This window comes from Hetaerina americana, unplaced genomic scaffold (assembly GCF_022747635.1).
Source record: "Hetaerina americana unplaced genomic scaffold, ioHetAmer1.1.p SCAF_1, whole genome shotgun sequence".
NCBI classification, from domain to species: Eukaryota; Metazoa; Arthropoda; class Insecta; order Odonata; family Calopterygidae; genus Hetaerina; species Hetaerina americana.
Window position 1 is genome coordinate 85,216,767 of NW_027286069.1, and position 60,948 is coordinate 85,277,714.

Here is a 60,948-nt window from a genome sequence, read left to right on the forward strand (position 1 = left end):
TTTCCTTAAATTATCATTTTTTCCGAAACAAATGCTATAAAATAACTACGGAACGCTGTGGTCATTTGCAAAAGGTTATTCTTCCCGAAGCTACTTCAAAATGCGGTGTACTAAGTTTAGAATGGATGCCAGTAAAATTCAATCTGAACTGCGTCCATTCTTGCAAAATGACAGAAGAAACTTATCTGTAAATTTAAAAAAGGAGTTCTCTCGTTTAAGAAAAGACACTTATTTATATGTATGTATTGTATTGTTAAGTGGACAAAATAACTTAGGCAATAATTGTGGTTACTCGCTCCTTTTTGTGAAGTGATGTTGTCTTCGTTCACTGGTCTGCAAAGGACATGGAAAGAAAGGACGAGGAAGGAGTCGTTTCTTCAGAAATATGTAGTTTCATTGAAAGATATATGAAGGAGGAAGAGAATTGAGGCATCATTGAATAGGAGATGCTGAAGGCTGATGGAAAGTGGTAATCAGGAAAATGAGAAGAAAGACTTGAACAATTGTGGTCATAATGGAAGGGCCTAGAAAATCGAAGAGGTACAATACGAAAGGAAACAATGTGGGATAAAAACTTATTATCGTTTCGTATGAGCCCTTTAGAAGTAATTATGGGTATTATTTTTATAGATTTTACAAAACTCAATCCCAAAATGGTAGATAAGCTCCATTTAGGTAATAATTTAGGGCTAAAAAACCAATTCCATTTTCAACCTGACTTCTCATATTAGTTCAAGATCTAATATTATCTTAGGTGCCCTCTGTGGGGATGAATATTTCTTATGTTAAAAATTTGTCGTTTTTCCTAGATCAAAATAATCTAGTCGTGCTTCTCTCCACTCTTGACTGGTTTTCCTTGGCCTATGCCTATTTTAAACTGTATAAATGTGAGCAAAATAATTTTTTTATCCTATTCTAGAATACGACCGGTTTCGAAAAATATTCTCATCAGCGGAGGATTTGATGGCGTCGAAACCGGTCGCGTTCTATAGCGAATGTAAAAGGGCATTGTGTGACAGAAAGACTCTACGATGTATAGTATATTCCCTTCACTGCATTTTATATGAAAGCATGTCTTCCTATAGTAAGCATTGATTACGTAAATTTCTGCTAGGAAATATTCTATACCGAGGGAATAGGAGGTATTCCGTAACAATTGTGGACGAGGCTGATACATTTAAATGTATGTAATTGCGTATATTTTAACATTTCCGGATGAAGGCGAATTTATTTAGTGGAATTAAACTTTGTTCTGATGTTATTAGCAAAGTTGTTTATGTTTATGCAATCACTGGAATATAACGTTTAACTTAAGCTTATATTTTATTCCTTGTTTTCCTATTTCTATTCCATGCATGAGGTGCGTTCACTGCGAAGGGTATTTTTGTTTCAATTTTCATTCTTTATTTTATTACAAACGATATTGAATCATTTGTTCCCATTGGTGGAATGTGCAGGGAGTGACCTTTGGCTAAAAAACTTCACGAGGAACGAAAGCGAAACCTGGAATTTTTTCAGCGGTCTCCCAAGCCAATTGACCCATATAAAAGAGTTAACGGGGAAAGGAGAGCGACGAAGCCAAGGGGTCGCGTTAGTCTCGCAGACCGGCACCGACGGCGTACACGAGGGGGTCCCATCTCGAAATAGAGAAACGCCCAAGTGTCGCGAGCACGTGCACCATCTTCGTCAAGATGATGCACGCGCTCGCGACTCTTCCACATTGTGATGAACAAAATACAAACAAGGTTTGTATAAAAGTATGGGGAAAATTTTCGTAAAAAATATATTTCAGGTAATGCTACAATACCTCAAAATTGTTCAAATTACATCCCTTGAGCATCCTTACACTTTTACCAACGGCTTTGCCACGACTCGAAGGCTCCCTGGTAGGCGGATTCCGGAAGGTCCTTAAGGGTACGCGTGTAGGCTTCTTTGATGGCGATTAAGGTGCCATGGTGGTGTCCTTTAAGGGAGGATTTCACTTTTGGGAATAGGAAATAGTCTGCTGGTGCCAGGTTGGGACTCTTAGTGGGTTGTGGAATCGTCGCGATGCCGTAGCAGAAGGTCTTTGCAAGCAGATACTCGACTCTGCTCTTGGTCATCCGCCAAGACCTAGGGGACGAGTTTTGCGCAGATCTTTTGCATTGCCAAATTTTCAGTAATAATGATGTGCCCTGTCATCTTATCAATGCCAATACGATCTTCTCATGAGCACAATTAACCGACTGTCTGAATTCAGCACTTGATTCATGTGTCAGGAAAAAATTGCCACCGATAATTTTTATACCCCGTTCTCCGCATGTTTGCCATAGACAAATGCTACCGTAAGTGTCCACCTGTGAAGGAATTCTGACAGTGTATTCTGAGATGGTATGGAACATACGAAGATAAAGGTGGAAACCCATTGAAGCCGAAGTTATAAAAAATAAGGCTTCGATTACTATCTTTGGTATGAGTACGGATTTCATTACGTTGCATCCACCTTCGATTCCTTAATTTTTCTTCTTTTGTCATATCGTAATGAAATCACAGCTGTGGAAGCTAGTGTGGAATTTTCGTGCGTTACTTTCGCATGACGACTATCAATTGTACTGCTACTGATATATTGTCGGTAGCGGAATGTGATCGAGCGGCCTCGGAAATTACTGGCGGAAGCACTAACTGAAAGACTATCTCGATGCGTCCAAATCATTGTTTCACGGTCGTTGGCGCTTGTGTTTCCCCTTGAAGCCCATAGGAATCTTGGTTTGACCTAGATAACAATATTGTAGTGGGGGCCTATTATGCCGAAGGGTTCATTTGGTGGCCTGTTCTGCCATGTTGCGTGAGGATGGGTTAAGGAAGGTGGCATATGTTCTTATCCTAGGAGTAATATAGACATGGGTTAGCCAGAAAGTTGATGCGTGTGAAATTGCTAGGGCCTCTGACATTCGTCTCAATCTGATGAATCACAAATTCCACGTAGTCCATTCCTCCACCGGTGAAACTTTACGAATTTGAAGTAAAATCAATATTTTATTCTTCTTTGATTCGGTCATAAATGTCCGTGATATTTCACTTATTCCACATTTAAGATAGTGTAAATGTCACAGTGTGAACGACATGTAAACATTACGGCTTACATTGATGATTTAAAGGCTGCACTACCGTAGCGCCATAGGATTTTAAAATTAAACACCTTTTGAAAATCCCGATCTGATTTTCTAAAGAGAAGAATATCTCTCCCTAAGAAGGAAAGGCGAATGGGAGCATTTCTCCCGTGCGCCAAAAAGTAACTCTGTCCGATTCCTCGCTAGTTTCAACCTCTCTGGCAAGGCGAAGAGTGCTCTCAATAAAGCATTGCGCGTCTCCCACTGAGTGGGAGTCAGTAGATGGGGAAGAATTTCCGGGTTCGGGGTTTTGGATTTTGGGAAAGGCATATTCTTTGGCGTTAGTGCTAGGCTTGCGAAATTCGATTCGGGGCACATCGGCGTTCTTGAGTCTCCTCACGGTATACCAACGACGGAGATGGCGTTGGCGTCGGTGTGAGCTCACTTTAATCGAAGGCATTCCGAGTGCCCAACTCGACAAATTCAAGTTTCCGTCTCATTCCCCATTTTTTGCAACATCCTCTAATTACCCTTGGCTAATGCTACTGAAGTTAATGAAAATCCTTCTGTCACATTGATTACGATTTTTGATCCTTCATCAAATATTCCTTGTGTGCTATTAAATTTTATTTTTACAAATATCTTTATTTTGGTTTTTCTATTTCAATGCATATCAATGCTCTGTAATTTTTCTCTTAATTGTTTCAGCTTAGTGATGGTTCACCCTATGGTCTCGTTGTCTTTGTATTTTTGAAACCATTTCCTTATTTATCTTTGCCACCTTCTGCTGTTTCCAAAATGTTTGCCGAGTCGTTGTGGAGCGCGATATCAGTAGGCTTATGGAATCGATCAAATTATTTTTGTTTACGCGTGAACAGTTCATAAATTATTTTTCCAGCATATTACGACTGTATGCTGATAAACATGATGTAGCATGTTTCTAATGGCGCCCGGCATATGGTAGGCAATAATGTTACTCAATAATTTTACAAACAGAAAGACAGGAGTTCTTGCCAGGTTTTTGAGGTCAATCAGACCCATCTAGGTACAGTGAAATTTGATTTTCCGATCAAAATTTCATTCCCTACTTTGATATTGTCGGATGGCCATGCCTATTAAACGACTCGAAAAGACATGCTGTTCCACATACACTGACGCTAACCCTGCGGGATCTACATACCCTGCGAGATATCTTGCCGCGCTGCCGTCGTGTCGATAGAATTTCAGGATATTACACTTTTAAAAATATGAGGAACCATACAATGCTCGTAAAAAGAATGGGAACTACGTCTTTTGCTGAAAATATATGTTATTATGAAAAATGAAAATATGTTACTATGTTGGTTGTGATCGTGGAATCATGCGAGGAAGAATGGGAATTTCTTGATGTCAGTTTGTATAATGAGTGATCTCTCCCATTTTATTTGTAAGGTCTCGTCGACCTTTCAAGCATTGTATCTGAAGAAGTCCCGAAGTGCCAGATAACTTATTCCTACCTTTTCAAATGTATTAATGCATGAATGAGTTGTTGTTGTGTGCTATTACATTTTAAAAACTACGCAACACTTTTCTGTGGTTAGCAATTTGCACGGATCTTGCAGTTCACCTATGTGATTAAATTATCTTACCCGAAAACTATTTCCTCATTGGGTTACCCATCCGCGTCACATAATTGATATCTGATGTGTGTGAACTGACGCTCCTAATTTGATTTTTTATTAACTTTTCTTTTTAATGGAACCAATTTTCTATGATTAATGCCAACAAGCACTTCTAATATATTCTGCGTAAATGGATGAATTTAAAGTGAAGTCTAACCTCATCGCCTCAGCGATCGGGGCAGTCAAGGAAAGTCAAAAAAATATAGTTTTTGAAAGAAATTGGCTTTCATAGATATATGAAATTTATACTATATTATCAAATTTTATTTGGAAACATTCATTTTCTATAATACTTAAATGGTTTTAGAAATTTAATATTTTATTTGATTGTGTAGCAAGTGGTGCAAAATAGCCTCCGCCATCGACGCACCCACTAAACCTATCTACAACGGTACTTTTAAGATATACTCGTATGTTGATAGGACAACGATACATAGGCTTCTTCAACTTATATCTTTTATTTTTAAGGTCGCCTTATGTGTTGGAAGTAACAATTCTTTGAACCTAGGTTAGGTAAAGATGTTTTCATAATAATATTGCTCATTTGTTTTTTCAATAATTTTTCTGATCGGACTTAAAAATAACCCAAACTTACAACATTTTCTCCAGTCATAGTGATCCTTCTACGTCTTGCATTTTTATTTGACTAATGCCATACTCCTATTTTATTAGTACCTGGAATATATATGGATGAGGTAATCACTGCAATTAAGACTCTTTTGCGTAGATTGGCCATTCCCTTCGGCCAAAACTTTATTTCATTTAAATATGGATAATGTTTCATTTAGTCATGTGCTTGTTATGCCAAGAGTATATTTAACTAAGCATATAAGATCGTGGAAATACAGGCACAGCAATCCTTATGCAATTTTTTAAATTTTGTTCGTCCAAAAGAACTGGCTTATTATGATCCGTAACATATTACCGTGGATGTTTCGATGAGTGGTTTTAAGTTGTACTACAAATTCAGAAGTTACGGTTGAGTCTTGTGCCGGTACCTTGCAACAGTATGGAAGTTTTTTACCATAGTACTTTCAATAAAATCATAAATTGGATCCATGGGGGTTGAAGGGAATAGAAGGACAGATACAATTAATAGACTTCACGATATATGCTTTATGCAGAGTTTTATTTTTTAAGGTAATAAATATAATTCATCTTAGGATGAATATAGTTTGTGATGCATTTAGTGGATGAGGGTCTTGCCGTAGGCGACGGGGGCGGCGGCGTAGGCCAGAGGAGCGCGGTAGGCAGCGGCCACGGGGGCGGCGTGGTAGGCGAGGGGAGCGGCGACCTTAGCGACGACGGGGGCGGCGACGGCGGCCTTGACGACGGCACCTTCCTTGTGGACGACGGCGTTGAATCCGTTGACGGGGTCGGCGGTGTATTCGACGATGCGGCGGGTGCCGTCGGGCTCAACAAGGCTGTAAGATCCCTGGACGACATCTCCGTCACGCTGCTCGCTCTGGGTCTTGGAATCTCCGGTCAGAGCATCCTGGATGTCATAGGAGTAGCTGTAGTGAGGGTTGGGGTCGTAGTCGGTGTCGACGGCGACGGCCTTGGCGATGGCGGGAGCGGCGACGACGGCCTTAGCGACGGGGGCGGCGTAGGCAAGGGGGGCGGCGTGGGCAATGGCGGGTGCGGCATAAGCGGCTGGGGCATAGGCGGGTGCGGAGTAAGCCAGGGAAGGGATGACTCCAGCACGGGCGACGGCCACGAGGGCGGCGAAAACGACGAACTGTTTCCGAAAGAGAGGAAGTAAATTCAAATTTTAAACAGCGTTATACGTATGAAGAATACGATTATGTCCATGGATTGATTGTTGTGACATCCAAAATATGTTGGTTTTAAATAAATTTTCGAGGGTGAATCTATTCTTTGAAGCTTGTTAAATGGAATACTCGCATGAATTCTCTGAATGGGAATGTGTGTATTATTGCAGTGATTTTTCTGCATTAGTATTTCATTATAATGTATCTATTTTGGTGCGTGCTGAATATGATATATGGAGGAACAAATTATTTCTTATCACATAAGTGTTTGACGAGTTAATGTGTTAAAATATTGTAGCTCATATTCGAAGGGGCTAGTTCTCTATTTAGCACTTTTTAAGGACTTGTAATGAAACATTCAAGAAATTCTCGACGAAATAGACTATAATTTTGCAGATTTTTTTTTAGGAAACTAGGATCCTTTTACCTATTTCTGCTCGTTAAAATGTCTGTTACTATCTAAGGGTGTCCGACCGAGGTTGGCATTAGAGTTGCAGACAGTTATAAAACTTTGACTATATACTGGATTTGGTCATTGTGGGAAATTAATTGAAATATTTAAACTAGCATTACTGTACAAGTAAAAAATCCTTTGCTAAGATTTTTTATATATTAAGCCAATAAAAATGCAAAGTCAACAAAAAATCGTGTCAAAAAAAATGAAGCGTGTGATCTGTTGGCCGAAAAGTTATGAAAATGAATATTCTAGCCTTTTACTAATTATGATCCCATTATGAATAACTAGAAACCTTCTCCGGCAGGTTTTTAATGTGCTTAGCAGTTCGCGAAAAGATAGCCTTAATCCCAAATAGCTGCTCTACGTCGAATATCCGCGTAAAAGACACTGGACCACTCACCTTGAAAGCCATTTTGTCTGTTGACTGATGGGTTCTGCAGTGAGTTTCGTGGGCCACCGCGGTCTTATATACTTCGGCTCAGACGCCCTCAGGTGACCGCGGGCGTTGTGAGGGGGTGATGCAATGACCTCCCTGCTCCCGGGCGCCCCACCACCACACATCCCGATACTCCGCCCATTGGATTGGAGAGTGTGGGCACCAAAATTTCACTCGACCACACCTCACTCGATTTTTTCAACGCTGATTGCTTGTCCACATATGGTATTCAAACTCTACGTTGAAAGTTTTCTTCTACTAGTGCTATCTCTCTATTTTTTTCCTCGAGATTTTCAGGGCCAGTGCACGTAAGTAGGTCTTCTCGTGGTAAAGGATGATTTCCAATTGCCAGAATCTTTTCTTTTCCACTGGCCAGAACGTCTCACCTACCGTGCCGATAGTATTTTAAGCTGAGGAAAGGTCAAATCCTCTGCTTCTCTTCTAAGTTAGCTAGCCAGTTGCGGTCCATTTCTCTGCGGCAAACATGTGGTTGAATCCGCTGACCTTTGTGGTTTCCAATTACCGCTAATGATGTATTTTTGTATTTTAGATGAAATAGTTTCAATGCCTACCTCCTCCCCCCCACCCACCCTAGACTATATGATCACTTTGGAGTAGGTCGTCCGCTCCCTAAAATGTGCCACATCATGATTTTTCCATGTCAAGGGGAGTGCAACTGTAATCATTAAAACGCCCAACGCCGTAGTTTCTTTCGTTAATGATAAATACCACTTAATTATCAATACTGTAGCTATTATATGGTATTAAAGTGCCCGTATCTTATATTTGGATTTGAATTAGTTATTCTTGTTGCGCATACTATTTTTTTTAAACTTTGTGATTATTAAGTTACGAATTAAATTTCTTTGAACTCACATCTTTTCAAGTGCCCGCAGGTGGAGAAGATGATGAGTAAATTATTTTGTCATGCCTTGTTAAAATTTGTCATCTTTGGAATAGGCACCATTAGTTTACCGTGATAATTAAATGGTTAAGCTTTCTTCTGATATATTATACTACCTTAAATTTTCACATCTGTGAACTTATAGGTAGGGTTATACATTGGTGACAGATTAGTTAGTTAAGGAAATTATCTGATACTCCGCCAAGAAAATATCATGCATGCATGCTTATAAATTTGAGCTTTAATTTCCTAGCTAGAGACGGGCGGTGTAACAAACACAGGTTTTACTCTTACTTACGACTTCATGCCTACAGTAAATGTACCGACTCACGATATGTCACTTTTGGTCCTTTCACATGTTTTCACCGAAAATTCCTCAGCAGTGCATGAAAGGAAACCAGGTGCACTGGCAAAAGATTCCTTGCTATCGGCAGTGTGTAGATGGTGATAATAGCCGATTATCAAGAGATCTATCATCAAAACTCGGTCAAATAAAATTTATTTGATAAAAATCATATGCGCCAGTAATGTATTAAAAATACAACGATTCCCTTCATTGCAAGTAATTTGTAAATCATATGATAATGTAACACAAAGACAAATACAGAATGTAAAAGTAAATGTTTATCTTTCTCTAAATGTCCACGGGAGGCATTGGTTGATGTGAGACTGTTAGACTAGGCTTTAGTTCTTTCGTTAACCGGGGTTGTTTTTTAAGTAATACGCAATGTGTATTAATATAGGTCATATGTTCTTTATTTGTATTTGCATGAAATTAGACATTTACATACTCCGGCGCCGTGCTACCTTCTTCAAACTGAAAATATTCATTAAGGACAATATTTCTGTAAGCAGCGTCCTATATACTTTTAGATACCAACGTAGGATTTATAGTAACCGATAATTGATTTTTATTTGGTAAATTTTATGAATAAGATAAAGTATGTATAATATTCATCGTTCATTAAACGTATATAAATATTTGTTGTTCCCGTTTTAAATTTATGGAATTTGCATACTATATTGAAATGAAATTATTGCATTTTTAATTCCACCCACTTTATTTCGAACACAATCCAGGTTTCGACGTTGAATGTCATCATCACCTGATCACGAAGTCAATAATTTCATTTCAATATGAATACAAGTATAAAAATGGCAGTGTGAATGTAATTAATGTAACTAAAAATTTCACTTCTACATGAGAATGAAGCAATTTACTGGTCACACCCTTAGTTACATTGTCCCTGATTGCTATCGACCTTATGGTTATGACCTTCATGCATTACAAAGCTGCCTACCTTGACAATGAGGTCGCGAATTAGTGGCGCAGTTTCTAGGCGTGCAATTACGTGTATTTTCATGCTTCGCTGGCTCCTGGTAGGCTTGTTATGTCATGTTATCGCTATAGCTGCCTTTGATCTCTTTTTCAACGATCAAAAGTAGCTTTTTTTCCATCTCATGAAGTATCGATTCAGCATCAAACCTGTGCGAATACAATGAGGCCTTAGTCATTCATGAAGTCTTGTGAGACGGAGATAGCCTCGTGTGCGATTCGTTTGGTTAGTGATCCAAATTTCGCGCTTTTGCTCCATACTGATGTTGTTTTATATTGCTACTTGCATGTCAATGACTCTCCACCAGGAAAGAGTAATTTCAGTATTCATTGTATTAGCTGTCAGTTGATCAATAGCCTGCTATTGATCAACTGACTTGCTTTTTTTAATATTTCATCCAAATGAAAATAATTACTGATGTTAATTTGAATCCAAGTGTGGAATTAAAATGTAGATATGTTACCACAATTAGCGGTGAAAGAATGCTACTTATAGTTTCCTTGTAGGACCTTATTTTATCGTTGTGCAAAGGTGTTAGACTCTTTCTCTGTCAGTTGCATAAAAAACGAGTTATCGTATTTATTGGCCAGTAGAACGTTTAAATTCAACCACCAATTTGTGCTTTACTTTCCTACAAGTTCAACTAGGAACTTTTTAGCTCTGTAACATTCGATTAGTCAACATTGTTGCTTTAGAAACATTCTTTGAATGAGTCATAAGTTACACTCTAGTCTCCACAGTCCACCGTTTAAACTCGACTCGGAAGAGAAATATTTGAAAATGTTTAAGGTCACCGAAACGTTTAAGTTTCTGATAGTTAGTGATTTTCATTTCATTTATTTATTCAAATCCACCATAGTAAATGAGATAATATTTTCCCATGATTTTAAAGCTTTTGATTTGATGCACTCCATAAGGATGCTTTGTATATTATTCATGAATATATCGCCATTGTAAGCATTGGACCTTTAGATCTTTCACCATCAAAAAAAAAGCTGCCTTAAGAGTGTGCTTCAGTACCAAGAAGTATCCAAGTGGACAGAGCCTGCGGCTGCTGGCCGCAGTGACCGGGTTCGAATGGGAATGCGGAAGAAGAGCCCCAGGTTCTACCAAATCGTCTAAGTTTTCGATGATAAATGGTCTTGGGAAGCCGAAGACAGATTAAGAATGAGAACTGGATCCCTGCCCCACATTTACACAATATCTCACCAGCCGCCGCAAGAATTGAGGGCTCCCAAATGTATTCCTACATCATACCCGTCATACGTAATCTCTTCTCGTAGCAATTTTAAGCCAACGGACCTGATTCTCTCGAAAACTCTTCCAATAGCGTTTCTTGCTTTGCGGTTTTTTCCCATGGATCCCAGGTACTTACCGTGTATTTTAAATGTAGCCTTACTAAATGGTAGTAACTCCTCTCTGTAAATTAGTCATTATTTTCTTCTTCAATCCATTTAATAAAACCTAGTTTCTTCAAGGCGTACCGACATTGCTCTGAAAACGAATTTTAAAGATATTGGAATGTATTATATATGAAAGGACGTACCCAGGTGGAACGAGGTAAACTCTAACCCTACTTAAAATGAAACAGTTTCTGGCGTCACTTGGTGGAAATTCTTCATATTGAAATTAAATTTAAAATACTTCGCCTTTCCACATAAACAACTTTTATTACCACCTAGATTTCGGTATGGTATACCTGATGACCTGATGATGTTATACCATAACGAAACCTAGGTCGTAATAAAAGTGGTTTATGTGGAAAGGCGAAGTATTTTAAATTTAATTTCAATCTAACCCTACTTATCAAACTGATTTTCGAGTTAATTTCAATTGTTCTTATGGTATTGTTGTGTAAAAAAATGGCAATTAACGAGATATTATGGAAACCATGGAGCGAATATTCGTTTAATTTCCCCGTGAGTATTGCGTGTGCTATGTCCATTTCTCTTTTGGCATGACACATCCACAATGTCACCAAAGCCCGACAGGATATGGGCGACTTATTTCGAACTTACTGTATGTGCTATTAGTCGATACGTAGTATATGTATTGCATCACTTTGATCCTGGTACATTAACAAATATTTCTGATGGATAGAAGTTAAGTTAGTGATATATTCCCTATCCATTGCGTGTTGCTGTATTCGTCGTTGCTAAAAAAGGATAGATGTCAATGCTATCCTGCAAACTCCATCCAAACAGATGCACTATTTCCTCTGTGATAGAGTTGTTAAGGCAGAAGCTGTTTTTGTAGCAACATAATAAAAATTAATCGTTGATTACGAGAACCACCCGCTTGTCAAACTCACTCAGGATATAACGGAATGTATCCGACTAAAATACCATTTATATATTTCAATGCGTCGAGTTATATTTAATTTACTTACGCTCTTGTCAATTCGATTAATACGAGTAGTCGTACGAATTGCCGGCCTGATGCCCTACTTTTTCAACAAGACTCCATTGGCACTCAATAAATCTCCTTATCTTTTTTATTCATTATGTTCAGCGCTTTCAAAATATCCGGGAATTTTTTGGGGATTGAACTTGCGTGAAATGCTAATTAGGTGGGTGAGGTCGTGGCGGGCTCTTGCGGGACTCCGGCGAAACTCTTAGAAAGTCAGGTATCTGGATTTTCACATGCGTACGGCGAATAACGGTTTCTGTTGTGGAATGTTTCTCACTCACGGCCAAGATTCGACTCAAATTTAATACGGGCTCAGGCATGTTTTAAATGCTAATGGCATTAAAATAGGAAACAAAAGTTTTCTTTTACCATAATTGAATTCTTGGGATTTTTTTATTCTCTGCTCGGCTTTATTGGGGTATAGCGAGTTCACTCTAAGAGAACTAGTTTCACAACATTTACTGATACGGAGAAAGGGAAATGACTTGAATATTCGGTGAGAACAGCAATACTTGCCAAAATTTTACTTGAGAAACCTTGTCACGAATATCTTACTGCTTACTCATGCTAAGACTTATTTAAAAATATACTGGAGTCTCACTCTCTCACGGTGAAACTCATTCACCCACAAATCGATGAACCAATTAAACTGAAATTTGGTATAGGCAATAATGGTTATGCATATCAATGAATAACTTTAAAAATATAGTTCCTCGTGTCAGGGGCATAAAAAACTACCTTTAACATTTCCTTCATCATAATTTTCATTTTTTTATAAAATACTTACTGAATCTGTATTTTAAATTAAAAATTGTTATTTTTTATAAAGATTACCACGTGGTATTTCAATAATATCTTTTTTCTCGAATGTATTGGTTCGCCTATATAGTCATCTCCTGGGTATTCAATATTATTGTAAAAAGTACACCCACCGATGCTTCCTCAGAGGAAATATAACAAAATATGAGATGCAATCGAACCCGGATACCTAAATGTTCGGTTGAGTGCTTTAGCCAGTTAGTGAGCTATCGAGGCGTCCTCTTAAACGTTTTACACTCTGAAATTGGTGAATTGAAATGCATATTAGCGGATGACTCCGTCAAAAATTACTGTTGCGGCATCTCCCGCAGTTTCTTTGGAAAATATGAGATGATTTATTGGGATTCATGTTGATAAGTTACTTTATAAGTAATTCATATTAATTTGAAGAAAATACCTGTGAGAAGGGTGCATAGTTCTGAACTGTGAAAGTTTAATTCATAAGAAAGCATTCAACTGTTATTTACTAGGTTTACTAGGAATTTAATTGAATAGAAATAATAGAAAAGTATGAAAGATTTTTGTGCGTCTACAATTGTTCACGTTGTATTATCGATAAATAATAAAAATATGTTTTGCTAGAGGGAGAAAACATTTTGAATTTACTGTCGACGGGATTTGATGCGAAGGGATTCCGTCTCAAACATTTTTTCCAATTGAAAGTGTGAGCTGATTTTTTTCTTTTGCAAATACCTTCTTGTTGTAGTTTTGAAAATAAGGACCGTTTCAAATTTTTATTTAAGTTTAAAATCATAAAAACTGTGATCACCCCGAAGGTCGGTTGGGTAGGTAATGGTAAATTACATCTAAGAGTAAGCCCGACGAGGTATGAAATTCACATATCAAGGTGGGGGGCAAGGGCACTGCCCGCACAAAATATGTATGGAAAAATATGTATATACATGTTTATATGTATATATATATATGTGTGTGTGTATGTGTGTGTATATATATATACACACACACACACACACACATATATATATATATATATATATATATATATATATATATATATATATATGTAGAAGAGGAGCACAGTAATCAACCCTAAGGTGGTTTGGTTGGTGATGTTAGAATACACATGGTACAAAGCCCGACGGCGTGTCAAATTCACACATCAAGGTAGCGGGGGCAGTTCCTTTCCCTGTGCCGGTTATGGTTTCTGAGGAAGATCTGGTACCCGAAAAATCACACTGCTTGGGTGAAGGGTACCAAGAGAGGCGTGCTCGGGAATCGAACCTGGGCCCTCAGTAGTACAACGCTCAACTCTGGACCCACTATTTAAGTTTATGTACGTGTATTTTTGAATAAAAATAAAGGTTTGTCAGTTTGAAATGGGTATTTGTCACAGTAAAGATAAAATATAACTCTACTAAGGTTTTAGAATATACGTTAGGTTTTTTGTTCTCATCTTAGCATTTATGAGGAGGCTGGAATACCTGTGGTGATTTTTCACATCTATGTCACAAGGATTACCCAACAATGGAATGTGAGAACTAAAGAGCTAAATCGATCAATTAGAAAGTAGTCAGGATCACTGCCAAGAGGTAAACAAAGGAGGGAACTATTTAGGCTGCAATCGGTTTGAATTTAAGAATGGAAAGGTGGAGTGAAAGTAAAATGAAAAAATTACCTAAGAATGTAAGCGTAGAAAAGCATGAAAAATTTAGCAGTATAACAGTATTATTCAAATGGAAAATCTAGGTGCTGAGGAAAAACTTCGTTCAAAGACTTGTTCGCTGAATAAATTCCTTTCAGGTCCACCACCGGGTTACGCTTTCTGTCTCCGCCGGTATTCCGATGACTGACTTAAAGACTTCTGAACTGGAAGCCCTGAAGATGATGAGCGAGTTGGCCATCGATGAGTCGGCGGAGAGCTTACCCGGTGAAAGAACTGAGAGTAATTTATTCGTCAGGAACGCAAGAAAGCCCTAGATCTTTCTTGTCTCTGTTTACTTTGTGGATTCGGGGAAGGCTTTTGTGATGTATAGAGTTACGACATTAATAAAAGTATAAATGATGGCTATGAATCTACCCGGCAGTAATGAAATTATTAATGAGAGAAGTGATTATATCCAACCGCCCTAGTAGTCCAGGAATCAACAGGAATGAATGGTTTCTCATTGATAGATCCCACTCAAATCCAATTGCGGGTATTTTTTTAAATTACTGTTCCCACCCGGCAGTGGGCGGGAACATTAATTTAAAAAATTGAAGTCTTGAGGGCATGTAAATGACTGAAGGTGTTTAAGAATTACGCTATTAATTATTAAGTTCTATTTTGAGATCAACACGGCGGTGAAATTAGCCAATCTATTTTGAGTGATCGAAGGAAATGATGAACTTTTACTGCAGTATTTAACTATTTATATGATTTACTATTATGCGTAGGATAATAGTAAATCATATAAATAGAAAACTAGTGGAATTCTCAAGACTCAGGTTATTCCAAAGGTCCATGAAGAAGGTCATTATAACTATTGTACTAATCGACAGTGAGCAGAAATAAGACTTAAGAAAAGGCGTTTTGGGGAGAACTTCAGAGGGAAAATGTCATAGTAGTAATTTGGTATGAAGGAAGTGTTGGGCCCAGCAAAAACAATGTTTTCCAAGTAAAAAGAATGTATGATTGGACCTACCTGTTGACAGAGCGACAAAAGAAAAGAAAGGTCCAAATACGTACAGGAATACAAATATCAAGAGTCTTTCGGTGTTTACTTGTGAAGAGTAGATATGTAATTAATATATATTTTTCGTTTTTTTTTAACGGAGCCGACCCTTTCTGCTAGACTGATATAAATGCGTGATATAACTTATGCTGTCGAGATGATTTTTCAAGGTATTGTATCGGTGAAATTTTTTAACTTTGAATTACCAACGGAATTATACCTTATGACCATTTTGTCGACTGTCTATGTACGAGGGTGTGCATTTATTCATGCATGTGATTAATACGTTGTTACCACTGCAGATCGAAAAAGATAAAACCATAAGTTCCATTATTAGTTACAGTTTTCTTTAAAGAGCTAACTGAATTTATTATTTTTCAACGAAAACCTGTAAGAAATAGCGCTTTTATTCATTATGGCCTTACCATTTTATAAATTTTAACCGTTAAATGGAATGATTGGAACTTAAAAAATTGTTGGAACATTTAATTGTAAGACTAACATTGTTGCCTTTGATTTTCCGCTCGGATTAACAATCATTACCTGAAATGTTAAAGTGCGTGTGTGTGTATATATATATATATATATATATATATATATATGTGTACGATATATATGTATATGTATATATATATATATATATATATATATATATATATATATTTATATATATATATGTATATATATATATTTATATATATATATATGTATATATATATATATTTATATATATATATTTATATATATATATATATGTATATATATATATATTTATATATATATATTTATATATATATATTTATATATATATATATATATATATATATATATATATATATTTCTCCATTAATCGCTGCTTTTTTCATTGATCTGGGAAATAGTTCACTTGTGGACTTAATGTAAAATATATCTTTAAGCGTCATACTGGGGAAAGTATGTGTAGAGCAGTTTTTTTTTGGAAATGAAACCTTCGAAAATTATTTTTCAGAAGCGGTCTGAAGATCTATCTTGCCAATTAAATTTTCATAACTCATTATAAAAATGTCGATGTTATAAAATTAAAAATTCTTTTCAATAATTTCAAGTGTTACCTCTTTGGCGGTTCAATCAGCAAATTTCGCGGAATCGTTCATTTTTGAGATCTGTTCTCGCTAATGGCTAGGGTCCATTAATCATTCGAGAGGCACGGTACGGATTATTTCTAATCTTTAAAGACAATTTGGCATGCAACATGAGCCCGCATGATGTGCCTCCTTTGAGGAAGATTTTCTTCAATTAAAGGTTTTCTTTTTTCTAGCAGGAACTCATATCTTCCGAGATCGCCGTTTCCTAAGTTAAATATTGTTATTCGCTCAGTAAAAAATTGCGATAAAGTGCAAATCTGCTAATAAACTGTATTCAATGACAAGCCTGATGGTCATTTAATGATAATTTTACGCTGAGAAAACAATTGCCTATAAGAACCCTTGATGATTAAGAAATAGAAAAAATGAAGTGTAAACAATAAAATTGGTCAAATTTACGCAGTAAAAGTTGATTCCTTTTTTGCATGGTATCCATTAAATATGTCTGGAATTCATGATAAAAATATACTCATTATTGACAAATGCGATCTGGCAAAATTCCTAAAATATCCATTACTGGCGTGCACTATACACCGTTCATGGTGTCTATTGATTTGCCGAGTGACTATGGTTTGGGATTCATTTGTTGGAGTAAGAAAATTTAGTTGTCTCTAAATTTTCTTGTTCCTACTCCCACAGAAAAACGACTAAACGATCCCAAAAGATCTTCTGGTATTAAACTAGCAATTCTCCACAAGCAAGAAAATATATTTCAAAATTTTACCTTATTAAGTGCTGAGTCATCTAGCAGTAATAATTATATAGTAACAACAATAATGCTATGCTTTATAAGAGTTTTTTTTCCGTTCACGCTCAGCATTAATTGCGAGGTAAACATTTTGTGATAATTAAATAAGCTTACATTCTCCTATTAGCTCTCCTCTTGTTGATCGTAATGTCTCTATCTCCTTCTCATGTCTAAGGCCCACCCTATTGAAAATTGGAAGGCCCATACATTCATCTAATCCACGCATCGATGTCGTATATACCTAACCTGTGAGTGGGTAATTGGTAAAACAGTTAGCTAATGGACTCGGGGAATCTGGGTGGTTTCGGATGCAACCAAAATTACGCCAGCTGTGTGATTTTTTTTGTTCCCAGATCTTCCCTGGATTCCGTAGGGAGCAACGGGAAAATGGACTACCTTTTACATGATTTCCGCACACCTTCAGTTGTCGAAAGGTGTGATCTACCCTGACATATCAAACCATCCTTGAGGATGTATTCTGTGGTTTTTGTACCTTCAATACCATTTCCTAATTTAATCGAAAATCTTTTCTCTCTGCCAAATCGAAAAATTCATCTGCTCCTCATGCCTTTCCGAATCTTTTCCTCCGTCATTCTCTAAAGCCGCATCTGGAAAGACTCCAGAATATAGTTGTCATTCTTCCAGCGTCAAATCTCCACCCTCCCCTCGATCGGGTCTACACTGTCTCCGCTCTTGATATTCGTTATTAACCTAGATATTAGTTCCAAACTGTATTTAGTTTGTCATCACGTTGGGTTGTCATAATGTATAATCTTAATAATTTATAATCAGTTGACAAGGTTTCCCTTCCAATGACTTCAAAGATGTTCGTATTACTCCTTCTTATGCATCGTACTTTCCAGTTTTTCATTCAAATTTGTTGTATCCTCCATGAAGAAAATGATTATTAATCCGATTACCTCGCATCATTTTACCCAGCATTTTTTTTTCAAGTAACAAGAATTAATCTTTTGGTATTCCAGCTTTATGCGATCTTTTCTTTTGATTGTACTACAGGGAAAATTGGTGAAGTAATGATTGAAAAAATTGATTATATTAGCGAAAAGTTTATTTTCTTAGAATGTTGTTGAATGATTCACAATATGTGAATACATCCAAAGAAATAAATTAGATAGGTGTTATAAAGTTGAGAGTTTGGTATTTAACCGTGGTAGGCGAGGGGTGCGCCGTAAGCCTTGGCGAAGGGAGCGCCATAGGCGATGGGAGCGGCGTAAGCCTTGGCGACGACGGGAGCGGCGACGGCAGCCTTGACGACGGCACCTTCCTTGTGCACGACGGCGTTGAATCCGTTGACGGGGTCGGCGGTGTACTCGACGATACGGCGGGTGCCGTCGGCTTCAACGAGGTTGTAGCTTCCGTGGACGACGTCTCCGTCGCGGGTCTCAGACTGTCCCTTGGAGTCTCCGGTCAGGGCATCCTGGATGTCATAAGAGTAGCTGTAGTGAGGGTTGGGGTCGTAGTCGGTGTCGACGGCGACCTTGGCGATGGCGGGAGCGGCGACGACGGCCTTAGCGACGGGTGCGCCATAGGCGAAGGGGCGGGCGGCGTAGGCAAGAGGTGCGGCGGCGTATCCGTGGTAGGCGGCGGGGGCAGCATATCGGGCCACGGTGGGGGCCACGACGGCGGGGGCACCGAGGTACCCGGCGCTAGCGACGGCCACGAGGGCGGAGAGGACGACCAACTGAAAAGGGTTATCAGGAATTGCTTTAGTTTATGGTAATGATTCAGTCACATTAATTATTTACAGTTAGTGTTTAAAGATTCGTTTCTCTCGACGCCGTAGTCGATGTTAAATGTGGAGCGCTATGTTACTTTACTAGTATTTTATGTGTAGCATATAATCCACTGGAGTTAAATGGTTTCATTAAAGAAGTTAGGACAGTTAATAAAGGGTAAATTGGTTTAAACAAATGATTGTGTTATAATAAACTGGCCTTGCCATATTTCAGTGGCTAATGAAAGTGGAAAAAAATTTTAGGCTCTAACGCGGACCACGCTCGGGCCCATCGTAAGGCCAGCCGCAGCGTGAAGTGAAGCAATTCACGTTAGGAAGTATCAAAGTTGTATGTCCCTGCTGTATATGTGCGCGCTTTAGTTGCGACTCCATTTTAAATGCGTAACACGGTAAAAAGTATCACGTCGCTATCCCTCGGATGCTTTACCCCAGGATACAAGCCCGAACACGCGGTTGACTCTAACGATCAGGTGTGTTAAATCCGCGTGCAAGAAGCTAAGAGTTTCGAGTGCGTCCCTTCGACTCACCTTAAGTGCCATTTTCGAGTGTTCGTTCACAAGTGCTCTTGCTGTCTCCCACTACAGTATTTATACAAAAGTCGACCGGCCCCTGCCACCTTCCCCCCCGTCCTTTCCCTCACAGCGCGCTGATGTAATCGCCTCGTTGAGAGGGTGGTCCAAGCTTGTTCGCTTCGGGCCATGAAGTCTTTCACTGCACCGTCTATGACCACGCCTTCCGCGACTACGTTACTTGTCTTTTCAATTTTATTTCTCCTTGTCCTTGCGTCCTTTCTTCCTCCCCCTCTGAAAGTATCGGGCATGTTTCTCCATTGAATAAATTCTCAAAATTTCTTTACTTCAAATTTATTATGAATTATCTTCTGGTAGTTTTTAGACAATAGGCCCATCACAGTGCGGTGCATGAGTGTACTTGGCCTATATCTTGCAATGAGTTTTTCTGGGGTGTGCCACTTGCGCCGGTTCTAGAATTCACGTGATATGCTCATGTCGCCGCCGCTCCTTCAGTTGTTCGGCCTCTGTAAATGCCCTGAATTTTGGGATACGTTCAATATTTGAACATACTGCGGGCTAAAAAAATATCTTTGATGTTTTAATATTGGCAAAATGTACTTAAACAGTCGATTTCTTCAAAATGAATGTATTACTTATTTTAATAAGTTTTTATGTCAGCGATCTATTCACGCGCTAATTGAAGTGTTGAATTACGCGGAGGAGATTATATGTAAACAAGTCGCAAGTGGATGCTGATATTAAAAAACTGAACATTTTGAACGTATGTTCTTTCCAAGCAAAAAAAAGGATTTAACCGAAGAATTCTCAGTGGTGCTCTCTTGGTTTCTTAAAGCATTTTAGTTTAATTGTCAAGCCAATTTTATCGACAATGGTCACAGGATAAATCCTTGCGGGAAGCGTGTACAAGATTGCATTCTCTCCCGCACTTGGTTCTGGGTTGGAGAAATCATTATTACTTTATGCTTTATCAAACTTGACACGCCTTCACATTTCGTCACTAAAATCCTGCTTTGTATGTTATTCCAAACTTCCGTTGAAATTTCATAACGAGAAAAACAAACGAAATGTAATCCATAAGGAAGCTGTTTTAGTTGTCTTTGGCCTGTGAATACATGTTGTATATTTCCCTGGTATTCCTTAATTTCATTTTGGAACGATAATTAGATGAGTTGTTGATTATATTTATTTCCTAACGTACTCTTATCTGTATTAGATATTAGTTTTTATGGTTCTCCAAATTTTAATCGTAAATTATTATGCCGGTCACGTAATCTCCCGCGGTATCGGGTCATTACTAAGAATGTGGCAGGAAGTCATTCACGGCGAGAATCAAGTTTTCTCAACCTGATTATAGGAAAATGGAATTCAAAAAGAAATCTCGTTGGCTCTGCCTCGTGGGCTCGCCTAATTTTAATCATATTAACATAGACGATTCTTTTTCATTTATGTATATAACGCCCCGTATCATTTTTCTGCATGCGTATATAGTCTATCCGTTGCCTAGCGAGCGTTGAGGAGATTTATTATTTCATTTTGTTGTAGCCGTAATTTTTTCGATGACGACGTCGACTACTCCATGACAGTAAGCGTGAATAAAATTAAAATAAATATTTCTTGTGCTCTTTAAAATAAATAATTACGTTTTTATAATTCTATTTTTCCCAGTTTTTGAATCAATTAATATGAAAAGTGTATGAATAGCCATGAAATTTTTCGTGGCGATTTAATTTCCTCGATAATTGAAATTTGTAATCAATTCGCTATTTTTAAGACAAATTTGTGACTCATGAACCAAATTTAATGTTCAAACAATGTTATGTTAATTTTTATCCCCATGCATATTTTAGATACCTATGAGAGGAATTTTCTACATCATGTATTTCAAAAAGAGTGGTATATGTTCATCCAGAGTAGGAAACCTGAGTCAGTCATAATCGCGGAAAGCCTCTCATTTTGAGTGATTTTCGTCGAAATACCATTCACAAGCAGAAATGTTATACTTTTTGCCATGTGGGCTCTCAGTCCCGTTATGGGAAGAATGTTTTATCTATCATGTAGCGGCATTCGTTCGATTTCCTAGTCCGACATCCCTCGCTACGGGGGCACTGGTTCTAATTCTGGCGGCGTCGGCGTTCAGTGTGGCATTCTCGTTCCGATTCTGTGTGGAGAGCACCTAAAAAGCATTGCTGCTTCCGTCTCCGGGCTCTATAAAGTTCGTTTTAAGTTAATGACAATGCGCGGATTTTCTCAGCTTGTCGTCAGTTCATTAAAAATCCGCATGCCATCCAATTACTTACCTAATTATAGTGGTGTAATTAATCTCATATTTTGGTTTGCCTATTAAAACTGCCCTTAGGTAACTATTATAACCATTAATTCAAAGCTGAAGTTGCCTGCACGCGATCCACTTTGATTTCCTTTAAGTTGGCGAAATTGATCCCATTCGATCCATTGGGAACAAACCAGTCTACTTTCTGCCTCCGAAATGATTTCCACCCACGAATTGTAAATTGCTCCGCTGTGATTTAAAAAAAATTGGAAAGACCTGCTATCTCGATGACGCAAAGAGGAGTTGAGAAACACGTTGCAGAACATTCTGTCGATTCTAGCAAATGTGAGCCGTTTCTCTGTATGTCGGTATCTACTCATACGCGTACTTTCACGCCCACACCACGTACGAGTAAAAAGCCTTTGATATTTATCCTTTTTCGTTCAGACCTCCTATCAACTGAATTTTAAAACAAAAATTATTTCGTGTACGTTCGTTGAAATCTAATGTATGTAGTATTTATAATAGTAAAATACGCACTTGGCAAGCAAAATTAAACCGCTTTGATTAGGTGCCTTTGGCAAAATCTATTCTAGGATTCCCATATTATATTGAGATTATGCTGCTAAATTGTTGTCTATTATTACAATTATGATGTTGTCTCCACGAATTCTTTTGGATTATGTGGGTCAATGTTAGTGGCAGCTGTCTTTTGAGAACTTAGAAAGTGTATTTTTTTGAAGTCGCGATAAAAAAATTCAGATACGCCACTTAGTCTGGCATTCAAGCCGTCTCCATTCACGATGACCAACATGTGTTACGGTGACGCCAGAATTCTAAATTGTGAAAAAATAATCATATTTTGATGAATGTTTAAAGATTTGCGATCGAGAAGTTTGTCAGACACGCGAGCAAACTAGCGTCATAACGGAACTTAAACTGAACTATATTAATGGACGTCTGATGAATGATAGTTGTTGTGATAGTTCTGTGGACACAATGTAGGTTAATTAGCAGCTCCTACGGAAAGGAGACAAACACGATCTAGAAAAAGTTATCAGAAATCATTATGAATGTAAATCGAACGACTTGAATGCACGTACCTCGTGACAAATCATATGGCGCGTATGCTTAGCACTCAGTGAGGAATTTTCAGAGTGAAATTATTATTCGAAGGCATCCTAGAATACGGAAGGAGGTCGAGGTAATGATTAAGATAATCTCATGTGAAAGTATCGAGTTAATTCCGGGAAGTGCTAAACCGCGTCATCGTCATTAATTATCAGTCAACTGCAGCCATCGATGTTTTCATTTCCAACTTTAATTGTTTTCCCCTGGTTGTTTTCCCTTCAACTCGTATCTTTCTTTCATTTCGTACCTGACGGGTTCTTAGTCTGCGGATCCAGCGAACCGTTTTATTCTATCTTGGGTTTTCGATCCCCGACACGATTTTGTAGTCTTAACTTAGTACTTACTCACCATTGGCTGCCAGTATTTCAAATTTACAATGGAATTATTAGTCAATTTCCATGTATTGGATTCCAAAGGCTGCTTGATAATGGTTGGATGTGCGACGATCAATAGGTAAAGGATCGACAAGTCCTGCTAAGAAAGTTTGACTCTATTGTCTTCCTCATTACATGCATGTAGATGCGATTCAAAATTAAGGAATTCGACATTGAGATTTATGTTTTATGAGTTGTATTTCATATTTGGTGACTTTGGCTGTCAACGCCTATTATCTTCTGCTTCCATCATTCGAATACTTTCTAACGCTAACCAACCACATTGAGGACGATTCGAGCCCCTTTTAGTAAGTCACCCGAAGAACGCCGTCACCGTATCTAACCCTCCATGTTTTGGATACGCTGCTTTTCGTTTTTAATCTTTATTGTAGAAAATAGTCGTAAGGTGTCACATTATCCTGCCAGGGGAATGAGTCACAACTCGCACATTTTGTCGCGTGCGCAGGCACAAAGAAGGCGCGACAGGTTATTGGCATGGTTGATTTTTTGGGACAAGATTTTCCGCCCCTTCCACTTGACGGCCAGTTTCTCCCCACCTTTCCCTTTCTTTTGCCGCATTCTCGACTCGTATTGCGTGATTTTGAACTCGTTCAAGGTCAGTCATGTCTCTTATGGTCACACGGAATTCGCTCAAGGTCAGGAACGCCGAAACTTTTTCCGTATTCCTCTTCCATCCTAATAGGTTATTTTTTACCGTAATGCTCGTAGTTAAGAGTTGACGCGACAGTATTTTTATTTATTATCCTATTTACTCCAGGTTCTTAATGAAGTCTAGTGTGTCTTGATTTGACATATTACTCTAAACGTTATGTTGTTCTAAAAAAATTAGCCCAGCGATTTGGATTCGCAGTCAAATTCTCCTATGAATCCATGCATCGAGTTCACCTTAGAATATGTGCTAGATTACGCGCTGGATTAAAATTATCATTCATGTAAGCAATCGCAAAAAAATGTACCTATTACTGTTGAAAATTTGAAGTAATTAATTTATATTTATTGTTCCCATTTGTGTATACAGTGATTTTTAATTGAAAGTTGTCCTCTCTGATTCTGTGTACTGGGGAAATATTCTTATGGGTTTTTGGTTATTTCATAAAAAGGGAAAAAAATTTTCCTTAGAACTGTCGTTCTCTTGAATTTCTATTTTTGTATTTGTGCATCAACCATGCATATATTCATACAGGAGCATTTCCTAATCATTAACATAAAATATGCAGAAATTGGACGATGAGTCATGACAATATCACAGCTGTGCAGAAACTATAATCATGGGAATTTGTTGTGCTTATTTTGTCTGAAGTTGTTAATCTTTTTCCTCAAGCAATGGAAGCGAATTATTTTAATTAATATCCATATACTTCCTTTAAATGTTATAAATCACAAAACAACTTGCATCGGCAGTTAATTCACCTAAAAGCGCACTGCAGGTTTCCCACGGAACGTTTCATTCACTGTCCTAATTTTAAATCAGAGTGCATTGAAAATATAAATGATTTTGTGGATAGGGTGTTGTTTTTAATTGTAAAACGATAGTCAGAAACGAAAATGAGAAGAAATAAGTGAAAATATTTTACACTAATCATGAAGGATCTTCAAGCGAATATAGTTAATTCGAAAGTTAATGTACAGGTACAATAGATAAATAAAAACGAATGAATCCAACTTCTGGAAGAGGCATTGAAATCGAATGCTTGCCTTGTTGATGCGTCAGTGTGGTGTATATAATTCTTGTCTCTAGGAAATTATTGATAATCCATATTTCCTTAAATATTTGCTACAGGTACTTATCTTTTGAAATAGACAAATGTTTGCTTACATTTCGATGAGAAAATTTGCAGCCATTAAGTGATTCAACTGTTTAGGTCAAGGGAATTAAAAATCTTTTATGAATTTTAAAGTACGGGTTTACGTTAAACGAAACAAATAACGAGAAAATAATACTTTTGGCATGATTTGAAATTTTGTCTCAGGGTTCTATTCGGAGAGACAAGTTTCTTGGGGCTAGGGTTTCTTATATGATGGAACAATACTTCACACAACTAAAATTGAGTGAAAATTTCATGTATTAAAATATATTTGTTGATTTTCACCATATTACTTGGAACATAATAGTAGCTCAAAAGTAGTAGCAAAAAAAATGCGATCATTCAAATTATAAATTTGTTCTCGAAAATAGTAAAAAGTGGCATAAGATTTCTTTCACAAAATATTTGTATCGGGGTATTATTAGTGAAATACCTTTGTCATAGGAAAATGTATTTTTGATGAAGGAAGTGAATACAGTAAAAAATATGCCCGATGCATGGAGAAACGCCCAACAAAAAAAATTACTTTCTCATCTTTAATTTAATTTTTCAAAGGTACGCCATATTTATAGCTGGCAACAATCTTATGTTTGCTTTCTTAACGTGAAATGCCATGCTAATATGCGCAACAGTTAATTGCGTTCTTATAGTTTGGCGTGGAATTAAATCATAATATTAGTGAGCCATTGCCAGAAAAACCTGAAAAATATTCAGGAAATCTAGCCTTTTCTTAAAAAGTGTATTTATAGAAGATATCTTATGGCTGTATTACGCTGAAATGAATTGATAATCCATTTTAATCTGGGACCCTATGTCAGGAATCCGATCCAAAGATTTTGTTGATGCCACCATTCAAGTAACTTTCCTGGGAAAAATCCGTCTTCAATAGTTTTAATCAATCTAGGTAGTAAAAATGTTCCCATTATCACACTTGCATTGTTTCACTCAAAGAAAAACAAAAAACTCCTTTAATCAAGCTACAGTAACTCAAATCATATATTTTCATTATATTGGTTTTAAAACATTTCGTAAGATTAGGTAATATTTGGCAGTGTCTATTCAATTTTGCTTAGTTGAAATTATGTGTTTGTAAATAACATTTTATACTCGTGAAGAAATGGTTTTTTAAAAATATTTATGTCAAAAATACTTTTTCTGTGCAATTCAAATAATTCATCCTATTCGTCTACTTGCGCGTTACGCGCAAATGTCATGCATTGATTTTGTTCAAAAGCAGACTAAAAATGACCATAGTTAAAATTTGTATGGATTCCCTGCTGTTTCGAAGTAGGAAAATGACATCACGCATTTTAAAAAGTACGTTACATTAAGAGTTATACGGAGATTCGTCATTAAAATGTTCTTATGGCTGATATTCGCACGACAGATCTCTCTCTACATCAAGTACGTTATTCATTCTTTTAAATGGTGTTTCACGGCAACCGGCTTTTTTCCAGAAATGTTTATGCGTTGACATGCTGGTATCAGTTCTTTAAAAAAAAACTCACCTGTATTTTACCTAAGTACTCTAAACGCTACATGAATTAGTAGAACGGCCTGCAAATTTAAAATCGGATTAACAGTTATCAAAATCAGTAAACTGAGAAACCTTCCAGGTAACACGGCATGATAAAATCAGCATGAAAGTATTCATGCAAATTGTTATTTGGCCATTATGGTATTAGATAGCTTCCTCCTGTTCAAGTGGGTTTTCAATATGTATACGTTGATCATTCCTTAGTGCTTTGATATTCTCTTCACTTGAAATTCAGAAAACAAGAAATATCTACACTTCTCCTTCACACACCTAATATTTTGTTTTTGGAACTCTTCTTAATTTTAATAAATGCTTAATCATCAGCATTCCTGACCAACCTCACCATTTTGGCTTTGGATATAATTCTATTGTTCCATTTATCTGTGAATAAGTACACACATGAATTGAGGATACCCGGAAACTTATAGAATAATTGTGTATCGTTTGTGTGCGTGCATGTAATGAATCCGTTTAAGATACTTATTGTTACCTCAGATGATCCTTTTTGGTTTAAGGTTCAATTGATGAAAAATAATGCCTTTTTCTGGAAAAAGTGTATTCGTTCCATTCTTTCTTTAGCGAGTGGAATAAAGGACTTAACGAATATAAATTATGGATTTGCCGTTGGAATTCAATTTTTAGGTGTAGTTATACGAGAAAAATACCTGGGGGTATAGAAGGATATCAGTTTGACTATAGAATGGTTTAGCGCAAATTTTAGGAATAGCGCGATTAATTCGCACAGTTTTAATGGAGCGGATGCGGAATCAGACCACAATTTCGTTATATTGAAGTGTAGTGTCCAATTCAAAAAGATAAAATAAGGAAGCCGGATTATGAAATAGCATGTAAAAGCATTAACAGCAACGACAAGAAAGAAGTATCCGCTGCCTGTAGAGATTATGATGGGTATGGAATTGGAGATGGTTACTGTAGAAGAGAAATGGAAGCATACCAAAGAAAGGAAAATCGAAAGTTGCAAAGGAATCCATAGGAACAGCAACTAGGAAAATGACGTGAAACCCTTGGATAACGGGCGAAATTTTTAGAAAGATAGACTAGAGGGAAACGGAAGAATATGAACACAGATTTAGGCCGAAGGAAGTATAAAGAGTTAAGTAATAAACTGAGGCGGGAAACAAACCAAGCAAAATAAGCGTGATGAAAGATGCAATGCGAGACAATTTTACAAAGGTGGGGTTAAATTGGTGCACGATGCAGAAAGGTGATAACACTGTCATGATGTGAAAATGTAGAATTGGTGAAAAAAATTAAAGACAAGTCAGCAATATTATTAATTGAACCGAGGAAGATTCAAGAAAGATGGAGGTTATATATAAATTAACTATACATTAGGCAAAAAAAAAAGAAATAATCTGCTACAATGTTTCCTGTCCCCTCTGGATTTCTCCCAACAATCTTCTCTCCTCCCTGACCCTGCCTAGCATTTCCTCGTTTTACTTTCTTTCCATTTCATCTTCTCCAACCTTCTCCACGCTCACAGTTTCAAATGTTTTCAACATACATATATCATATTGCTTCAATAAACATGTTTCCACTTCGTAAAAAACCAGACTCCAAATCAAACCCTAGTCGAGCCGCGTCTTAAAATCGTAACTCAACGTCTCGGTCATCAATTTCCTCCTCCTTGCGAAAGCTTCTTTCCCTCTCAATCCTTCTTTTAATTTCCCTGCTTCTTTTGCTCTTACAGGTAAAACCTCCGATATAGGTAAACTCTTTCACCAGTTCACAGGCTTATGAGCTCCCAATTTGATGATTATATCATTTTTTTTTTCTCGAAAATCACTTAACCTTTGATTTGTTTATCTATGTTCTCATCCTATACCTATCGCACTGACTTTTAAAAAATATTCATAAAGAGAAATTTTCTCTTTTAACTATTTATATATATATGCGTGTGCATCAAACATTAGGGAACTTCATTAAGGTATTATCTATACTAGATTTATGTGTTTTATGTGTTGGTATAAATATATATATAAATATATATATATATGTATATCCCCTCCCCGGACTACAACCTTGACGTGGTGGAAGGGCTTGTGCGTTCCGATGACCCCTAGAGCTGTACTGGCGGGAGTAATAAAAATTGCTCCTGGTAGGGTCACCCATGCCAGATAGGTCGAAGGTTAGGAGCCAGACGAAAGGTAGTCCACGCAGCGTCTGTTCCTCAGTGAGGCGGCTGCAATGGCGTCTGACCCCAGTGGGGCGGCCAGTAAGTGATGGTGTCACGTTAAAAACACTATTGAGGAAGGCAACGGGAAACCACCTCAATTATCATTCCCTAGAAAAATATGATGGACAATAGAGATATTTTGAGTCCTGGCAACCACGGGGCTCGGCCCAATCGGCCGTGTGTCGTGCCCGGCAGCGGGGGAGGCAAGGCTTCCGCGGTCGTCATCCCACGAAACCCTTGCAAGGGAAAACCAGCAGCAGCAGGACAGAAGACGCAGGAGAAGAAGACCAAATTAGTTAGAATAGGAACGTGGAATGTTAGGACAATGATGAGGACGGGGAAATTGGAGAATGTTAAGCGAGAGATGGAAAAGGGAAATATAGATATTTTAGGTCTATGCGAGGTGAGATGGAAAGATAGCGGGGATTACTGGAGTGATAAGTATAGAATAATATACAGCGGTGGGGACGAGAGCCAACGAGGGGTTGCCATAGTATTAAATGAAGAGGTAGGAAGAAGCGTAGTCAACATAGAGCAGGTAACGGATAGAATACTACTAGTGGAGATAAAAGCAGAACCGACGAACTTAGTTATTATCCAGGTATACATGCCACCGAGCAACCATAAGGAAGAAGAGGTCGATAGGATATACGATCAGTTAGAGGACATGATTGCATTTGTTCCTGCAGGGAAACATTTGATAGTGATGGGGGATTGGAATGCGACGGTAGGCGAAGGAAGAGATGGTGATGAGGTGGGGGACTACGGTTTAGGCACGAGGAATGACCGCGGGGAGAAAGCAGTTGAGTTCTGCAGGAGACAGGGCTTAGTTATCACCAACACTTGGTTCAGACACCACAAAAGACGCAGGTATACATGGAAAATGCCAGGTGACTCGGGAAGATATCAGCTAGATTATATCCTGGTTAGACACAGGTTTAGGAACAGTGTGATAAATTCCCACAGCTTCCCGGGAGCGGATGCGGACTCAGACCACAATTTAGTTGTTATGAAATGTAGCGTACGTTTTAAAAAGATAAGGCAGGGGCGGCGAGTTAGAAAATGGAATGTAGAAGCATTAAATGGGTTGAAAAGAAAGGAATACAAACAGGCGGTAGAGAAAATCATGGAGGACGGTAAAGAGCTAAGTACTATTGAAGAAAAATGGGAATGTATCAAAAAAGGGTTGTCTAAAGCGGCAAAAGACACTATTGGAACCGTTAACGCTAAAAGGACTCGTAAACCATGTATCACGGATGAGATGATTACAAAAATGGATGAGCGGCGAAAATGGAAGAATATAAATACAGAATTAGGCAAAATGAAGTACAAAGAATTGAACAATAAATTGAGGCGGACAACAAATAAAGCAAAGGAAGCATGGTGGAAGACGCAGTGCGAGGATATGGAAAGTCTGCAGAGGAAGGGGGAAATCGGTGCGCTTTACAGCATAGTTAAATCTTTATCGGGAAGTAAGAAAGGGAGATCAACGATAGCAGTTAGAGATAAGGCCGGTAAGGTAATAGTTGACGCAGGAAAGATCCAAGAGAGATGGAAGGAATATGTAGAAGAACTGTATAGTAAAGAGCTTAGACCAACAAAGTTAGACATTGAAAAGGAACATGACGTAGAGGAAGATAGCTTAGGTCCAGGCATACTAGACAATGAGATAGAAAGGGCATTAAGGGAGATGAAACTAAATAAGGCCGTGGGGGTAGATAACATTCCCGTGGAACTTTTGAAATGCTTGGGAAAATGTGGGAGGAAGAGGCTATATGGGCTGATCCGTAGTATTTATGAGGAGGGAATCTGGCCGGAAGACTTTGTTAGATCAGTTTTAGTTCCTATTCCGAAAAAGGTAAAGGCCACGTCATGTGAGGACTATAGGACAATTAGTTTGATATCCCACGCAGCTAAGGTTGTTCTCAGGATCATAAACAAAAGGATAGAGAGTAGGGCAAATGATTACTTAGGGGATGATCAGTTTGGGTTTAGGAAGGGGAGAGGTACGCGTGATGCCATTGCAGTAGTGAGATTATTAATCGAGAGGAATATAGAACACAACCAGGAGGTATTTGCCTGTTTCGTAGATTTCGAAAAAGCGTTTGATAGAGTAAATTGGGAAAAACTAATGAGTATATTGCAGAAAATAGGAATAGATTGGAGGGAAAGGAGGCTTATCCGCAACCTGTACATGTCTCAGACTGCTCAGGTGAGGGTGAGAAACGGGGAGTCAGGATGGGCAGTGTTAGGAAGGGGTGTAAGGCAGGGTTGCCCATTATCACCGTTGCTGTTCAACCTGTACGCAGAAGAAATGATCAAAGAGGCATGGGAAGAACTCGAGGTAGGAATGAAAGTGGGCGGGGAATTCGTAAAATCAGTTAGGTTTGCTGATGACCAAGCTTTAGTTTGTCAGTCAGCCAAGGGACTGCAAGCATTGCTTAGTGAATTGGAAATTCAGTGCGACAGGTATGGGATGAAAATCAATATTAATAAAACAAAGGTTATGCGATTTTCTAGAAAGAAAAAGGCCAAGCTTAACATTAAAATAGGAGGGCAAAAGCTAGAGCAGGTAGAACAGTTTACGTATCTCGGTAGTGTTTTGGACCAACATGGTCAAAGTAGTAGGGACGTAAGGAGAAGAATTGCGCTAGGCAAAGAGGCTTTCACAAGGAGGAGGGAGTTGATGACAGGGACTTTGAGTAAGGATGTTAAGAAAAGACTCGTAAAAACTTTGATATGGAGCGTAGCTATGTACGGAGCGGAAACGTGGTCATTGAAGCAGGAGGATAGACGTAGATTGGAGGCTTTTGAAATGTGGGTGTGGAGAAGAATGGAGAAGGTGAAATGGACAGAGAAGAAAACAAATGAGGAAGTACTTGGTATGGTGGGCGAAGAGAGGGGTTTGTTGGGAGAAATCCTATGGAGGCAGGAGAAGTGGTTGAAGGGGGTATTGACCGGCAGTGGGATGTTGAAGACTGTGATAGAGGGTAGAATGTTGGGCAAAAGAGGAAAGGGAAGGAACAGGATAGGGATGTTGAACGGGATGAAGGGAGGAAGAAAGTACTCAGAGATGAAGAGGGACCTGATATAGAGTAGGATGATGGATTTTGTGTTTTGTTAGGAGTAATAAAATATTTGTTTGGTAGTTGTGTCCGTCCAAAAACCTACCTTAACCGGTAGATTACTTAAAAAAAAAAAAATATATGTATATATGTATATATATATGTATATATATGTATATATATATGTATATATATATATATTTATGTGTGTGTATATTTTATATATATAGATATATAAATATATATACATATACATACATACATACATACATACAATATGCGGCAGCATAACTGCCTCTCGTGAAAGCTATTTGCGTTTGAAAAAAGGAATTGACACTGCCGCACCAGGTCTGAATAACTTTGATTGAAACAATTATACTCATAAACACTGAGAAAGGACACTCGCATATCTAGTTGATTTTTCGACGGCACGGTCGTCATCACAATTAGGTTCTGACAATGATGTATTTCCATTTTCTCTATACCTGTATGTGTATGCATATGCTTAGTAACATTTTAAATGCTTGCCAGAATGGTTTGGCATGGATTTATTTAATCAAATAATGTGTTCGCCATCTGGCAATATTTATATTGAAAGTGCAAAGAAGTAAAGTAATCTATAATCATCCAGTCTTCCTTTGCTTTAATGTGACGGAAGGAATCGGAAATGAAATCATTTCGAAATTTCGAGGAAACTATGTTATCCTAATATATATGCAACCCTCGCAGCTAAGTGAATCGAACGTTCTAATGAATGACTCAGACGGGTGAAGGGCTCATTTCAGCGAGCTCATCCCATTAATCCTACTGGAACCAAGTTGACCTGATCATAATCAAAATTACTTCCGATCCTACAGGAACTGAAACAATCCTATTATCTTTCTTTGAAATTTAGCTGGCGTTTATCTTTCGACGGAATTAGTCCAAATGCTTTTTAGATACAGAGAACAATGATTCGGAGTGAATCCGACGAACAAGTTTCTTGCCTTTAATTTTTTTCCGTGTAAAATATTGGGAATAACAATTCTGATCATTCGCTCTTTTTTACAATGGGAAGGATAACAATTTGATAGCTTAATTTGAAGTCACACATTCGTGAGCATCATACTATCCACCAATTGTGTTTGAATAGTCATCTTGACTTGGATCATCCTCGTAGTTATTGAAAATTAATAGTTATTTACAGTGTTTATATATTTTTTTATCATGAAAACATCTTGTTCTTCAGCTCTCTGGGATTTCACCTTAAAGTATCACTTTACTAATTGCGGTTTGATCTTTCTTGCTTTTGATGAATTAGAGTTGTCCGTGTAAGCCCCAACTGTCCTGCAATATGTTTGCCCCTTGGGTTATTACTTCGAGGGGACTAAGATTGTATAATTATGATCTAACTTTTGTCATAATTCTTTATCCGGTTTTAATGAGAGTCAGTCGTTCTTTATAAACAATTGACGTCACAGTGATTACCTCTATTCTTCTAACATTTTTTTTAGTTTACTGTGTACACCGTCTCTGTCATTTAGTTTTCGTTTATGGATACGAAGTTTTCATTGACTAAAATTGAAAACCAGTAGCCCAACCGGTGCTGTCGAACCTTCATGGAGAGCTGAATTAAGTATACCGCATATTCAAATGCAGAGCCTTTTGAAAAACTGTGGGCTGTTGAAGATTGTGCTGGTAAGAAGACGGTTAGGCAAACTAGGAAGGAGGACAAAATGATGGGCTTGTTTGACGGAATGAAGGGAGCGAGTAAGTGTGTGGTATTCTAGTAGGAATAATTTTAGTGTCAGATGTCAGGTTGTGTTATGTTTGGCCAAGCTAAGAAATTAAGGGTTATAGGTTTGCGCATACCTAGAACCTACCTGCAGCGGTGGACTACCAAATAATAATAACGATGTTCAAATTCAGGCTTCGAAATAGATATCGCCTTTGTTCTCCATTTTCATCTAATAAACAGATGCCAAAATAGAAGTTCAACAAGGCCTAACATTTCGGCATCCTAACCTCAAAATAGATAGTTATTTTTATATCTACACAATCGGGATTCTTTCCTCCTTGAAGTGACATTGAATTTTATGCCTTCCAAAAATGTTACTTCGGAGCACGATCCCGTAAATTTCATTTCTTGTGAATACGGGATATGGATTGAAATTATTTTTACTTATACTTGTATAATTTCATTTGAAACTCTCGCCTGTTTTTTACGAATAGTGCACGCCCTGATGTATCTTTACCCTGAAACTTTATCCCATAGAATGGGTAGAGTTAAATATCAAGGGCCGATTGAATCCGTCCAGTGATTCCGACTTGGTCCAAATAGAGGAGTGATGCCAGTTGTTGCTAGACGTTTTAAAAAATTAAAAAAATCGGTTTATTATTACTTCATGAATATTTATTTAGATATTTACAATTAGGCATTCATAGACGAACAATGACGTATCTCCCATGGCGTGGCGGCGCGAGAACATGAAGATGCGTGCGACGGACTTGGCGATTTAGTGGTGAATAGCGGTGCTGTAGACCACGGGGTGGCTTGCAGCGTAAGCAATGGGGTGATGGGCAGCGATCGCCACTGGATGGTGGGCGGTGGCGTAGGCGATGGGGTGCGCGACGGCCACGGGATGGTGCGCGACGGCCACGGGGTGGTGCGCTACCGCCACTGGGTGGTGTGCGGCGTAGGCGACGGGGTGGGCGACGGCGACGGGGTGGTGCGAGACCGCCACGGGATGAGCGACGGCGACGGGATGCGCGACGGCTACAGGATGCGCGACAGCGACAGGGGCGGCGACGGCTACAGGGGCGGCCACCTTAGCGACCACCGCCTTGGCGACTCCCTCCTTGCGGACGACGGCGTTGAATCCGTTGACTGGGTCAGCGGTGTAGTCGACGATGCGGCGGGTGCCGTCGGGCTCGGCCAGGTTGTAGCTCCCCTGCACTACGTCACCATCGCGGGTCTCCGTCTGTCCCTTGGAATCTCCGGTCAGGGCATCCTGGACGTCGTAGGAGAAGGAGTACTGCGGGTGTGGGTCGAAGTCGGTGTCGACGGCGAGGGCCTTGGCGGCGACTACCGGTGCAATAACGCCAGCGCGGGCGACGGCCAAGAAGGCGGCAAGGATGAGGAGCTATGGGGAGGGGGTGGGACAGGAGAGAGAAAATGCATAGATGTGAATATTCTCGATAACTTGCTCTCGCTGGCGCGTGTCCGTTTCACAACCGTATGAATTGCTCCAGTGGCCCAATATGGCTTGTGCTCTTTCCTAATAATAGTAAAATATATAAATGTTACTCTGAGGAGTTGACTAATCCTTACGATGTGCCAAGTTTCTCTTTGAAATTTTCTCTAGCCTACGCTGGTGGTCCTTTTACTGTTAACTAGGAATAAATTTAATAAATTATATTCTGCAGTGATTACTGGAACTTCTTTTGTGGATTCACAACGTCTAGATAGCCATTATAACTGGTGATGAGACCCATATTTCAGTTTCAGAGGCCATTTAAATGCTCACGATAAGTCATTAGCTGGGTTGGAACTTCTTCGTTGACTATCGATTTCAAAACACGAGTTTAAGTGGTGTGGATGTCATTAATTTTACTCCAAGAATTTTTTTAAGCTTTTCGTTAAAATAAAAATCATGTTTATGGCTCTTTTGAGAAAGTCATGAAAAACTAATGTTTTTCAGGGCAACTCTACCCTATAAAGAATCTTCACGAATTAATTTTTTTTATTACTCCACATTTCCTAGTAGCCATTCGACTGGTAGCTCACATTCAGAGAAATTCTTATAATATTTAACGATATTTGAAAGACGATAGCGATATTGAGCAAGCAATTGGTTATCACACAATGGTGTGATACATTGCTTCACGAAAACTGCGATCATACTACGGCTTTGAGTTGAAAGTATTATGCTAAATATTATGGAATCACAGAATTTAAGATAAGTAATTAATTTTATCTCCCCAGGCACAATAAACTATATTTTTAAGTTACTATGTTTGAATTCTGTTTTAAGTTTCATGCCTCTCCACTCCGTCTGGCCGGAGGGACTGGCTTGAAGGATAATCTAGTTCGGAAAAAGTAGTATTGTTGCGGACAAAAAAATATCCCCAACGTTTCCAAATGTACACTTCACAACATCAGACTGGACATGAAAAATTGGTTTGGAACCTTGGAAATGTGGACGTATTCATTTATCGCAACACTGGTACACAATTATAAGCATTTGAGAGGCAAACATGTAACATTAGGATCCTAGGAACCGTTCAAAGTATTTTTGCAATCCGGAATCTCGTAAAAAGTGCCCAATTTCGCTATGGGAGATAATTTAACTTTGTACACTTTTCTTAGTGTAATCTTGAAAAGCCATGAAGGCTTCGTGAAAGCTTGATCCTATTGTACTTATGTCATAAAGCCAGTTGGATTACCATTAATCTCTCCTGTATATGTATCGAGGAAAAAATGGTATTAAAACTAGATATCGTCTTAGCTATCTGTTTATTTATTGATGTACCCTGCAAGCCACCGCTAGGGTGTGTGGCAGGGGGTTAACACAAACCAGACTAATTGTGACCCGAATATTTTTACCCCTACCGCGGTCAGATAATGTTATTCTGATTCCTGAACGTTCGTGGATTAAATGACATCTTAACTCTATCTGTTCTAAACTTAATTTCTCCAACTTTACTGGCATGATCTCGCCTACTGTTGTAATAGGATGGAAGTAATAATACATTTTTAATACCACTGCTTAAGAGACATCCTTCCAATTTATGCAAGAGATGAAAATTGTAATCTAATCTTCGCTCCGTGAGTGATTCCCTAGCCTAGCTCCTCTAATATTTTGGATTCACCGCTAAGTTTTACATAACAACATTTTTTAAATCTAGCTCCTCTATTCACGATTTAACAAGAATTACTTTTTTCTCTTCCTCTCGTTCGCTTTCCCCTACTTATTATCCCAATGGACCTGTCAGTCGCATGAGGGTCTAGGAAGACGGGGATTGCGGGGGTCATAGCCTTTCAATCTCTCAATGTGCGGCATTACTTGTAAGTGAACTAATACGATTCAAAAGCGAAGAAAAATCGCCGTCATAGTATTAAATTCTTTTTTACAATGACAGTATTTCAATAGCCGTTACCTATTTTATACATAAAACTCCAAGTATGATTAAGCTTAAAAATGAACGAAGCCACGCAAAATTTAGTGTTGATGTGAAGTAACGCGATCCTACTATTCGATTTGCACACAGTGTCCTTTCCGTTTGGCACGTTATTCCAAGTATTCCCTTACTAATTTAGAATGTTGTACTTTCTGTGATCCACCTTATTCGCACGTAAGACGAGCGGAAAGCCCGGAAAATCCCATCCAAAACGTTAGAAATGAGCTGGGACTTACCTTGAATGCCATGTCTTAAGGGGAGTGAGTCCGGATTTGCTCTGTTATCCCTTGGTCAGAGATGTCCATTATATATACACTCGAGCATGCCCTCAGACCCCTCTTATCTTCCTCGTCATATGAATGCTCAGAACGTTGTGATGCAAGGTGATATATTAAGATGTCCCATAAAAAAAACTCTGGAGGCCGTTTGACCACCTTTGCTTCATCAAATTCCTAGGGTGGAGTGAGGCACGCTGCGCGACCCTTCCGTTGACATGGAAAAGTGAGGTGACCAAGTTAAATAACATGCGTGGTGGCAATAAAAATTTTAACACCTAAGTTTCGCGCTTTTCTCGGAATAATGTAGGCGTTGTGGAATACGTTGCGTGAGTAACTCGAGAAATTTTATGAAGCTTCGTTACATTAGTGTCGGCATGCCTATTACTGTGATGCCTCTGTAATGGCCCAGCTTCATTCGAAATGGGAATTTGATGAATTTTGAGTTTTCGGTACTCTTGACTATTTTGTCCTACAGCTACGAAAGTTAAGGTTAATGAATTGCGCTGAAAATGAAGTACATTCGGTTAAGCCAGCTGATTATTTAGGTTGTTAATCGGAGTGAATATTAATAAGCTCTTATGTATAATGAGGAATCAATAACAAGATGTGTAGTTTTGGAAATATAGATCCTTCAAAGACCTAGTTTACCTCAGACAACACTGAGATGACGTCGAAGAATAGCTACGCTCGTGCTTTCCTGGCAAAACGTTTTACGAGAATGGTTTTTTGCACAGTATCAAAGTGAGTGTCAATAAACAAGATTCTTTAATTCGCGTAATTTAAATGTGTCGGTACCGGATGTTGTACCTTCTTGTCGGAATTTGTTTTTTGTTCTTGAATGCCTTTCAAATTAAGTTTTTTTCAAATTTTAGTAAGAAAATGATTACATGAGAGACGTAAAAGTTTCGTTTTCACAAAATGTTAACTTTGATTTTAATATGGTATGTAATTAAATGATAAGATTATATGCAATTTTAAATTATAATATTTTATGTAATTTTAATATCTTTGCTAATTTAACTCGTTTTTTCTGACTTTCATCCCATTGATAAATTTAGTCTGCATGCGTAGATACGTGATATTTTCTCCATTGAATGAAGTCTATCACCGTCGGTGTGAACTGTAGTCGTATATTAATACAAGTGACTAAATGGATCAGGAGCAGATTCTAGCGGCAATACCTAGGATAATTTGGAATTGAAACTTAAATGCAATTTAATGGAATAATAACTTAAATACAATCACTCAAATTATGTCTTTTACATTTGACTTTTTCAGACGTCACTTTTAATACTTCATTTTATAAATAAAATATTAATATGTTTGGTTTTAGTATTTTTAGTACCCTCCAAGCCACCGCTAGGGTGTGTAAATAAACTTTATGTAGTTCGAAAAGGTACTTTTAATATCGGACCCAGGATTCGGCTTGCACGATTCTCATTTTCATAATGTCTCGAGGCTTGAGGTACTTTATATGAATGTAGGATCCTTGAACCAGCTGTCCATTTGCGCTATGATGATTGTTTCGGAGATATGTTCCTTGCTTAGATCTCCCTGTGGAAATTAAATTTTAGCTTTTATTCGTGAACCATTTGAATCCCTTGTGAATTATTTTCGTGGTTAGTCCTTAACCCTTGTCACAGTTACAGATCTCTATAATCCTTAACAAAAACGACTATTAACTGTTTACTTTTGTTACTCCCTTGAAATATTCTTCGCCAAACGTACGTTATTCAGCCTGTAACATTTCCGTTAGCTCGACAGGTCACTCGGTAGGCCTTTAACAGTACAATAGTGAAGTTCATCGGCATCATTAGGCTAGTTTCCATGACGAAAGTTTAAAGAAGAGGAAGATAGAGCCTTCTTGAGACTTTCTTATCTAGCCGCCAGGGTTCTTAAATATGATGCGCAATGAATAATTTCTGTCATAATCCACCAAACACGCCAACTATTGCTACAAAACATTTGAACATTCAGAAAAAAGTTTCCTCTTTTTCTTCATGTTTTTAGGCATAAAGTTATTATCATTAGTATTTTCTTTGATACCAGGGCTTAATAGTATGGCTTAAAATATGTACTATATATTTTAAAAACAACTCTTGGAGAATATATTATGAGGTTTACCTCATATTATATTATGACCTTTATTCCTATTATATTATTGACCTATATTCATATTATATTATTGACCTATTATGACCTTTATTCAATGTGCCGAAAAATGATTTGAGATAGTCAATGAGATGAATAATTGAGATTATCTTACGGTGTGCATTAATCTCACTATAGTCTTCTCTGTATACCGCACTTATACTCGTTGAAATAAAGATATGCTTAAGAAGATAAGTTCAGAGGTGCTATAAAAATATATTATATATGTATCTATATACATACATATGGGTCGCGGTAGTCCAGTGGGTAGAGCGCTGGGCTTCTGACCAGAGTGTCCCGGGTTCGATTCCCGGGCAAGGCACTCTGGGCACCTGCAGCTCCACCCAAGCTAAAGTGATTTTTCGGGTACCAGGTCTTCCTGGGGAACCATAACCGGTACAGGGACTGGCACGAACTGGCCCCCCTACCCTGATGTGTGAATTTTCACACGCCGTATAGGGCTTAGTACTGGGTGATCTCTACCATCACCTACTAAACCGACCTTCGGGTTGATTACTGTGTTTATGGTTTATACATACATATGTATGTATATATATATATATATATATATATATATATATATACATACGTATGTAAGTATGTGTATATATATAAATATATATATGTATATATATATATATATGCAAATATATATGTATATATACACGCATGCTGGAATCAAAATATACTGCACATCCAAATTCGGGGTAATCTAAAACGCAATGCTAATCTTTTACTAGAGAAGGAAACTTGCAAACCATGGGGAACGTTATCAGTTAATATTTTTACTTCGACGAAAATAAAAGTTATTTTGACTCGGTCATGGCGATAAAACATTTTTCAATGCGATTTTATTAGTTGATACTTACGTAGAGGAAATTTTCGCGTGTAATGTCGCCCTTTCAAGGCTCTCTTTAGAACCTGTTTATCGTCACACGTCTCATCAAATATCTATTCGACCGCCGTGATGCAACGCTGTTTGGCCATCCTGACCTGGTCCGATTACTTTTACACGGCCGTTCTTGGACGCGCCGATGAGACCATCGTGAGGCCATTAAAGGAAGATTGAAGAAGTGTTTTCGGCTCGTCCGGGCTGGCATTTCCATTGAGTGGTCTAGCGAGGTCACCTTGTAATTAATCGGTTGAGCTCTCTCGCTGAATGTAGCAGAAGAACCACCGAGGAAAATGCGTAATTCATCTTTTGGCAGAAACCAACAACAATACCAGTTTCTAGTCATCGGTCAATATTAGCCAATTTACTGAACAAAAAATATACTGTGGCGTGGCTTAATTATCTTCCAGATGATTCTTTTACTCGATACCTCGCACTCTTAACCGGCAATACTATATACTACAGCCTACTTATTTCTTAAACATAGCATATATCTATGCATATATATATATATATATATATACGTAAGTATAAAATTATTTCTGGTTGGAGGAAGAATATTTGTATCTACGACGTAATTGAGGGGTGTAAGTGAACAATACTTTAATATAAAATTATTATATTTTATTTATTAATAAATGGAGATATGTAGTTGATGAAAACTGTTTTATATTATTTAAGGCAAATCTGATAAGAAAAGAGGAAAAAATTAAAGAATACCTGAATGACTTAACATAGAGATGCACTACCCTAAAATTTTTACTAAAATTGTGTGCTGTCTATCTCATTTTTATGGAAAACGATTCATGGAAGATGTTTACAAGCCGTCTGTGCTAAGTAAAATTATTTATTATTTCCGACTTTGACTCTATCGTATTTTTAATTCAAATATTTTATTTATTTATGTGCCCTGCAAGCCACCGCGAGGGTGTGGCGGAGGGTGAATACGCACCAGAAGGGGGTGAATACACACCGGACATTTTTCGACCTCAAAAATTTCGTATTTCTGTTTCATAAAATAATAAAATTAATTTTTTATGGGGACAGAACATGGTTTATTTATTTTTAAATATGAATTAAGTTTTAAGCTGCCTCTTAGACTAAATATGGTGGCAAATTGAGCTGATGAAAAGCAGTTGTGACAAATAAATCATATGAAGCTTAAACTCAGAGTAAGAATGTGGAAATTCAGTTCAGTTTCATTCGCATAAACATGAAATATAGAAAAAATATGTATTATCGACCGCTTATCAGGACTCTCAAGTCCTTAATATCAAGTTGCGTTGGTAAGTTTGATGGTCAAAGATGGGCTACCATGGTATTTCATGTGGTTCAAAATGTCATGCGAACGTCATGTCATGCCTCCCCATAATCGACTTTCTAAAATCTCGTCACGTCATAGCAGTAAAATGAAGGGAATCACATGCTCTTAGGTTGAAAAGGATTTTATTGACATATTTACAATAAATAATTTCCAAAAGACACTTCGTCGGAGCTGTGGTTCATTTTTTTCTGGGCGTTCAACCAATGATTTTGGTGTGGAAGGGTGAGGCGTAGGCGATGGGCTGGTGGTAGGCGATGGGCTGGTGGTAGGCGACGGGGTGCGCGACGGCGACCGGGGCGGCCACCTTGGCGACCACGGTCTTGGCGGCGGCTTCGTTGCGGACGACGGCGTTGAATCCGTTGAGTGGGTCGGCGGTGTAGTCGACCACTCGGCGGGTGCCGTCGGCCTCCACGAAGTTGTAGCTTCCCTTGACGACGTCTCCGTCGCGGGTCTCGGACGCTCCCTTGGAGTCTCCGGTCAGGGCGTCCTGGACGTCATAGGAGTAGCTGTATTGAGGGTTGGGGTCGTAGTCGGTGTCGATGACTGTGCCGATGGCACCAGCGCTGGCGACGGCCACCAAAGCGGCGAGGATGAAGAGCTGCGAAAAAATACATGTGGCTCAATTAATAAATATTTATGGCACAGCCGATCTCGCGTTCAATGAGTTTTTTGAGTTTGTAACTGTATGTGAAGAAGTTTAGATGTGCATTGTAATGAAAATTTAGGGGATGACTCCGTTAACAGTAACTACTGCGACATCTCCCGCAGTTTCTTGAAATTTGAGGTGTAGGTTTAATTTGTCACGAAATACTTATTGATTATATTATTGTTCTTGCCTTAAATATTGTCCCCACAAATGGCTATGTAAAATTAAATCATGTATGAGTACAAAGGTATGGTCAGAATGTATTCCGATATGAATTTAAGTGTTTATTTGTTGTCGTTTATTCATTTCATTTAAATTCAATGAATACATCCTATCTTTTAATCCTGCTTTGCTAACACAGAAATGGCGATTTTCTTTCTTGTGATTATCGATTAATTTTATTTTCAAGGGAAATATTTCACTCAAATGTTGATGAGCAATCGTGATTGATGCATTTTTAGACATTGTTATGTAATCATGTGTTTAAATATCTTTCTTTTAAACTTGTGGGGAAATCAAGCGTTTGAATTATTTCTATTTTTTCATTTGAAAAACATTAATATTCCTGTTCTGCTTACAAAGTTTTTGATTTCGTTACATTACTTATTCCGTTTCTTTCTATTTCAGGTAAGGCGATTCTACCCTACTCGTGTAGAAGTGACGTTACGAGTAAGTGAAAACTGTTCGTTATCGGTTCTATCCGAACAATTTTAACTTTTTTTTATTCAATATACTGTTTATTTTTACAGTTCAACTATGTAACTTTTGTAATATTTTTCTGTTCTTATAGGAAAATTAGAGTACAATTATCTCAGTGAAAGTAATTGGATATCGCACTTACCTGGTTAAAATGGGTATTTTGAAGGACGGAAAATATACTTTAGGAGAGAATTTCGCTACCGGTTCCTATCGTAATACCATATTACACCATATTCTTATCATAATACCATTACACGATATTAATAGTCCATTGTATACCTGTAAGTCCATAAATATGTCATTTACGAAATTCTAAGCTATTTAATTGAAATATTTCGTTACGTTATTCAATCAGGACTAATTTCAAATTTCTTTGGCATCGTAATTTTCTCTGTTTCAGTATCCTCTCGTATAGGACAAAAAATATCCCGTTTTCTGTTTTGTTTTAGTCACTGATAAGTGAACTGATGTGCACGGCGACATTCATTTAGTTGCATTACACCCTTCAAGTCACCGTTAGGGTGAATTGTAGGGAGTGAATGCACACCACACGTTAGTTCTACATTTCGTTCTTGAGCAGTTACACTAATTTTGACGCTGGGTTCTAACTTCATTAACGGAGTACGATATTGATAGAAATGAGCTCTTACGGCTAGTAATATATAATAAATGTGAAACTCCAATAGCCGTAAACAGTTTACCTTTCTAAACAAAGTAAAAATGAAATTAATTGGCTAGCGCCACAAGTCAAGAAGGGGTAAAAGGTAAAAAAGGATAATGAGGTAGGTAAAAGGGGTAAAAGGTAAAAAAGGAGAGGATAAGAAAGGTGAATACGAATACGCGTATTTCGGCCACAAAGTAGCCCTCTTCAGCGTACTGAAGGGTAATCGTCACTACAACATAAGTCGAAGTGAGAAAGGGTAAGGGCAATCCGAAGAACTGGCGCTAGCCAATTAATTTCATTTTTACTTTGTTTAGAAAGGTAAACTGTTTACGGCTATTGGAGTTTCACATTTATTATATACGGAGTACGATGCTTGTAGTTGGACTGCATAAATGCCTCGACGGTGTTAAAAATTTATGTATGCAAAGCCTTAACTCCGCAATCTCTTTTCCTCAGGTGTTTTTTTTCTGAATACAGTATTTTAAAACTATCTTTAATACGAATTTTATTCTAATCTTTCAAATACTTGAATTATCGAGGAAAAATTCGGGTTATTTTTAGGATTAAAATACGGTGTTCTTACCTTAAGAGACATGGTTGAGACCGATTGAGTTTCAAGGGATAACTGTGATACTACCTTTTGGTGCCTCTGCTCTTATATACCAACCGAATTCTTCCACCTCCTTCGTCGGCTCGTTGTCAACAACTTTTTTTTCCTCGACATTATTTATTATTCCGATGCCATAAGAAGAGAATCCGGCCCAACCTGAAAACTGGACTTTTTCCCAACTAATTGTGATTCGGGTGGGGTTTATTCCCATCTCGATTAGCCAACACCTTGTCGCCTTTTGACCTTGCTACCAATTTGACTCTGCTATCCGACGAAACAGAATAATGTAACTCGTATGGTAGCTAAAAAAAACGACCTAAATTTTTAGAAGATGTCTTCTGTGAAACTATTATGGCCTACTTCAGGGACACCAATGTTATTAATTTGTGAAATGGAAGGAAATTGATGAACTTTGTGTACCGTCGTTTTCTCTGTAATTAGTCAACATTTTTAAAATAATTTACACAAAACCATAAATATCCTAAATAATAACATTGCGTTATTTAATGCTGTGAAACAAAACTGCTAAATATTGTTAATAATCATCACCGTCCTTATCGTTTAATAATGTACATATGTATTTTTTTAACGTTTCAGTGGACGTATTAATGTTTTATCTACATTTTTCTGCCTTTTTATTTTGCGCTGGATTCCCAGAGACTTCAAAGCCTCCAATAATATTTCCAAGTCGTTTTTTTACTATGCGCACACTCTCCGCCTCACCCTCATAGTGAGACCCTTTGTTTTTTATTTATTTTAATATATTTCCTGGAGAATTATATGTTACGCTCACGTTGAATCATGCTACGAAGTCATCGCCACCTTTCAATTGAATTTCAGTGACGTATGTCCATTTAATAGGCCAGATTTCGCAACGTATAGAGTTCCGGGTGAAGTATAGACTTTTTTTCTTTCTCCGAAATACGTTGACAATTTTTAGGAACCTTACAATATTTTTCCGTTATGTTTAAGCAGTTTGTCATGATATGGGTTCAATCTGTGTAGGATTTGCTAAATAGTTGTATGAACAGCTCTGCTCGTAGTAGTTGATAATAAGTTCTAGTATCCAGCCACCTTTCTTTTCCCCTTCTACCTCGCCCTTCCTCCCCCACTACCGCCTCACTCAGCCCCGCCATGTTATAAGGATATATATACACCCGGCACCTGGCTTCATTTTCGTCTCTGCTCTGCTGGTGTTCACTTTGTTTTAAGCCTTGCGTCTGTCATTAAGACTTCATTTATATTTTACCTATTGTCTAATATTTTCTGTTTAGGTTTGAAAAAGAAGGGGTTTGAATATGCTGAATAACAAACATTTTAAAAAATGGAATAAATCGTCTCTGAGGGTAAAAGGAGGATAAAGTTTTGGTCAAGGACTATTGTGTTTGATTTTTGGATGATAATAGGTGTGAAGCTATTGGAACTATTATTATTTTATTCGCACGCAAGAACGTTATTTGCTTGGATACTGAACGCATTTTGCTTTATCCAGAGACTAAAACTATTAGGTCATTCAGTATAATTCAAGTGGCGGCTGACTTCTGTTCACAGTGCCATTGTAGATCGCCTGTGAATTTAAGCCATGATTCGTGATAAGGTCGTTGGCTTGTCTTGTCTTGTTAAGCAAAGTAACCCTTGCATGCGTCCTTTCTAGGGTCTTTGAAAGTTAAAGTTTACTTCCATGTATTGTGCAGTGCAATTTAACATTGGTGACCATGGTCATCCACGAAAGAACTTGGCCCTCCAGCACTTCAGAACCCGAGTCATCCCCGAGACGTAAAAGATTAGGCTTATATCTAAATTTAAGCTAACATCCTCATTATCTAGTAGCCAAATGGTGATATCCCTGTTTCATAGGTTTTAAATATGACAAAGTCGTCATTCCTTAGGCATGATGTCATGGAGCAGCGTCTTTATGACAACATTATGAAACAAATATAATATGTGACTTCAGATTACATTTTCACGATCGTAGCTTATAAGGAAGAAAATAAAGTGGCGTGAGGAAAAAGGAAATTAATGTTTCAAGTTAATTTATTGTTATGGCGTTTGTCCCTGGCCATAATTTTATCCCAGTATTAAAATTCTTCGCTTTGCCGAAACTAATGGCTAATTTAAATTTCTTGTTGTCGACCAAAATGTTTAAACTTGAGTTTATTTCATCATTTCTACTTTTACTTAATGTGGCTGATCCTTGAGGTGTTTACATACTCCTATTATTGGTTATGCTACCAATACAATATATTAGATTCCTGTTTGTACAAGGAATTTAAATGCTTTCAAATGCAGGATAGAAACATTACTGCTTGCTCAAGTTTCTCTGATTTTGCCTTAGTAATGGCGTATTCCTAGATTATATTTCCGTAGAATAAATTGGCGTAATCAAACCTTAATATCAACAGCTTGCGAGAATATTTCATCTCCTAAAATATTTCAATTACGCAAGATTAAATTGGGAGCCTTCCATAAATTCTTGGATGCCGTTTGACTGGTCTTTTAATTCTCCCCCACGGTTCCAATGTGGGCGGTGGTATTTTCATTCCAAGTGACCATTGCCATTTACCGGCCCCTTTGCTGTGTCGTCGTTGCGTTGGTCTCCGTGTTTTCCGAGTGCATATGTTAATTGCTTCTTTACTGAAAAAAAGGTCACTTCATATATACAAAATTTCACATTTCCATGGGAATAGAACGAAAATATTTTGTTTCAATGCTTAAGAAAACGGTGTTCTCTTACGGTCTTTTCTTATATCAATGTTCACTCCTAGTGATTCAGTAAAATTACTACCCATTTGATATGCTCATAAAAAGTACCAATGGCATAAGATTACTTATATTTCTTCTAGATCGCTGTTGTAATTTCAAAATAGGGAAACTAATGGGACATTATTAAAGGTAAGCTATTTTATCAAATTTAGCTAGTTTATATTGGAGATAGCTTTGTAATGCCATTTGTTCGCTCGATATGCTAGCGTTACCTATAGTAACTAATAGTAAAATACTAACTACGCTAAGAAAGTATGGAATAAATGGATATATCCTGGGCTGGGCTAAAGACTTTTTAAATGGTCGGGTACCAAGAGTACTCAAAAATGGAGTTAGCTGAAATGCAGTAAACAATTTAATTCAGGTGTTACCCAGGGAAATATTATCGGACCTCTTTTATGCCTACTTTTCCTTAACGACATCGACTCCGTAGTCACTAGTAACATACGTTTATTTGCCGACGATGGAGTGGTATACCGTGAAATCCGTGATCCTGAGGACACAGCACATTTTTCAGATGACCTTAATGCTATACAGCGCTGGGGCGACAATTGGAAATTAGCATTTAACTTAAAAAAGTGCCCATTGAGGAATTTTTGGAAAATGAGCAATTCCCTCCTGAACGCCTACGGCATTGGTAACACTGTTTTGGAATGGGTAAATGTGATGAAAAGGTCTGAAAGAAATGTTATATTCAGCTTGTTAGGCCTTATTTAGAATTTGTTGCTAGTATATGGGATCCTCATGAAGTTGGATTGATTGCCTGCAGCGTAGAGGACCTAGATGGCCGCGGTAGGGGTAAAAATAATCGGGTCAAAAGTAGTCTGGTTTGTGTTCACCCCCTGCCACATACCCTAGCGGTGGCTCGTAGTGTACTGAAAAAAAATATAAAAAATGTATGTATGTGTGTGTTTAGTTATTATTAATATTCAATATTAAATTTGTTTTGCGTATAATGCTGTAAAATGGTGAATTAGCCATTCTGATGGGTATTTTTTTCTGTGAAAATGCCCTGTGGTTTATCCATAGCAATATCCATTCCTATTGTTTAAATAATAATACACTTAGCCGTTTTAATATTTTTGAATGTATTTCGTATATTCTGAGTGACAGCCAGAAAGTTGGAATATGAACCTTTTTTCAATCATTAACATTATCATTATAATCATATATATTTAAGAAGTTCTCTCGGGTTTCCCACCGGGTCAGGTTGCAGTACACCGACGTTTCGAAGGCTGACTCTGCCATCGTCTTCAGGGTGAAGTGATGACGATGGCATCGTCTTCACTCTGAAGACGATGGCAGAGTCAGCCTTCGAAACGTCGGTGTACTGCAACCTGACCCGGTGGGAAACCCGAGAGAACTTCTTGAATACCATACGCCGGGAAAACCTGAGATCCTTCATCATATATATTATTATCATTATCATAATAATAACATTGTTTTTTCTTTATAGTCAACTTTGTTATTGTAGCTTTCTGATGACTTCTGAAAGTATAAACGTCATCGGGGACTAGTCACTTATGGAATGTCTAAATATCTCTTCACTACTTTTTGTACTTCCTGAGGTACCTTCTCTAAAATTTGGACCGCTCTCGGTTTCTTAAAATATACTTTTCCTGAGTCTTCTCCGTTTGCCAAATATATTCCCTTATGCAATAACCTGTATCATAAATTTCCCAGAAATATCTCTTAACGCTGAAATGTCTCCTCCACTCCTTTTTTAGTCGTCTTCGTATTTCCACTAACACATCCCCCTCTTCCACTACTACTGGAAACTTCTAATTTAGACTTCCTATCTCTCCAACTTATTTATTCTTAAAACTTTTTAAACGATAGTTAGTTTTATTTTTCATGCGCATTTCAATAAACCCCAACCCTAAGGTCATTTTGTTTCTTGTTATATAGTGTTCGGAATCATGTAGCTTTTCATTTCATATTATTTTCATTAATAATTTCCATAGTCTGCACGCCTTCACTAAGATCTGCAGTTATTAATTCGCTTATCAATGTGATATATTAATATGCCAACATTTACGATGAATAGTTTTGGCTGACATCGTTCAATAATGTTGGTTAATTTACTAATCTGATTTACTCACCTCCCAGCCAATTTGTATTCCTAACTACTTATTTATTCCTTACTACCCCTGTCCGCTCCATTTCTCTCTTGGTATTTCTTATACTTATAAGTTAAAATGCCGTGCAAAATTGGATGCCTCCATGGTCAACTTCTGTCTGCTGTCGTTTCTGTCAACCAATGGTCTAAATTTACCTTGAATAAAATGCCTGGTGTGTGTTTTATTTATGCAGTGCATTTAAGGTGCTGGTAGATAGGACATATTTTGAATTCCCTAAAATTAAAATGTTGATTCAGCCAAGTATTCTCATGCTCGACCTATTTTGTATTGCTGCTAATATCATAGATGGGAGTGTTGAACGCGTGTTTAGAAAACAAAATCAGTCTTGTATTGTAATTTTCAAAAGCTCCAGATCATTCTATCAGCGTGATCGAAGAGTTGTCCTATGCTCCAAAGAGATGTATTAAATTTACTAACTTATATCAGGGTCCGAACATGATTTTTTCATTCCTCTGTGTTGTAGGTAATTTATCTAGGAAAATTTATTTTCTCTTATTGAAATGAAATTTAAGTTTTTCAATGTAAATAAGTTTCTTTTTCAATTGGTGTAATCTCATTAGGATTTTCTATCCTAGGGAAAAGGATTTTACCTCTACGGCACAGGTGCTTCCATTCATTTTTCACTGTGCAGGATAATTTTTGTAATATCCATTGGGTATCTTGTTAAAGGATAAATCTTCAATGTTAACAAGCTTTTGGGGAATGGAGTTTATAGTTCTATTGGTGATGGATTAATGCAACTCTCAGAAAAAGCGTGATGGGATATTTTATAAAGAAATTAAAACTCGGTTTTTTCTATAAATCATATGGTGGAAGGTGTGCCGTCATCTTAATATCATTAATTAGATTTATCAATTACCCCTAATGATAGGTTTACATGTTTTCCAATTTTTCCATCGCCTTAACGGATTTCATTTGTATAAAACGAATGAATTATTATAGCTGAAATGGATGAAATACGTAAAACAATATGGGAAGGATAGTAAACCTGTGCGTTTGGGTATAGAAAGTCTTGCTTAAGACCAGGGATACTTAACTACGAAAAAGAAAATAGAAGTACTCAAATATTTAACAAAAAGTTGTCGGAAGAATTTACATGCCCTCAATCATATCATGTATGAGGGAGTAATTTAGCAGGAAGATTTTCTTAGATCAATATTGATATCATCCCAGAAAAGAGTGACTCAGTAGATGTGAGGGCCATAGGTCTGTAATTTCATTTTGTGTGTCAAAGATAGTACTAAGGATTATCAGTAAAGAGGATGTAGAAATAGAAAATAAGATGTTTTTGGATTTAGAAAGAGGATTAGTAGCCTTATTGATAATGAGATCTTTGGTGCAGAGGAGCATATAACACAAGCAGGTGGTATTTGTATACTTCTCCTGAAATAGTGTTCGACAGACTAAATTGGGCACAATAATGAGCGTTTCACCGAAACTGAATTAGACTGGATGGACAGATTACTTTATCCGTTACTTGTACTTGCTTCGGACTGCGCAAGTTCTGGTGGCGATTGAGGAGCCGGGATGGGCAGTGTTTTATTTTTTTTTATTTACTTATGAACCCTGCAAGCCACCGCTAGGGTATGTGACAGGGGGTGAATACACACCAGACTAATTTTGACCAAAACATGATCCTACCGCTGCCAGACAATATTATTATGGTACCTTATCGGTCGTGGAAAAAAAGGCATCGTAAATCTATCTGTTCAACACTTAATCTCCCTAATTGCATTGACAAGTGTTAGACTGGGGAAAAAGATATATCAAATATCACCTGTTGTTTTTCAATATACGAGTACTATATATGGGGAGGATATAGAAAGAGGATCATGAAAAGGACTTTTTTGAAAGTAGAAGTCATCAAATCAGTTAGGTGACCAAGCATTATTAATACATTCGGCAAAGCGGTTACAATCATTACTAGGTGCATTGCAGAATCAGTGTGATTGGTATGGGATCAAAATTAATCATAAGAACGAGGGTAACGAGGTTCTCTAGAAATAGGAAAGCTGAGATAAATATCAAATTTTGGGGACCTTAAGTAGACTAGGTAGAACTGATCACCTAATTACAAAGTGTTTTAGAAGGCGGGCATAGGAGGAAGGGTATTAATACAAGAATTTAGTTAGCTAGAGAAGCAATGAGATGGGAGTTCATGGCAGGTAACTTTAGCTTAAGAAATCAAAATGCTTTTTAAAACTTAAATATGGAGCGTACTTTTTATGTCTCGGAAACTAGGTCATTGAGGCAGAAGCCTACATTTCAGCCCTTTGAGAGGTGGGTGTCGAGGAGATTGTAGAAAATATACTGGAGAGAAAGGAGAGCGACCGATTTAATTGAAGTCAAGATGGTAGAGCTGTTGGGAGGAATTCGTAGAAGACAGGATAAGTGGATGCAAGGGATACTGAGAAGCAATTGGATGACGCAGGCGGTAATTTAGTGTGGAATGCTGGGGGATGGAAGTAGGTGTAGTAAAAGAATAAGAATTTTGGTCGTAACTAAGGAAGATAGAACGCAGAGCCAATAAATGAGTTACTATATTATCAAGTATTGGGTAAAAGATTATTATGTCTTTTGTATGACAGGGCTTAGGACTACAGTTTTATCTAGTACGTGGGTCTAACTAAAACCTATCATGACCCTGTCAACTGCTTATGATGATAACTATTTAGAACTCATAGAGTAATCTTACTATCGTTATTTCTTCAGATATTTCGCATATTATTTTGGGATAAAAATAAGTAGTGCCGAAGGCTAGTTAACAAAATATTCGAAAAGAATAACCTATTCAATTCTTTTTGAATTGTTTATTTACAAAATGGTATTTTTTTACATAATTTAGATGTGGTGAATAGAGGTTCCGTAGGTAAATGGATTGTGGGCAGTGTATGCCACTGGGTGATGAGCGACATATGCGAGCGGACGTGGTGCATAGGCCACGCTATGGGCGACCGGGGTGGCCACCTTGGCGACCACCGTCTTGGCGGCGGCTTCGTTGCGGACGACGGCGTTGAATCCGTTGAGTGGGTCGGCGGTGTAGTCGACCACTCGGCGGGTGCCGTCGGCCTCCACGAAGTTGTAGCTTCCCTTGACGACGTCTCCGTCGCGGGTCTCGGACGCTCCCTTGGAGTCTCCGGTCAGGGCGTCCTGGACGTCATAGGAGTAGCTGTATTGAGGGTTGGGGTCGTAGTCGGTGTCGATGACTGTGCCGATGGCACCAGCGCTGGCGACGGCCACCAAAGCGGCGAGGATGAAGAGCTGCGAAAAAAAGTATTTTCACATTGAATAAACACTCTTGGACAAACGTAGTAATCGTTTCACTTCTTAGATGTAACGCTTTAGTGACCGAACGAGATCTAGTCGTATTAGCCAAAGCTTTGTATTCATGGCGAACAACTCTCGTCAATGTATTCCCACAGAGGTCAATAAATAGAAGAGGTGGTTCAGTCTAAGTGTAGAATATCGAGTGAAGAATGGGTTTATTACAAGGGTCAATATCAGTTGTTAATATTTGCCGTTTGAGGAGTTATCTAAGCATTATGCAACGGATAAAAAAATTGTGAAAATAAAAAAAAATGTTAGGCTTTATCTTTAATAATGCTACTGTGCTTCTTTATATGCATTACATGAGGTTTGTCAAGTAACAAGCATAACGTTTGTTTGTACTTGTGACTTCCCTGGCGGTCCCTACGCACTGTGGGATCCCGATAACCCGTTCGCTTGTCTTGTAGTAGAGTACATCAAGTTCCAGGGTCCGAACCACTGGTGTTGACGCCACTGTCATGTCGCTGATTAACCCGGCCAAATGAATGAAGAATAAACAGAATGATCTCTAAAATCTCCGTCAATGCTCAAGCCCGGAGGAGCCTGAGAGAATTTAAGTAGCGGTTTACGTATGAAAAGAACACTTTTGTCCAAACTTCCTAAAACTACTATGCACTAATGTTTTTGGCTATCCTGGTTTTCAGGAGTATTTTGACTTGGTAAAAAATAGCGTGGAGGTAAAATCTGGAAATAGTAGAGTGAAATGCGAAAAATTGACTGTCTATTAGATATTCTTTCTTATTATCCTATTAATTTCTGTGGTGCACACTTAGAGCATATTTCCTTTTAAAAAAATGCGAAATATTGGAAATAATAGTCGATAGTGATATTGTATTGAGAAACATTAGATTTAATGGAGATTAAGGATAACCTTAGTTTCATATTCTCATTGTAAATAAGAGAAATAAGTAGGTATTTGAGTACCTACTGCATGTAATATAGTTGATAAATATATTTTACCTTGGCTGCCATGACTGCTTGACCGATCCCAATAGTGTTCTGTTTCAATCCTTCGTCGCTTTGAACTTTTATACTAAAACCTTTGGGCCCTCCTCTTACTTTACCAGTCTCCACACAGCTTGTCACGCTTTGAGACATAAATTATCAACGAATGGACGATGTCGCTTAACGGGTCTCTCGTATATTCGCCAAAAATTCTTAACTGGGCGATTGGATGCGACCGCACCTCTGTTGACCAATAACTTGTTTTCGACTCTTATTGCAACTCTGTCCTCTTAGTATGCCCTTGACAAAGGGTTTTCTTGGTATGTCAGATAGTTCGTGGGTATGTGTGAAAATCTTTAATCGTTTTTAATATTCGATCTCTTTTTTTAAGTTATGGGAATTGAGAAATCATTGATCAAGATTTTCATATAAATCTACTTACAGGTTACCTGTAGTTCTTTCTTTTTCATTTCTCTAATAGAAAAGTTATTATGGTAACGTATGGTTCAGGTGTCATTAATAATTGATTTTATAATAATTTGAGTGTCTTCAATATAGGAGTAAATTAATATTAGTTCGAAAACATACGTTGTGGAATTAATAATTTTTTCTTCGGTATTTTTCTTTATTTTAATCTTTGAACTAATGAAGAACGTGCAATGAAGAGATTAAACTGTCATCTTCTGTCACCAGCTTGTGCAAGGCGAACGAGAGATTGCATTCAAAATAAATTTATTCATATTTTCTGTTTCGGTCTCCTCAAAATCTCGGGCGTAATACTTCAACGTATTAATGAGATAACGGGAATGTAAAGAGTCAGTGACTTCGAGTGATATCTTATTAGTTACATGAGGATACTATCATGTTATGTGCTGCTGGCGAACATCTATTTCAGTCTTCGTGAAGGATTCTCGGGTCTTCCACCGGGTCAAGGGTTCCATATTGGCCGACGTTTCGATGCCCGACTCGTGCATCGTCTTCAGGGTTGATGGCTGCCATTCCCTCAGCAATGCATGGAAATTGGTGCTAAAACAAGTAAAGAAAGGAAGGAACAGAACACAACTGCCCGGCGACCAATCAGGAGGTCCCCCCTCCTCGGGCCAATCACAGGTCACTTGAGGCGTGAGCTCAGGTATATAAGACGGCCAAATACGGAATGGCAGCCATCAACCCTGAAGACGATGCACGAGTCGGGCATCGAAACGTCGGCCAATATGGAACCCTTGACCCGGTGGAAGACCCGAGAATCCTTCACGAAGCAAATACGCCGGGAAAGCACCAGATCTTACTTCATCTATTTCAGTGTGACAATAAAGAGTCGGATGAGTTTTCGTGAGTTAGTAATAGTGCCGTATCACTTGTTTCGTTAGGTAGAAACGAATAAATTTTAATTACTTACCTCACTCCCCTCTTACTTGGCTTACTTACCTCCCCCCTTACTTACCTTACTCCCCTCTTGGAGCCAGACTATATAAGTTGAAAAATGTTGATGTATGTTACCCGATGATGATGCGTAGCATCGAAACCATGGTCATGAAATATTACACGTGTAATCACGTGAAATATTACACGTGAAATATTACACGTGTACATCTTTATTGTGGAAGTGTAAAGTTTCTTTTTTACCCTTATTCGAATAAATTTTGTTTAAGGAAATTCGAATCCATTCAAGCGCTATATTAAATGTGAATAATTAAAGTAAATTTTCTTTTTTCACAATGTGTTTCATTGAGGAAAATTTAAAAGATCGAAAAATATGATAATTAACACTTTTCCATTTCGAAGAAAAATATTAATTGTACCCATTGTATTTACATGTTGTCTCAAATAAAATATTAAGTATTAACATATGCGTCTCAGTTTTTACTAGCATTGGTTCTCAATGTGATACTTGAAATTTTGAATGGTTTGTAAATGGGCGAAGTTGCAGTATTCACTCTGTCTTAAAGGACATGGACGATAGCTGCAATCCACATGCCTCTGCTATTTTCGAATTTGGTTACCTTGAACAATTTAACCTTCGGATACGAGGTAATCATTTAAACATGCAAAAATGCTTTGTAATTTTAGGGTTGACAAAATAATATAAGTTTTATCTGATTATGTCTACCCTATACTAATTTATTTCATACGGTATTGGATTCCTTTTTGGCCCATTTCGTATTTTTACAGTACTTCAAATATGTTTTCATGTTCCTGAGATTTATTATATTACAGAAGTTTGGGTACTTTTGGTGGCTAGTGCACTAGTTTTGTATTCCGAGGGTCCGGGTCTTAATTCCGTCGGTGGCAATTTTTTTCAGTTTTCTCCCGATCCCTACTTATGGTGCTGCGTGGAGAGACTCTTCAAGTGGAGTAAACTACCCGTAGGATAGGACGTTCAATTGTTGCTCCTGGGCCCCGGTGTACGTCGGGTTTCTCTCAACCCTTTCTCCTTTTCTGGAAACACCCTAGCGGTGGCTTGCAGGGTACATCAATAATACCAATAATAATAATAACAACAACACCCCAGGTGGATCAAATTACCCACCTACCTCTAATGGCGGAAATGACCTTATTGCTATTTATTTATATATATATATATACCCGTCAAGCTATCGCCAAGGTGTGTGGTAGGGAGTGAATACACACCAGAATAATATTACCTGAACATGACCTTACCGCGGTCGAACAACGCTACAAGGGTTACTATGTGTATTTTGAGCCTTGAAAACCCAAAGTGCTTTAGGCGCCGTCTGGTGTGTCCATTAAAAAGTTTGACTCTCTTAACACTAACTTTCGTCAGGGCATTTTGTCGTTTGATCATAACTTGTGGTGTTTACAGTGACTCGAAAATGTTGTCTCAGCGGAAAAATGGATTCAAGTCGTGAACAGTTTTGTGCGATGATTTTTTACATTCGACATCGATTATCAAGACAGAAGCGCATCGATCAACTTACTTCCACTTTTTGCAATGAAGTCCCATCCTTTGCCACGGTGAAGCACTGGTATAACGAATGTCATCATGGCCGCCGTTCGCTCAGCACCGAAAGTCGTGAAGGTCGTCCAAAATAAGTTGTTGAGCCAGAAAATATTGATGCTGTGCAAGAACTAGTAAAGGAAGATCACCATGTGACTTATCGTGAGATTTAGGTATCTTTGGGGATAAGTATGACGAGCATCGATAAGATATGCATGAACATTTAACTGTGAAAAAAAATTGTTCGCGTTGAATCCCGCATAGTTTGACAAAACCTCAAAAAGATGCTCGTGTCAATTGGTGCAAATTAATGCTCAAAACATAATCGTGGTGTATCCAAAGCTGTGTATAATATCTAAACAGGTGACGATTGTTGGCTCTATGCGGATGAGCCCGAAACAAACCAGCCATCCGCTGTATGGGTGTCCCAAGACGAGCCAAATCCGGCAAAAGTGATTCGTGCACGAAGTACAATGAAGCAAATTATCGCCTTTTTCTTCGGAATAACTGGACATATAGCAAGTTATCCAACCATATAATTGATGGCTCATCCTCCGTATAGCCCTGATTTACCACCAAATGACGTCTTTATATTCCCGTTTGTTAAAAAAATTACGTAACCAACGTTTTTCGGCACCTGAAGAAGCCACTGATGCATTCAAAGCCATGTTTTGGAGGTAGCTCAATGGGAGTGGAAAAGGTATTGCGAAAATTGATTCGGGTGCATGCAGAAGTGTAATGATTATCATGGAGAATGCTTCGAAAAACAATGAAGCCATTTTCAACAATAAAGTACTGTCTTTTCATTACTAGGCTGAACATATAAATAGCAACCCTCGTATTATGATCCCCTATCGTCCGTGGAAAAATTGACATCTTAAATCTATCTCTTTTACATTAAATCCTTCTGATTTTGTTGGCATGATCTCTCCTGCCGTAGCACGATGGGGGCAATAATGCATTTTCAACATCACTACTAAGGAGACCTCCTTCCAATTTATGCAAGAGCTTCAATGTGTAATTTAACCTTCGCTCCGTGAGTGATTCCCATCCTAGCTGCTCTAATATTTTGGATACGCTACTATGTTTATCATTACAATATTTTACAAATCTAGCTCCTCTTCAATGCACGCGATCCAATTCGGCAATTAATCCCACTTCGTGAGGATCCCATATACTTGCAGCATATTTTAACTGAGGCCTAACCAATGACGGATAACAATTCTCTTTGACCTTTTCATCACATTTACCGAGTACTCTTCTAATAAATCCTTATTTGTCGTTAGTTTGCCCACATATTCCAGGTATGTTTTTCACCCAGGAGAGATAGTGATTGACCTTAGCTCTTGGTCATCTCTCCTAATACGTTATGTCTTCTATGCCATGCCGTACCACATGCACTCTTCATGAGTGCATCTTCTAGTGTATTCACCGATGATATCCTCGGTCTAAGTACCACCACCTCTGAAGTAAATTATGCCTCTCTCTTTATCTATTTGACTTTCGTCCATACTCTTTACACTATGAAACCGTCGTGGCTCATTTCGTTCATAATTGCCTTTCTCCAATGTATCCAGTCCAAAATCATACATGCCACACTCATTGAATACCTTATGTCTTATATTTAACGCAAACATTTCAAGTATACCTAACCCACGGCATACTTATTTTTTTTAAAGGTAATCTACCGGTTAAGGTAGGTTTTCGGATGGACACAGCTACCAAACAAATATTTTATTACTCCTAACAAAACACAAAATCCATCATCGTACTCTATATCAGGTCCCTCTTCATCTGAGTACTTTCTTCCTCCCTTCATCCCGTCCAACATCCCTATCCTGTTCCTTCCCTTTCCTCTTTTGCCCAACATTCTACCCTCTATCACAGTCTTCAACATCCCACTGCCGGTCAACACCCCCTTCATCCACTTTTCCTGCCTCCATAGGATTGCTCCCAACAAACCCCTCTCTTCGCCCACCATACCAAGTACTTCCTCATTTGTTTTCTTCTCTGTCCATTTCACCTTCCCCATTCTTCTCCACACCCACATTTCAAAAGCCTCCAATCTACGTCTATCCTCCTGCTTCAATGACCACGTTTCCGCACCGTACATAGCTACGCTCCATATCAAAGTTTTTATAAGTCTTTTCTTAACATCCTTACTAAAAGTCCCTGTCATCAACTCCCTCCTCCTCGTGAAAGCCTCTTTGCCTAGCGCAATTCTTCTCCTTACGTCCCTACTACTTTGACCTTGTTGGTCCAAAACACTACCCAGATACGTAAACTGTTCTACCTGCTCTATTTTTTGCCCACCTATTTTCATGTTAAGCTTGGCCTTTTTCTTTCTAGAAAATCGCATAACCTTTGTTTTATTAATATTGATTCTCATCCCATACCTGTCGCACTGAATTTCCAATTCACTCAGCAATGCTTGCAGCCCCTTGGCTGACTGACAAACTAAAGCTTGGTCATCAGCAAACCTAACTGATTTTACGAATTCCCCGCCCACTTTCATTCCTACCTCGAGTTCTTCCCATGCCTCTTTAATCATTTCCTCTGCGTACAGGTTGAACAGCAACGGTGATAATGGGCAACCCTGCCTTACACCCCTTCCTAACACTGCCCATCCTGACTCCCCGTTTCCCACCCGCACCTGAGCAGTCTGACACATGTACAGGTTGCGGATAAGCCTCCTTTCCCTCCAATCTATTCCTATTTCCTGCAATGTACTCATTAGTTTTTCCCAATTTACTCTATCAAACGCTTTTTCGAAATCTACGAAACAGGCAAATACCTCCTGGTTGTGTTCTATATTCCTCTCAATTAATAATCTCATTACTGCAATTGCATCACGCGTACCTTCTTCCTTCCTAAACCCAAACTGATCATTCCCTAAGTAATCATTTGCCCTACTCTCTATCCTTTTGTTTATGATCCTGAGAACAACCTTAGCTGCGTGAAATATCAAACTAATTGTCCTATAGTCCTCACATGACGTGGCCTTTACCTTTTTCGGAATAGGAACTAAAACTGATCTCACAAAGTCTTCCGGCCAGATTCCCTCCTCATAAATACTACGGATCAGCCCATATAGCCTCTCCCTCCCACATTTTCCTAAGCATTTCAAAAGTTCCACGGGAATGTTATCTACCACCACGGCCTTATTTACGAGGGTCATCCGGAAAGTAGTACCCGTTCGTGCCGCATGAAGTGCTGACGACGCGAGTAGCCGCTGGACGAGGTCAGATAGCTTCAGTGGCTTGTCTGCCTTCTCTGAGCCAAGTTGCGTGACGCTAGCATTGCCTGTGTTGTTTCTGTGATTGTTTACAATGTTTAAAAAAATTGAGAACGCCGCCAGTTGTGAAGTGAGGGCAGTGATTAAATTCCTCAATGCAAGAAACGTTCGCCCATGTGATATTCATCGCCAATTAAAGGAGGTGTATGGAGACAATGTAATGGACGAGTCGTCTGTTCGGCGGTGGTGTCGCAACTTCAACATGGGGAGGGGGAACACACACGACGATGAGCGTTCGGAGAGACCGTCTGTCATTACAGACCAACTGGTGAGCTCAGTTGACGAATTCGTGAGGAACGATCGGCGCGTCACAATTGATGACATCTGTGAGCATTTTCCCAATGTTTCTCGAACAATTGTTCATGAAATTGTTAAACACCATCTGCATTATGCAAAAATTTGTGCAAGATGGGTCCCTCGCGTATCTCAATGAGCTGGCGGCGAAGGACTATGCAGCAGGAATACAGAAACTTGTCACACGTTATGACAAATGCCTTAATTTGCTTGGAGATTATGTTGAGAAGTAGTTTAAAGTATCCTCTTTCAAATAAAATTTTTTATGTTTGTTAATATTTACTTTTGTGTCTTTATTTCACGAATGGGTACTACTTTCCGGATGACCCTCGTAGTTTCATCTCCCTTAATGCCCTTTCTATCTCATGGTCTAGTATGCCTGGACCTAAGCTGTCTTCCTCTACGTCATTTTCTTTTTTAATGTCTAACTTTGTTGGTCTGAGTTCTTTACTATACAGTTCTTCTATATACTCCTTCCATCTCTCTTGGATCTTTCCTGCGTCAACTATTACCTTACCCGCCTTATCTCTAACTGTTAGCATAGCTCTTCATTTCTTACTCCCCGATAACGATTTAACTTTGCTGTACAGCGCACCGATTTCACCCTTCCTCTGCAGACTTTCCATATCCTCGCACTGCGTCTTCCACCATGCTTCCTTTGCTTTATTTGTTGCCCGCCTCAAT

At 38.3% G+C, this 60,948-nt stretch overlaps 5 protein-coding genes across 5 annotated transcripts; all 5 read right to left on the reverse strand.

Annotated features, from left to right (window-relative positions):
- Nucleotides 1–5,936: 5,936 nt before the first annotated feature.
- Nucleotides 5,937–7,391, reverse strand: LOC139688395 (larval cuticle protein A3A-like). The gene is made up of 2 exons (XM_071585989.1): nt 7,380–7,391; nt 5,937–6,488 (listed from the first exon to the last, which is right to left on the reverse strand). The coding sequence occupies exons 1-2, from the start codon at nt 7,389–7,391 to the stop codon at nt 5,937–5,939; spliced, it is 564 nt and encodes a 187-aa protein (XP_071442090.1).
- An 11,199-nt stretch (nt 7,392–18,590) lies between these two features.
- On the reverse strand, nt 18,591–19,723 carry LOC139688502 (larval cuticle protein A3A-like). The gene is made up of 2 exons (XM_071586058.1): nt 19,712–19,723; nt 18,591–19,130 (listed from the first exon to the last, which is right to left on the reverse strand). Exons 1-2 carry the CDS (start codon nt 19,721–19,723, stop codon nt 18,591–18,593), a joined length of 552 nt encoding a protein of 183 aa, XP_071442159.1.
- Nucleotides 19,724–34,611: 14,888 nt separating this feature from the next.
- Nucleotides 34,612–37,524, reverse strand: LOC139688586 (larval cuticle protein A3A-like). Its single transcript, XM_071586161.1, has 2 exons — nt 37,513–37,524; nt 34,612–35,238 (listed from the first exon to the last, which is right to left on the reverse strand). The coding sequence occupies exons 1-2, from the start codon at nt 37,522–37,524 to the stop codon at nt 34,612–34,614; spliced, it is 639 nt and encodes a 212-aa protein (XP_071442262.1).
- A 4,593-nt stretch (nt 37,525–42,117) lies between these two features.
- On the reverse strand, nt 42,118–44,525 carry LOC139688668 (larval cuticle protein A2B-like). The gene is made up of 2 exons (XM_071586252.1): nt 44,514–44,525; nt 42,118–42,519 (listed from the first exon to the last, which is right to left on the reverse strand). Exons 1-2 carry the CDS (start codon nt 44,523–44,525, stop codon nt 42,118–42,120), a joined length of 414 nt encoding a protein of 137 aa, XP_071442353.1.
- Nucleotides 44,526–52,285: 7,760 nt separating this feature from the next.
- Nucleotides 52,286–53,231, reverse strand: LOC139688811 (larval cuticle protein A2B-like). The gene is made up of 2 exons (XM_071586265.1): nt 53,187–53,231; nt 52,286–52,705 (listed from the first exon to the last, which is right to left on the reverse strand). Exons 1-2 carry the CDS (start codon nt 53,229–53,231, stop codon nt 52,286–52,288), a joined length of 465 nt encoding a protein of 154 aa, XP_071442366.1.
- Nucleotides 53,232–60,948: the final 7,717 nt, after the last annotated feature.

Excerpts from the sequence above, each read along its gene's own strand:
- LOC139688811 (XM_071586265.1), bottom strand. The coding sequence starts at position 53,231 with ATGACAGTGGCGTCAACACCAGTGGTTCGGACCCTGGAACTTGAT. Across the intron at positions 52,706-53,186 it reads TTCGGACCCTGGAACTTGAT|CTCTTCATCCTCGCCGCTTT; the intron begins GTACTCTACTAC and ends TTTTTTTCGCAG.